General features: G+C 36.2%; 2 protein-coding genes and 1 long non-coding RNA gene across 3 annotated transcripts; all 3 read right to left on the reverse strand.

Moving 5' to 3' along the window:
• Positions 1–34,639: 34,639 nt before the first annotated feature.
• LOC131637556 (uncharacterized) lies at positions 34,640–46,955 on the reverse strand. Its single transcript, XM_058908155.1, has 3 exons — positions 46,888–46,955; positions 45,315–46,768; positions 34,640–36,741 (listed from the first exon to the last, which is right to left on the reverse strand). Exons 1-3 carry the CDS (start codon positions 46,953–46,955, stop codon positions 34,640–34,642), a joined length of 3,624 nt encoding a protein of 1,207 aa, XP_058764138.1.
• Positions 46,956–49,799: 2,844 nt separating this feature from the next.
• LOC131637553 (uncharacterized) lies at positions 49,800–50,485 on the reverse strand. The gene is made up of 3 exons (XR_009294358.1): positions 50,312–50,485; positions 50,046–50,218; positions 49,800–49,948 (listed from the first exon to the last, which is right to left on the reverse strand). It is a non-coding gene; the product is annotated as an uncharacterized LOC131637553 (long non-coding RNA).
• Positions 50,486–54,747: 4,262 nt separating this feature from the next.
• On the reverse strand, positions 54,748–55,425 carry LOC131637557 (uncharacterized). The gene has a single exon (XM_058908156.1). The coding sequence runs from the start codon at positions 55,423–55,425 to the stop codon at positions 54,748–54,750; it is 678 nt and encodes a 225-aa protein (XP_058764139.1).
• Positions 55,426–72,089: the final 16,664 nt, after the last annotated feature.

The raw sequence follows: 72,089 nt of genomic DNA on the forward strand, positions 1-72,089 counted from the left end.
GTTCCTGTTAATATTCAATATTTTGTCAATAACTCCGTGTTCCCGTCAACATTTATTATTTTGATATTCAGAATTTGTTCCTGTTAATTTTTAAAATTCGGATAGTAACTTAATGTTTTCGATAATATTCAAAATTTTGATCATTAACTTTGTGCTCCTGTTAATATTTAATATTTTAATCAATAACTCCGTGCTCCCGTTAATATTTAATATTTTGATCAGTAACTCCGTGTTCCCACTAATATTCAATATTTTGATCAATAAACTTCATTTTCCATTAATATTCAATATTTTGACCAGTAACTTCATGTTCCCCTTAATATTTAATATTTTGATCAGTAACTTCGTGTTCTCGTTGATATTCAATATTTTGTTCAGCAACTTCATGTTCCCGTTAAAATTTAATATTTTGATCAATAACTTCAAGTTCCCATTAATATTCATTATTTTGAATAACTAACTTCGTGTTTCTGTTAATGTTTCAAATTTGTTCCTGTTAATATTCAATAGTTTGATTAATAACGCCATGTTTCCGTTATTATTCAATATTTTTAGCAGTAACTCCATGTTCCCGTTAATATTATATACTTTGCTCTATAATTTAATACTCACGTTAATATTCAATATTTTGATTACTAACTTCATGTTCTCGTTAATATTCAATATTTTGATTAATAACTTCATGTTCCCGTTAATATTCAATATAGTTTGATCAATAACTTTGTTTTCCCGTTATATTCAATAGTTTGATCAATAACTTCGTGTTCTCGTTAATATTCAATATTTTGATCAGTAACTTTATGCTCTCGTTAATATGCCATTTTTTATCAGGAACTTCATGTTTCCGTTAATATTCAATACATTTAATATTTTGATCAGCAATTTAATATTATCTTTAATATTCAATATTTTGATTAGTAACTTCATGTACCCATTAATATTAAAAAAAATTCTATTAATATTCAATATTTTGATTAATAACTACATGTTCCCGTTAATATTCAATTTTTTTATCAGTAACTTCATGTTTCTATTAATATTCAATATTTTGATGATATTTTTGAAACAAAAATAAATTAATTTTAACATTGTTTAAAAATATTTGATGATAATTAAATTTTTTTATAATAACAAAAATCTTAAATTGACAAATTATAATGAAGAAATATTCTATCAAATTATATAATACAATTAATAATAAATATTTAATATAATTGATTAAACTCAATTTACAAATCAAATATATTATTCCATATATAAAATATTTGAATCAATAGTTAATTATTCCTATATATAAATATTTTTGTTTTGGAATTATTTATAAAACTATTTAGGCTTAATTGCAACTTTAATCCTCCTATTTTGTCTTTTTCTTGATTTTGATCCCTCTATTTTAAAAATCACTATTTTAGTCCCTTTTTTAAATTTTCTGTGCAATTTTCGTCCCTCTATTTTGTTTTTTTCTGCAAAATTAGTCCCTATTCCTGTCTCTTTTTCATTAGAAAACTCAAAAAGGGGACCAAAATCGTGGTTTTAAAAATGGGGGGACTAAAATCGAGAAAAAGACAAAATAGGGGGACCAAAGTTGCAATTAAGCCAACTATTTTAAATCAATTGTAAACTTATTCTCGTTATTACATTTAATTAAATGTGTTAATATCAGTACCATATGTGCGTACCATATAATTACCCGTGTGTATCCGTAATATATTATTTTGTAATTGGATAGAATTGACCCATTAAAGTTTTAATGGTAATATTTCAATTATATTATATTAGATATAGATAAATATATATATTGATTATTGATGAACTTGTTCAATTAAATTTTAAATTTTATAAATGACAAACAAATTGTATGATTAATAAAAAATATCATACAATTTTGATATTATTTACTCATATATTACATATGTTTCATTCTATTACTACTTATTCATACATTACTTATGTTTCATTCTATTACTATTTATTCATACAATACTTATGTTTCATTCGATTACTTATGCTTTAGTTATTATTTAAATATTTTTTTAAAAAAAAAGTCAATAGATCTAATATATTTATTTTATTTAATAATCTCTACAAAATTTCATTTATATATATATATATATATATATATATATATATATATATATATATATATATATATAACTTTCATATTTTATATTTTAAATAATTTAGTAGTATTAGTAAGAAATCTTATTAAAGTGAAAATAGAAAATAGTAGTTAGTTTTTCTATACAGAGAATGACGATGGCACATGCTGTATTTTAAATATTTTGAAAATATACTTTATTTTTATAATAATATCTATGAATTTTTTATCAAAAAACTCCATACAATATATAAAAGCAATAATATGCCTAAAACATTTTATTAAAATATGTATCTAATAATATTTATCCTTTTGTTAAATGAGAGGTTAAAAATCTTCTAACCATATGAAATTTGGTTTCAAAATTATGTTGATAAATTCATTATTTTGGAAAGTTTCTATTAAATAATTTTGAAGGAAATCAAGTGAGATAAATTATATTTATTAATTTTTAATGATAATATGATTCACTCAATTTTTGGTGATACAACATCAATATAATTGGAGTATTAAATATATTTGTAACGTATTTATTTTATACCAATTAAGATATTGGTAAGTAATTGATATGATTTTAATGTATTGATTCTATATCAATTAAATTATTCCCAACGTACTGATTTTATGGTATGGGTCGTTAAAAAGGCTTTTATATCTTAAAAAGTTATAAAAGGATTTTAAATCATACAATATTGTAAAAATAATATAATTTTGTAAGATATAAAAGTACAATATTTTCTCAAATCTAATAATTTAAATATACATATGGTAACTACTAAAAGAATAAGAAATTAAAAGTTGCAATCACATGCATTAAATCATAAATTAAAAGTTGCAATCAATCGATCAATGATTACTAAAGATAATTATGATATTTAACATTTTTATAAGTAAATGATTTATGTCTTTTCATTCTAAACTCTTTATTTACCTAAAAAAATATACTGTTTTTTTCTTTATTCTTTGATTCTATTTTCTTATACATTTCAAAATTATGTGTATGTTTTGAATTTGTAATATTTTATTATATTCTATATTTATTTATTTTTGTTCGACCTTAGAATAAATAAATATCAATAATATTTTATAAAACTAACTTTATAAATTATATATATATATATATATATATATATATATATATATATATATTGATAAACTTAATTTTTTTAATTTGACCTAACTAAAATATTCTTTAGTTATATGAATTAATATACAATATTATGTTATTTATATATTATAATATCTATAATTTTTATAGCTACTAAGATTTAATATAAATATCACTCAAACATAAAATCAATTAATCAATGAAATTTATTTATTAAAATTTGCAATAATATACCAATTATTTTCATATCAAGAAAATAGGTGTGCTGCTTCGTTATTTCAACAAACCATTCTTTAAAATCACGTTCAAATCGACCATAATGCTTGGATTATTATGGATAAAAAGTTTAAAATTGTAATGACATTAAATCAAAAAATTAAAAATAATAAATCAAAAGTTGCAATCAGATTAAATCAAAAATTAAAGTTGCAATCAAGTAAAATGATTATGATATTTAATTTTTTTATAGGTAAATGATTTATGTCTTTTCATTTCAAAACTCTTTATTTACCTAAACAAATATAATGTTTTTTTCTTTACTCTTTGATTCTATTTTCTTATAAATTTCAAAATTATGTATACATTTTTAATTTGTAATATTTTATCTTTATTTTTTGTTTTGTTCGACCTTATAATAAATAAATATCAATAATATTTTATAAAACTAACTTTGTATATATTGATAACCTTAATTTCTTAATTTGACCTAACTAAAATATTTTTTAGTTCTATGAATTAATATAAAATATTATCTTATTTATATATTATAATATCTACAATTTCTATAATTACTAAGATTTAATATAAATATCACTCAAACATAAAATCAATCAATTAAGATTTATTTATTAATATTTGCACTTAAAATATAAAAAATTAAAGTTCATTCTATGAATTAATATAAAATATCATGTTATTTACATAGTATAATATCTACATTTTTGACAAAACTTGCGCAAGCATAACCCAGTAATTTCAAGCAGATTCTCCATTATATATTGACACCAGCCAACTTGATTTCTACTTCTACAGCTCAAACTTTCGAGACAGTCAAAGATGAATATTTATTTCAAACGAATCGTATAGACGATGTTTTCTACTATCTGCACCAGAAAAAAAATCCAAAACACATATTAGGACAATATTTAAATTGTTACTTAAAAAAATAGAAAATAGGGATTGGAAACAACCCATGTAAAAAACGAACCATATACGCCAATTGGTACTTCAGAATGATATATTACAAATTCAACCTGCAAATAACATGAAACGCCAATTAGTACTTCAGAATGATACACTACAAATTCAACCTGCAAATAACATGAAAGATATCAAGAAAAGAAAGAAAAAAATGTTAAATTCCGGTTTGTCCATGAATAGTCGTGGGAATGGCTGTAATTGCAAAAATAGTATAAACCAAAATTTTCCACATGAATAGTCGTGGGAATGGCTGTAATTGCAAAAATAGTATAAACCAAAATTTTCCAAGATTCGGTTTGATGAACATGATAGATACCGTGAGGTTATATATAGTAATGATAAAAGTGTTTTGAAACGTGGAAGGTGGAGGGCTTGGAAGGCAGAAGGGGCTTGGAAGGCAGAAGCATTATATGAGGTCATTAGTGCTGTAAGTTGTGAATGTGAATGGCCAGAGAAAGTAAATAATTTGTAAGTGCGAGATCATGAGAGGTTGGAGGTTTAAAGTTCAATCCTACAATGGGAAAGAAATGATGTGGAATTTTGTGAGAAGAGAGGCTGATGTGGCATAGCTAAGAGATGAGGAAATGGTAGGCTTTTCTTATATGATAGATATATAAAGTGTATTAATCGTCTTGGTCCTCCATCAATATATAAAGTTATAAAGGAGTAGCCACAAGATAAATATTTAAATAGTTAAAAAGTATTTAAGAGGGGATATATTTACTCTAAGAGTAAGTGTAGAAGACTTACTCCAAATCTTAACCATTGATTTTCATTAATCTTATGGTTTTAATTGATCATTTAATCTAACTATTTTTGAAAATATTTTTCTATATAAAAAATTAATTAAATTCGTTAGATTAATGATAATCAATGGTTAAGATTTGGAGTAAGTGTTGAACACTTACTCTTTGAGTAAATATATCTCTATTCAGTATTTAATTATGTAGTTTATATAGACTTTTTTAACCATTGAAAGAAATGTGTGAGATATTGATTAAATATTATTGTTTTTTTGAATTAAAGGTATTTTTATTAATTCAAAAACTTTCTACAAAAGGCGATCCTTAGGATCCAGCCCCAAGAAGACAAGTAGAAACAAGAAGACGCTAAAACCAAAAAAGACGCTAAAACAAAAAAGACACTAATTTTAAATATTATTGTTGCTTTCTTTTTATATATATATATATATATATATATATATATATATATATATATATATATATATATATATATATATATATATATATATATATATATATATATATATATATATATAAGTGCATATCTAGTGAGAATGGGTAATTTATACGAGAATTTGAGAATGAATCTGAACCATTAAATTTTAAAATAAATGGTGGAGATTAAGTGTGAATCTTTTTTTCTCTCTCCTCCGTTATTAAAATAAATATTGAGAAAAGAGAAAAAAATATTGACACTTAATATTCACCATTTATTTTAAAATCTAATGGTTCAGATTTATTCTCATATTCTCACATAATATTAATTTATCCTATTGCAATTCTTAACATTTAAAACCATTATAAATACAACAAATACACCATTTCAAATATTACATGTACTGAATCAATTAATTCTTTATTTTTTTCAAATATTATATATATATATATATATATATATATATAAAATTAATATTTGAAAAAAAAATAAAGAATTAATTGATTCAGTACATGTAATATTTGACATGGTGTAATTGTTGTATTTATAATGGTTTTAAATGTTAAGAATTGCAATAGGATAAATTAATATTATATTTAATTTAAACCATTTCTTCATAAATGTAATAATGCTGATCTACTGATATTTGGAATAATTATTGATTATATAGAAAAAAACATAAGAAATGTTTTATATTTACAAAGTTAAATTGTATTTCTATTTTAAATATATAAGAAACTATATATTTTAATAGCTGAAATATTTACCATCATATCTTAATTAAATTTTTAATTAGACTTGGACTTAATTTTCACTTTCATCCCCTAATTATTCCATTTGTGCATAGGTGAAGTGCATAATTTCACTTAACTTTTCCAACCTACCAAATATGTTACCTACTACTAATCAATTATTTATTAGTAATAATGGCCAGAATATACTAAATCTAACTTATATTTAACTTTTCAATTTGGAAGCAATATATTATTCATTCTAAGTTAAATTGAATGAATACGAAATAGCAGAAGGAATTAAAAATAATAATGATAATTTTTTTATAAAAAACAAAATCATTACATTCTTTTATGAATATTTTAAAAACTTAGAATCTTCATTTTATTTTCATTATATATATATATATATATATATATATATATATATATATATATATATATATATATATATATATATCCCTCCTCATATATATGAGGAGGAATATATTTACTCCAGGAGTAAGTTATCATAATTTACTCTAAATCTAGACCATTCAATAACTTACTCCTTTATAACTTACTCCAGGAAAGTCAGAGTGACTTTCAGCAAACTTCCACCGTCTGATCAATCACCCGCACCAAGTCATGTCACATGGTGCTTCTAAAAATTAAACTTAAATGTTTAAGTTCTACAGAACTTTTTTTTTTTTTGCATCTTCCTCCTTCCACCTTCCGTTTCCATTGCACCAGCTCATACCTCCTTCAATCTTGTTACTGTCATATCTTCTTCAATCATCGTTGCACCTCCTTCATCCTTTCATAGTTATGCCATATTTCACCCTTCTCTAATTTGTAAAAATGGTTTGCTGACTTTTATTGCTTGTGTTTTTTCCATTTTTATTATTTGCTTGAGCTTTTAGCTTTGAATACAGTGACAATCTTCATCCTATCAAAACTATTTTTTTCAGTCTTTGACATTGTTCATAAACTCAAGACCCAAACTTTATTTTATTCATTTTAATAAAACCCAACCACCAATTTCTACCCAAGCATATAAATGTCAAATTAATTGAAATTAATAGGAAGAAGGTCAGCAATGGGTATCGACGACAAGAAATTGTTCCAGATATAATTAATTTTGTATGGTACAAATCTACAAGATAAGCTTTTATTATCATTTTTTTGTTTAAAATTTAAAAAAATGAATGAATTAGACATGTGGCAGAATATAGTACATATGATATATCAGATGGATGAGATTTGCTGAAAGTCACCTTGACTTTTCCACTAGAAAGCCAAGGAATCCAAATCCAAAAAAAATGGATACCTCTTGTTTCTTACTGTCTCTTCTTTGCAAGATACTATAGAAAAACTAAACTGAATATACTATACTAAACATGGAAAAAAGAGCACCATGACATCTGTCATTTGATGAAATATTGTAACACCCCATACATAACTGACTAGTATATTATGCATGAAACGTTAAAAGTTGATACTGAGTACATACAAAAGCTATAGATATAGAAAGATCCATATTGAGTACAACATGAAATTCTACTAGGAATAGCAAAACATGTGTCTTCAATGGATTTGCACAGCGGAAAAATGAGATCTGACGAGGTCTCCGAGCCATCACCACTTCCAAGTCTTCAGTCCAAACCTGCTACTGACCAAACACTACTAAACTGCACCTGAAAAAAATATAAGTTGATTGGGGTGAGATTACTAAATCTCAGTGAGTCCTCCTATCCTATGAGTCCACTCGGATCTACAGGGTACATGCATCAAAACCGGATCCACCATTGACTCGGGGTTTATCCTCGCATCCGGTACAAGTACGGAGAAAACAAGGAATCATCCACCATAGGACTCATCATATCACAAGTATACAAACACGTATGCCAAAACCCATACCCGTGTACGGGGAATCTAGAAGCGCGTTAATGCCTCGACTAGGTTATAAAACACACCCTCGATGAATCACGCCCATGCCTATTGTCAAGAGACTTGTACAAGCACACCGCAAGATGATTAGACGGTTCGCACAAGCCTAAATGGCCGCGAGATGACCTTAGCCTAATTGGCGTCATTGTCCCATTAACCATCTTCACGCACATGTGTTAACGCCGAGTACAAATACGCCATCTTGACACATGGGTCCATCGGGCAAAAGCCTAGTGATGTAGCCTACATAGCACCACTAGAGATGGTTTACCTGTTATGCGTAGGCCTACTTAGCCGCATAACGCCACCACACCGAGCACGCAAGTGTGTTAACGCCAAGTGGGAAAATGCCTCAAGACCCTCACAAGCACACTGCAACGGTAGCTCAGGTGTGAGCCCAAGATCACACGATCGGGGCTGTCCCATTGATCACAAAGCCCGGGACATAACGCAACCTAGCCCCTGGCCCGCTTCGATTCAAGCATACACACGCATAACAAGCGCTAAGTCACACAATACAATCAATGCCGATCGTTTAACCATAACGACGGTGTCAACAGGATTTCATGCACATCACATAGTTGCATATCATCTCAAACATGGATATAATATTCAAAATAGAAATAGACATTCTACTTAATGCATGATATAATAATTAATAACAATCGGAAAGACATAAATTTCTTGTGATAAGTTAATATTCTGGTTTGGGGACCAATTTAATTAGAAAGTGCACGTCGCTAGCTTTCCAACGATATAAAGTTTGCGCGAAACGGACTTACGACGCAAAAGTTACGGATTTCTAAAGTTTGCTGATTTTTGCACTTTTGCCCAGGGTAACCGGTTACCCAGAATCCAGTAACCGGTTACTGGCATGAAAAATGCCCGCAATTTTCTACAGAGTAACCGGTTACCCAAATGCCAGTAACCGATTACCCTGAAGCAGAATCAATTTTCTGCATTTTAAGGGTTCTAAACCAGTCCCAAACCTAAACCAATTACCTATAACATTCCAAATACGAGTCTCATCATATATTAGCAATCTATTGCATGCAATTGATCAGAAGAACACATATTCAGTTATTATCACATAAACAAGTTTTAGTAATCACATATTATGTTTTTATCTCACAATCCCTAAATCCCCAATCACAAACCCTTACATGCAACATCCCCAAGTCACTATCTAAGGACTCACCTTGGATCAAATGGAGGTTGAGATGATGATCATGCAGCCATTAAGCTTCCTTTTTGATCAAAACTTCCTCTCTAACAAGAACAAACCCGTAATCCCTCTCTTTACACTTTCAGCATGACTGACACAACTTCAAGCTCGATTTTCTCCTTCAATACAACACCTATGAGTGCGAATTAGTATACCAAATCAAAGAGAATTTCGTTAGCTTTCCAACGAGACCAGAACCGTTACGATCAGAGTTACGAGCAGAGAGTTATACCTGATTTAGTGGAGGCTGCCATGGGAATACGAAAATGGAATTTGATGCATGAGTTCTTCTTTTCTCTTCTATGCCTTTAGGTCACACTCCTTCTCTTACTTACTTAAATTCTGATTTGCAAATGTAAGTCTCTACCAACTTCCTTAATGCCATGCATGTGAAGATTAAAGTCCATGATATCCTCTAACTAAATCATATTTACACCATTGCCATTTGGTTAGGTCCTAACCAATTTCCTTCTACTCCAATTAATCTTTCTTAATGCATAATTAATCCACAATATCTTCTTAGTATTTCATAATCATGCTTGATTATAATATGGGATATTACATTCTCCCCCCCCCCCCCCCTTAAATTGAATTTGTCCTCGAATTCTTTCCGGTCACCACGGAAACAATTGTCCAAGTCTATTCCAACCAAGGGGTGGAATGTTCCTTACATTCCTCCTTAAAATAGCATCATTACTCTGTCTGAGTGTCGTTCCATCCGAAGCAACATAATCCGCCAAAACTGGTGTTCCACTGTTCCTGATTGAAGGTCTTAGTCCTTACACAGCACATCTATTCAGATACTCCATATTGACATTGTCATACCCCAAAATTTGCCCACACTTTTCAAAAATTCAAAGCTATTTCAAAAAATTGGATTTTATAAAATCTCGGGTTCATTTACATTGATATCCTGAATTTTATAAATATTCGGTTTAAAGTCTATGTTAAAATATAATAGTTTACTCATAAATTATTTATATTTTAATAAATAGCAAAATGCTGGCCAATGCTTCATACACTTTCAATTGGTTTTTTTATTTCGAACAAATAATATAGCACAATTGGTAAGGAGGTAAGGTTTGCAAGTACAAGGTGTCAGGTTTGAATCCCACTTTTGACAATTTTCCTTTTCATTTTGTTTCTAACCTTAGTTTTATTTTTATTTTTATTTATATTAAAAAATCACAAAAAGAAAAAAAAAGTTTTGTAATCATTTAATTTTTATTTTCATTTTTTTTAATTAAGTTTTTTTTAAATATTCAACTTTTTACTCTTATTCACCTTTTATTCACAAAAACCTCAAAAAAAAAAGTCATAAAATATTTTATCCTTTTTTACTAAGGGTAATTTTTTGTTTTTAGTACTTTTTATGAATTAGTTAGTGTTAATATTATTACTAATGCTATTATTACTATTATAATTATTAATTCAAAATAAAATAAATAGCAAAAGGTGGGTGCCCATTTTGGGAGGTTTCTAGAAGGCAAATCAAACTCCTTCAAGGCCCTTAATCACCATAAAAAAACATGTTTTCATGAAGTTGGAAATATTTCAAAATAATAAGGAAAGAATCCTTAGCATTCATGACTATCAAATGCATGGTTTCTTGCCTTAAACCTTCATTTATCCATTCTATAAATTAACAACACATAGCTCTTCTTTTGGTCACGTACAAAAAACACATTACACACTTCCAATCCACAACTAACAACCATCCATTCTTGTACATAAAAATACACTAACCCAATTATCCCAAGTCAAACACAGCACATAATCCCACCAAAAGAACACATCAAAGAGGACACAAAATTCTCTTCTTTCACGTGTAACAACAAAACCACAAACCTTCTGCATACCCAACTCAAAACATCACCAGTAATATCCCAGAAAATACAAAAAAATAAAATAAAGCACAAGACTCCTGCATCTCACCTTTTCAATTACCACCAATAAAAGGAGAAAAAGCTTTTACGGAGACAAATCCTTGACGTGGTCATCACCGCACCGACAATCTACGTCCACCTCGGATTTCCGACAGACGAAACATCACTTGTAACTCCCTCCGCTTCAGATAGCGAATCACCACCGACGAGGACCACCACCAACACCGATGACTGCCACCCGATCCGCCTCCGCCGACGCACGCAAAGCCACCTGCGACTTCCGTTACGATCCTGCAACCACCGTGTTGCTGTCCTACATCCACCGTGCACCGTCACCGCCATAAACATGATATTTCTTATGTTCACCATTGTTGTTGTTTTCTTTTGATCTGTGTTGTTGTTATGCAGGAGAAAGATTAGAGGTTTGTTGGTGGTGTGAAAAAGAGAGACTGAGTTTAAGCTTCACGTTTTTCCTTTCTTTATTTTGTTTTTATTTTCAATTAATTATATGCCAAGTATTCATTAATAAGTCAAATAATATCTCCATGTTTTTTGCAACCTCTTTTATTTATTAATTATAATTAATAAATAAATGAAAAAGTTTCTTTCAAGAGTGAGTTAAAGAGGTGGACGTTATGTCTCACCTTTATTTATTTATTTTATTTTATTTTTTTAAATAATATTTCTTTAGTTTTTTTTATAATAACCACTTAGTGTTAAAAAAAAAAGAAGGTTTTTTTTTATTATTATAATTCTTTATTTTAATTGACTAAAAATATTATATATATATATATATATATATATATATATATATATATATATATATATATATATATATATATATATATATATATATATATATATATATATATATATATATATATATACCAAAAATATTTTGTTTTAACTTTTACTTTTTTTTTTTTTTTTTAGGATTTAATATTGATTACTTTAGTGTCTTTGTTAATTTTGATCATTGCTTGCTCAATTTTTGTCATCTATTATGTATCATTCTATGCTATCATTGAGGCGTTGGATTTTCTTGCAGATATTTATAGTTCATTGTAACTCTTGTATATATTATTCTCTTTATCTCCACCTTAATTTCCGTCTAGGTTTATTGTAATAATTTATAGTTAGTTTAATTCCCCGTTTGGTAAAGTTGTAATCCCCATCCCCGAAGCCTTGTAATAATTAGGATTTATTTTCTGCTTTTTTACTTTCTACAATATATACTTGTTAGATGTATGCTTAGGATTGTATGGGAAGATAAAAATTAATCGTTAGATCACCCCTAATTCCAAGATAAATAAAAATAACTGAATGCAACACACTTGCACGCACTCACCTCTAGGGTATCCCCTCTTTTGGTTGCCTTACGAATAAAAGGTCGTGTCCCTCGAAATGTGGAGGTACCAATTAGCAAAGGTCCCTTAATATAAAATTGTCACTAAGTCCCTCGATGACCCTCGATTGTTGCCTACGAAAAAGTGACGATTGTCCCTCCGAATATTGCTAAGGGTACCTCTACTTGTTGCCTTCAACGACCTCGATGACCCTTCGATGACCCGCACGTCCAATATAAACAAGGACTACCTACTTCTATATAGTATGGATAGTCCTAGGAACTTTAAAAGGCATAGAAAAAGACCAACTATTTAGGGTAGTGCTCTTAATATGCCTGTCGCTACCGCGAAAAATGGATCAGAGTCGCCACTAATATATTCATCCCATCGCGGGAAAGGAATATCAGAAACCTAACTCAAAACAAGAACAAAGGTCTTTTGACCAGAGAACGGGGTACGGGAGTCGGTTACGCAAGGGGAAGGTGCTAGCACCCCTCACGCCCATCGTACTCGATGGTATCCACCTATGTTTGTTTCTATCTAAAGGGTGTATATCTATGTCTAAACCTAAATGCGAATGAATACAAAAGAAATACGGGGAAAAGAAGGAATTATTTACAAGTGTGTTCGCTTAGGCCCCGCGACCCAATGCCTACGTATCCTTTTCAGGAATCAGAACGACCGTAGTTCGGCTCCATGGTTTCCATTTGTTTTGTGTTTTTTAGTTGAACAGCGGTTAAGGTCACAATCCACGATGCTCGACCTTTGGAGACTTATACGCCTAGTTCTGGAAAGGACTTAACTTGTTCTTAAGCGCCTAACAAGGCAAAAGAATGAACTTGGGTTTGTGTTTTTTATGTAACTACATGATGAACAAAATCCAATACAAGGTTTCGCACCACTTCGTCACTTTGTTTTAATTTGAGCCTTTATTAAGTGTTTTAAATGTTTTTGGTTGGGTATTTTTTAAGGGAATTTACTTTGCGATTTGAATCACATAAAATGTATAATGATCGAGAAGCAGATTAGGGAATGAATCCCACTCACTTCTATCCCATTATATAATGTTCAAGAAACAGATTAGGGAATGAATCCCACTCATTTCTATCCCATTAATTAATGTTTGAGAAACAGATTAGGGAATGAATCCCACTCATTTCTCTCCCATTAAGTAGTGACCGAGAAACAGATTAGGGAATGAATCCCACTCATTTCTATGCCACTAAGTGATTGAGAAACAGATTAGGGAATGAATCCCACTCATTTCTCTATCACTTTCTTAATGTGATTCGCCTCTTTATTTATTAGTGTTTTAAAGTTGAAAAGAAAAAGAATGAACAGAAGGGAACTAACCTATTCTCTAATCTAAGTTATTCTAATCTAAGTCTAATGGCCCTAAGGTCAAGGATAACTATCCTAACCTATCTCAATTCCTGTTAACAAAGAAGGAAGAGTCTAAGGGAACATGGCAAAAGAATGGAGTTACAATTCCAACAAGATGAGAAGAGAGCCCTAGGGCAGTAGCAAACCAAGGAATTAAGTGTCCTAAATCAAACACAAAAGCCATATGGCATTACACGAAAATATTCACAAAGAGTTACCAAAGTATCGCATAAATCGTCACTTAACAATTAGCGAACAAACATCCATTAATCGAAACAAAAAGCAAATGAAAAACATGAACAAAGCCTAAAGTCAGTAGCAATTAGTTCATTTATAGGTCCAAGACCTTATACCAATCTATGTTAGTCAATTAACTTGAAACAAGCAAAGTTCTAACAAAACTATACAAAACTAGGTCAAAACTAGTTAATAGAGTTCAAATTAGGAGTGAAGTTAGAAAGATGTATCAAATGATGGAAGTCAGTAGAAAATAGCCTCTAATATGTGTCTAAACAATCACAAAATCATGCCAAGGAGTTTCATACAAAATTATAGGTCATTCGGACAAGTTACGATGCAATCGTCAACCAAAAACAAGTTATTTACATGTAAGAAAGGAAATTTGAGCAAAATAAGAAGACACGATCCAGGTCCTAAAACCTCTTAAACAAACCTAGGAATGCCCTCAAAAAGTATTAAAAGCATTGTACAATTGCATCATCATTTACGGGCAAAAACAAACAACAAACGTACACAAACGCACAATAATCGAACGCTAAAGGAACTAGCCTAAAAACCCTACTAAAATTTAGAATCAGAACTTCCTCTTTGATACATGACATCCTATATACCTCTATTGAATGTACACAAAAAGGAATGGAAAAAATCAGTTTGCAAGTTATTCAATCAAGCCTAAATGCACAAGGTATCTAAACCGAAACAAAATCGACTACACTTTAGAAAATAGTCCATTAAAAATACCAAGATAAGTCCTAAAATTCTTAGAAAAATATTACAATTATCTACACACAAAATAATATCTAAAACATATTTTTATTAATTTTTATTTAAGCAAAAATTGAATTAATAAGCCAAAAGAATAAAAGAACTAAAAAACTATTTTTATATATTTTCTTATTCAGCAAGGGGGTGAACCAGCAAAACCAAATGAACTAACATCTACACTGAAGGCGCATGGGCCTCAGAACTGGGTGGTGTCGAAATTAAATGACGTAAGGCCCATACCAACAAGACGAACAACATTAGCAAAGTGGGGGTGCTGAAGCAAAAGGAAATGCATTGCATTCTTGTAAAGGCGCGTGTTGGGCCTTATCCTAGGGGTGGAAATAGCAATTTCGTATGGCCCAAAGCATAGATCCAGATTCATATTATCATGATTCAATTAATCCTAACAACCTCAATTAATTACAACTAATCAACGTGTTAACTTAATTAATATGCATAATTAGGAATAAACAACAATTAAAATAGAAAAGAGGGATTAGGTCAAATATATGTGACCTTTGGGCTTTCTCGTTCTTCCTCACACGGACCTCACGGACGAACGGCGCCGGAGATCTTCTTCTCCGTGAAAACGCCCACCGCGCGCCACCGTGAAACAACAGACAATATCATCTCGCCTCATATCTCTCATGTTCCGACCCGTCCTTATCTCCGATCAAATCGTTTGCTCTCTCGATCTCTCTTCGACTCAAGCTCTCTCGATCTCTCTCCGTCTCAGTCTCTGTCTCTCCTCTCAAACGAATCTCTCTCAAGTCTCTGCTCTCAATCTTTCTCTTATCTCTGCCGTGGACAAACACACGAATCGGCGGTCCGGTGTACCTTCACTATCGACGATGAAACAAGAAAAGTCGATCTTCTTTCACGACTTTCGTTTCTACGCTGCTGATACGATTATAATGATGATGCTGTGAGGTCGTCCTCGTTGCAGATGAAGGCGTATTGTTGAAGAAGATCATTGATGAAGATAATGGAGATCGTCGATTGATGGAGAGGAGGTTGTTACGTTTATGTTCTGGTTTGTGATTCTTTTCTTTTCTGTTTCACAGGTTTGGTGATGACTGAAGGTGAGAGAAGATGAAGCGAGTTGTCATGAAGATTGAGAAAGAGCAATTGAAGAAGATTGGAGATGAATCGTGAGGGAGGAGGGAATTCAGAAGTTCTGATTTCAGAGAAGTTTGTTACAGATTCTTTTGTGAGTATTTCCTGTTACGATATTCTTGTTGCTGTTATGTGAGTTTCTTTTAATCTTTTCTCTTTTTTCATTTCTCTGGTGATTGAATGGAGATGATGAAGGTTCAGAGAGAGAGAGAGGTTAATAATGGAGAATATTGGGAGTGTAGTAGATGAGGATGGATGAGGCAGGGTGAAGAATGAGAGAGAAATGAAGAGGGTGAGTGAAGTTGAAGGTTGAAGAATGTGAAGTGAGGATGGTGATGAATGAATGAAGATCGGAAGAAAAGTTTTGTGAATTCTGTTATGAGGTGATTCAGAACCTTTTTCTGTTAATTCCTTATGCCGTTCGTTTTTTTTTGTGAACCGAATTGATGCGGTTTTTGTTGGTTTATGCAGGTATTGTGGAATTGTGGAACCGAGTTCTTCTTTCATTTTACAGTTGGCGAAGTCACGTATTGGTTGCAGGTTGTAGTGTGAAGCCCATGGATCATGGCTGGAAATCATAGGAGCTTGAAGATCATGAGCACCTTAGCATAGGTTTAGAGTTAGGAATTTCCTGAAACTTTGTGTAATATTGAACGTCATGTCGTTTTCTTGAGAATTCTGATCGTAGCTTTTGTACATTTGGATCTTCTAATGAGTTTTGTAGTAGCATTTGAATGGTTTTTTGAAATGAATGGATATTGTAACTTGATAATTCATTGGGCCTTTTGATAAAGAACATGGTTTTGTAGTTTTTGTAATGAATTTGAATGGGCTTTGGATAAGTTTTGTAATACAAACTTCCAAAAACTTGTAATGAAGCTTGTATTCCATATTACTCTTGGACTTTATTCAGAATTCCTCTTGTAGATTGTATTCTCAACAAAACAAAAATGAATTAATCTTCCATCCCAACATATCTTAAAGAACTCGATTCAATACTTGAATTGTACCGAACCCACAACCTCACTTGAACGAACTTCAATCTAGCATAATAATGAAAACTTTAAGGAATTCTTACTGGAGATAGTAACTGAAGCACATAAGAACACTGTGACATGAAATACAATGAATCTCGGTTGAATTAGCAATTGCAGACACCACATATAAGAAACTCTTTATTATCTCTTGCCCTTGGTGAACCTGTATAGAGAAAGATCTTGCAGCTTTAGGAGAAAGAAGTCCACCATGAACGACCATATAAAAAACCCTAGCTTCCAAGATCCTTGCTCCAATGCAAAGTTAGTTGATTAATGAATGTATGAAAGTTAGATGGCCGAAATGAAATATGCACATGAGATGCGAAGCATAAGCTAATTAGGAATAAATAAAATGGGCAAATTTTGGGGTGCAACAACTGCCCCTATTCAATCTACTTAGACCTGAATGTACGAACGACACAAGTTCTGGACATGAGAGGTGTAAGTGGATTGAATACCCAAAAGTACCATCAAAATTTGCATTCTGTGGTAAAGCAGAGAGTATGGAGTATTATTAAAGGATACCAGCCGAAGGTGGACCTTAAACAGGTTGCTAACCTCAGGTAGACTTCAAAAAGAGACACAGCCGAAGGGTGACTCAATAAAGGATGAAACCAGCCGAAGGGGAATCCGATCCTAATTTGCTAACCTCAGTTAGACTTGAACAAAGAGACGTAGCCGAAGGACGACTCCAAAAGGAAGAAACCAGCCGTAGGGGAATCTACCAAACTGCTAACCTCAGTTAGACTTCAAAAAGAGACACAGCCGAAGGGTGACCCAACAAAGGATGAAACCAGCCGAAGGGGAATCCGATCCTAATTTGCTAACCTCAGTTAGACTTCAAAGAGAGACACCACCGAAGGGTGACTTGATAAAGGATGTAACCAGCCGAAGGGGAAACCGATCCTATTTTGCTAACCTCAGTTAGACTTCAAAGGGAGACACCACCGAAGGGTGACTTGATAAAGGATGTAACCAGCCGAAGGGGAAACCGATCCTATTTTGCTAACCTCAGTTAGACTTCAAAAAAGAGACACAGCAGAAGGGTGACTCTAGATCTGAAAAGGTATGCCAATAATCGTTGGACTTTATTGAAGAAGACTAGTAACGACTAGACTTTATTGGGGATGTTTATGAACACTGAATTTGAAGGCAATGCCAATAAACATTGGGCTTTGAAGGCGATGCCAATAACCATTGGGCTTGATTGAAAGAAAGGCTAGTGACAACTAGAATCAATCAGGGGATGCCAGTAAACACTGGGCTTTCAAGAAGGTATTGATGCTTGCGGAGCATAAGGATTACATGGATCCCTCAGGCCAAAGGCGGGGTGTAGCCCTTCAAGGGTGGCAATCATTCGAATTGCCACACACATAGTATGGATTTCAAATGATTGAAAAATGAGATGGGTTGAATGCCCACCCTCATTCGCACTCTAGTATGCACGCGGGAAAATAACCAAGGCAAACTTGTAAGAAGCAAGAGATATCCCTTATGCCAAAGGCAGTAAGGGGGCTCACAAAAATTGAATACAAAGAGAGGACTGGTGACGACCAGACTCTGTTAGATGATGCCAGTAAACACTGGACTTTGAAATAGGTATTGTTACATATGGAACATAAGAACTACATGATTCCCTCAGGCCAAAAGGCGGGGTGTAATTCTACAAGAGTGACAATCATTCGAATTGCCACACACAAAGTACGGTTTATCCAAACGACTGAACTTAGCAAACGGGGAATAACCAAAAAGGCAATGATCTTGACGAAGAAAGACTTTGTATCCAATCCACATTGGAGTGAGAAAGTGAGACTTCTTATGGGGGTATATATTACCTTGTGCCTTTGGAGCACAAACAAACTTGGCTTATGCATGTTTGATTTTTTTCATGGCGTAATGCTCCATATTCATGGAAATGCTACGCATTCTTGTAGATGCAATGTGAATGCAATGATTACTATATGCAGAGATAATGAGGGCCCTTTAGAGAATATTCCACTGAATTGTCGATTGAACTTCGTCTCTGACCTCGGGAGAGGTAAACACCAGGGAGAATCCCCTTAGTGTAATGAACTCCGTGGGGGTGCCAATAGACATTGGACTTTAACTTGCAAGACATGCGTCTTTGTTGACTTGAAGAATACTTTCTGACTTCTCACCATGTGCCATAGCTTGGAGAATTTTTAGCTTGAGGAGATTCCCTCAATTTACCATATTAGGGATGAGAAACCTTGATGAGGAACTCTTTATGGGATGAGTGGAACAACTCTAAGGAGAAATAAACTCCTATACTTGGGGAGAGAATGAATTCTCAGGAGAAATAAACTCCTATGCTCGGGGAGTGACTTTTCCAGGAGAAATAAACTCCTATGCTTGAGGAATGGAATCAACTATTAGGAGAAATAAACTCCTATGCTTGGGGAGAGAGTAACTTGCTGGGGAAAAGCATTGTGATACTTCTCCACTCTATAATGGCCAACTACACTTTACAAGTGAATGACGGTTTCTTCAATACAAACCAAAGGAGTATGCCCCAGGCCGCTTGACTTGTGAAGATATCTGATTCATCGAAGACATTTGCCTCGAAAGGATCCTTACACCACCATTACTTGAGAAAATCTGCCCCAGCATATTCATACATTTGAAATATTCTTTCTCTTGATCCACGGATCCTTGAAGAGATTTGTCGAATCTCGAGGTAATTGCCCCAGATTGAGTGAGCTTGAGAGATTCCTCGATGTCACTACTTCAGATTGATTGAAATCAAGAGAGATTCCTCGACTTGATTAACCCTGATTGGTCGAATTTGAGATGTCAAACCTTGATTTTCTTGCCCCAGATAGGCTGAACTCACGAGAGAGATTCCTCATCGTGACTGCCCCTGATTATGTACATCTTATCAGAATCCTTGAGTTTACTTCCCTTAAGTCAACCAAACTATGGAAACAACTTTATCACGCTTAATGGAGTTTTCAAACTCTTCTCCACAGGGTACTTAATCAAAATGCATATACTCAAAAGAGTATTCAGACTTCTCCCCTCAGGATGATCAATCAAAGAAGGTGTCAACCGATTATGCTCAATGGAGTCTTCAAGCAACATGCCCCTTGATATCAGTCTCTGAAATGATTTCTTTTTACTCTAAGGAGTTCTCAAGTCTCTTTTACTTTGACGTGATCAAGATCTTCATGGATTCTCATCATACAAACTTCCTTGATGTTTAAGCAAATGTTTTGTATGCAAAAGAATGTTAATTATAAGAATGATAATTCTAATGCAAAGCCTATGCTAGTCTTGAAGTTTAAAAACTTTTTATGCAATGAAGTGGCCACCTCTTGTGAATGAAATGTAAAGCGGGCATACAATACCAACATAGATATGTGACGCGTCATTGGGAGTCAGCTAAACGCTATCTCATGGGATGCATTTTCGAAATAAACCCTACTTCAATTAGGGCTTTTGAGGGTTGTAACTTGGTCAGGTTCAGGGTTTTTAGAAAAAAAAAGGATTTTTAGGCTCAAAATTATTTGGTGCCCACCCCCTTCGTGATGTTCTCCACTCCTAAGTTCAGTTAACTCAACATGAGTGCTCATCCCTCACAAGGAATTTTGAAATGGTTGAGGAATCAATGAGGTTTTTCAGACATGGCAGTCGCTCACCTTTTATTCTTCTGATTCATTATCACACGACTTTGTTCTTTCTTTATTTTCACCATCATTTTTATTTTTATTGCTATATTCTTTTCTTTCATCACTTTTTTCCATTTTTTTCATTTTCTTTTTCTCTTTTTTTTATTGAACAAGTCGTGTGATCTCGCATTGTCTTTGATTCATTGGAAGTGATTGCGACTGCCTCATTCTTTGATTAATGAAGGATTACCATTGTGGTACCGTCATCTTTTGTCCTCTTGGTAGGTGAAGGATAACCATCACAGTTCTTACTTTCCTCAACCTTTTGAAAGATAACCATTATTGTATCCTTAAATGCATATTATTTGTGAGTTTTGAACACTTGATCAAGTTAAATGAACACTACCCTGCCCCAGGGTTAAAATTAAAGGTTTTTTTTTTTGAATAGAAAAGAAACTCCTACTTCAAGGCTCAAAGGGGTTGACGAGGGTCTATCTCCCTTATATCTCCGGTGTTTGGGGATTGAAACAATGCCTGTACATCATCAGCAGGATTTTATTCAAAAACACACAATTAGGGATTTTGCATTTTTTTTATTGTCATCATTCTCCCTCCGCTCTTTGCCTAAGCAAGTGATTAGTAAAGTTGGTATCGTAATGCCAAAAACATTTTTTTTGAGTGAAAACGAATGGATTACTTCAAGACAAACATAAACAATGTACTATGATTTTCATTCGAAAATTAACAAGTTTTTACATGCTAGCAATGCTTAAACAAACAATGGAATGTTACCAATGAGAATGCAATAAAGACTAAAGGAATGCCCTTGTCGAGGAGACTTGACTCCGTATGGACTTATTGCTCTTGAATGCTCTTTTGCAGTTTTGATACCCCATTGAGACTTCAATTTATGTATAAACCCCTCGGAGTGGATGTGATTGCTCTGGAATTAATGAGGACTTGAACTTTGCCTCTGAACGACTTACAATCTTCAGTTGAATGGCTAGGTGCCCCAGCATGGTAGCCACTTAGCATTATCATATGTTCCTTCCACACACTTTAGATTACTTCCTAGAAGAATATTCCAACAAAGGCGTACAAGAGTGGTGCACTTTTGCCTTACTTTAGGGATTCGAGCAATGCAAATGATGCAATACTCAAGATAGACAATGTCTTGCTTATCCCTCGGTCGGGAGCCCCAAATATAGATGCTAGAACAGTAACCACCATCATGACTGAAAGAATATTGCATTATCATCGAGCTCAAGAGAACTATCTGTGGTGAGGAAGACCCAAAACACCAACTGAAATGCCAACAATCAGGGATATAACTGAGCACAAGGTATTGAAATTACATCGGTTCATTTCTCATATTCTTTCTTTCTTTATTGACGACCAAAGGCCACTGAGAAAAAAATTCCGGGAAGAGATGACACATGATATGAAGCAAAAGCTTGAGAATGAGAAATGCCTCTACAAAACACTCTTGATTATCACATGGCAACATATTCTGACGAAGTCATAAGAATTTGTAGTGCTTTAAGGGATTCGAGCAATGCAAATGGTGTCGTGCTCAAGACCCATAATACGTCTTGCTTATCCCTCGGTCGGGAGCCCCAAGCAACTTCCACATATGTACAAGAGATGATTACCACTTTGGCTTCAATATCCAAACCATTTGGAGTGAGAGTAAGTCACCCTTGCATTTTTTTTTTGACATCAGGCGCTAGGCACAAACCAACAATATCTAAATCAGCGGAGTCACGACTTTTTATGGCTTCCAAACTTTCCTCCAAGAGGTGAAACCTTTTTGTTATTTTCAGTACTCGAAAACTTGAAGACTTCAATGATGTGAACTCTCCTTACCAATAATAGGAATCTCAACATTAAACAATTTTTATTCATAAGACCTTCTCATGGGGTGAGATTAACATTCGCATTTGGCCTCTAAGGAACCTGTCTCAATTCTTCTTGTCAAAGAGAAAAGGCTTGAATAACCTCCATACACTGATTCATGTCAATCCCCATTTCTGCTCTCATCTCATTCAAATCCTCACGGAGTTGTTTCATCATTAACTTTCGAGCACGTAGCGGTGAGAAGTCACTTTTGTTGTTGAAGTCTGAATTTGAGTAGAAAGGGCCCCCATAAGCTTCTGATAGAACCATGAAATGCATGATAGTATGAATGCATGTTTCATTTCTAAGGGATCCTAAAGTCTTTTCATCAGCTTTTTTTTCTTTTAATTTCCCTTTCTTTTTTTGCATATAGTATCTTTTCTTTTTTTTCTTTTCCATCTTTTCTACTTTTTTTCGTTTCCTTTTTTTTTTTGGAAATAGACTTTAGAATCCCCCACAAATGAAGTGGATAAAGTAATGATGTTATGCAATGCAAAAGCATGGGATCAAGGTCCATATAATCAGAGTAACCACTATACAATCCTTTGAATAACTGATATAGGTCAGATGTCATGAGATCAAAGGTCCGACACCTTTTTGAATACCAGGAGAACCAATAGTCACCAACAGAAAAGAATAGTCACCAACGGTACCTGTCATGTATATCCCACCCCACTCACAGGTGAATCTAGGTCAAGGTAGGTCAAAGGTCTCCAGCATTATCAATTCTCCTGAAACACCATCATTGTTGCAAATACATGCCAACAATGGTATCTCATTTGAATCTCAACTGGTCGTGGGTCTCATGATCGCAATCAACAGAACCTGACATTCTGTTGGCGTCATGACTATCCACTCTATCCTAGGTATCCTATGTGTCAACTCTGGCCTGGGTATTGGGCCTTTTACCTCATAGAACATCCCACCCAACCTGCAAAACAAAGCAGAAAAATATGTGGTCCCCACGGGGACCCATAATATAGTCCAGATGCATGATATGTAAGCGGAAAATAAACATGATGCGCAAGCATATATACAACATGTAAACATATAAGCAAACAAACAAAGAAACACCCAATAAACAAACAAACAAAGGCTAGGATCGACTCGCTAAGAACGGACCAGCACAGGTCTAGCAACGTCCCCAGCAGAGTCGCCAGCTGTCGCTACCGCGAAAAATGGATCAGAGTCGCCACTAATATATTCATCCCATCGCGGGAAAGGAATATCAGAAACCTAACTCAAAACAAGAACAAAGGTCTTTTGACCAGAGAACGGGGTACGGGAGTCGGTTACGCAAGGGGAAGGTGCTAGCACCCCTCACGCCCATCGTACTCGATGGTATCCACCTATGTTTGTTTCTATCTAAAGGGTGTATATCTATGTCTAAACCTAAATGCGAATGAATGCAAAAGAAATACGGGGAAAAGAAGGAATTATTTACAAGTGTGTTCGCTTAGGCCCCGCGACCCAATGCCTACGTATCCTTTTCAGGAATCAGAACGACCGTAGTTCGGCTCCATGGTTTCCATTTGTTTTGTGTTTTTTAGTTGAACAGCGGTTAAGGTCACAATCCACGATGCTCGACCTTTGGAGACTTATACGCCTAGTTCTGGAAAGGACTTAACTTGTTCTTAAGCGCCTAACAAGGCAAAAGAATGAACTTGGGTTTGTGTTTTTTATGTAACTACATGATGAACAAAACCCAATACAAGGTTTCGCACCACTTCGTCACTTTGTTTTAATTTGAGCCTTTATTAAGTGTTTTAAATGTTTTTGGTTGGGTATTTTTTAAGGGAATTTACTTTGCGATTTGAATCACATAAAATGTATAATGATCGAGAAGCAGATTAGGGAATGAATCCCACTCACTTCTATCCCATTATATAATGTTCAAGAAACAGATTAGGGAATGAATCCCACTCATTTCTATCCCATTAATTAATGTTTGAGAAACAGATTAGGGAATGAATCCCATTCATTTCTCTCCCATTAAGTAGTGACCGAGAAACAGATTAGGGAATGAATCCCACTCATTTCTATGCCACTAAGTGATTGAGAAACAGATTAGGGAATGAATCCCACTCATTTCTCTATCACTTTCTTAATGTGATTCGCCTCTTTATTTATTAGTGTTTTAAAGTTGAAAAGAAAAAGAATGAACAGAAGGGAACTAAACTATTCTCTAATCTAAGTTATTCTAATCTAAGTCTAATGGCCCTAAGGTCAAGGATAACTATCCTAACCTATCTCAATTCCTCTTAACAAAGAAGGAAGAGTCTAAGGGAACATGGCAAAAGAATGGAGTTACAATTCCAACAAGATGAGAAGAGAGCCCTAGGGCAGTAGCAAACCAAGGAATTAAGTGTCCTAAATCAAACACAAAAGCCATATGGCATTACACGAAAATATTCACAAAGAGTTACCAAAGTATCGCATAAATCGTCACTTAACAATTAGCGAACAAACATCCATTAATCGAAACAAAAAGCAAATGAAAAACATGAACAAAGCCTAAAGTCAGTAGCAATTAGTTCATTTATAGGTCCAAGACCTTATACCAATCTATGTTAGTCAATTAACTTGAAACAAGCAAAGTTCTAACAAAACTATACAAAACTAGGTCAAAACTAGTTAATAGAGTTCAAATTAGGAGTGAAGTTAGAAAGATGTATCAAATGATGGAAGTCAGTAGCAAATAGCCTCTAATATGTGTCTAAACAATCACAAAATCATGCCAAGGAGTTTCATACAAAATTATAGGTCATTCGGACAAGTTACGATGCAATCGTCAACCAAAAACAAGTTATTTACATGTAAGAAAGGAAATTTGAGCAAAATAAGAAGACACGATTTAAAAATCTAATTCCAGGTCCTAAAACCTCTTAAACAAACCTAGGAATGCCCTCAAAAAGTATTAAAAGCATTGTACAATTGCATCATCATTTACGGGCAAAAACAAACAACAAACGTACACAAACGCACAATAATCGAACGCTAAAGTAACTAGCCTAAAAACCCTACTAAAATTTAGAATCAGAACTTCCTCTTTGATACATGACATCCTATATATCTCTATTGAATGTACACAAAAAGGAATGGAAAAAATCAGTTTGCAAGTTATTCAATCAAGCCTAAATGCACAAGGTATCTAAACCGAAACAAAATCGACTACACTTTAGAAAATAGTCCATTAAAAATACCAAGATAAGTCCTAAAATTCTTAGAAAAATATTACAATTATCTACACACAAAATAATATCTAAAACATATTTTTATTAATTTTTATTTAAGCAAAAATTGAATTAATAAGCCAAAAGAATAAAAGAACTAAAAAACTATTTTTATATATTTTCTTATTCAGCAAGGGGGTGAACCAGCAAAACCAAATGAACTAACATCTACACTGAAGGCGCATGGGCCTCAGAACTGGGTGGTGTCGAAATTAAATGACGTAAGGCCCATACCAACAAGACGAACAACATTAGCAAAGTGGGGGTGCTGAAGCAAAAGGAAATGCATTGCATTCTTGTAAAGGCGCGTGTTGGGCCTTATCCTAGGGGTGGAAATAGCAATTTCGTATGTCCCAAAGCATAGATCCAGATTCATATTATCATGATTCAATTAATCCTAACAACCTCAATTAATTACAACTAATCAACGTGTTAACTTAATTAATATGCATAATTAGGAATAAACAACAATTAAAATAGAAAAGAGGGATTAGGTCAAATATATGTGACCTTTGGGCTTTCTCGTTCTTCCTCACACGGACCTCACGGACGAACGGCGCCGGAGATCTTCTTCTCCGTGAAAACGCCCACCGCGCGCCACCGTGAAACAACAGACAATATCATCTCGCCTCATATCTCTCATGTTCCGACCCGTCCTTATCTCCGATCAAATCGTTTGCTCTCTCGATCTCTCTTCGACTCAAGCTCTCTCGATCTCTCTCCGTCTCAGTCTCTGTCTCTCCTCTCAAACGAATCTCTCTCAAGTCTCTGCTCTCAATCTTTCTCTTATCTCTGCCGTGGACAAACACACGAATCGGCGGTCCGGTGTACCTTCACTATCGACGATGAAACAAGAAAAGTCGATCTTCTTTCACGACTTTCGTTTCTACGCTGCTGATACGATTATAATGATGATGCTGTGAGGTCGTCCTCGTTGCAGATGAAGGCGTATTGTTGAAGAAGATCATTGATGAAGATAATGGAGATCGTCGATTGATGGAGAGGAGGTTGTTACGTTTATGTTCTGGTTTGTGATTCTTTTCTTTTCTGTTTCACAGGTTTGGTGATGACTGAAGGTGAGAGAAGATGAAGCGAGTTGTCATGAAGATTGAGAAAGAGCAATTGAAGAAGATTGGAGATGAATCGTGAGGGAGGAGGGAATTCAGAAGTTCTGATTTCAGAGAAGTTTGTTACAGATTCTTTTGTGAGTATTTCCTGTTACGATATTCTTGTTGCTGTTATGTGAGTTTCTTTTAATCTTTTCTCTTTTTTCATTTCTCTGGTGATTGAATGGAGATGATGAAGGTTCAGAGAGAGAGAGGTTAATAATGGAGAAGATTGGGAGTGTAGTAGATGAGGATGGATGAGGCAGGGTGAAGAATGAGAGAGAAATGAAGAGGGTGAGTGAAGTTGAAGGTTGAAGAATGTGAAGTGAGGATGGTGATGAATGAATGAAGATCGGAAGAAAAGTTTTGTGAATTCTGTTATGAGGTGATTCAGAACCTTTTTCTGTTAATTCCTTATGCCGTTCGTTTTTTTTTTTGTGAACCGAATTGATGCGGTTTTTGTTGGTTTATGCAGGTATTGTGGAATTGTGGAACCGAGTTCTTCTTTCATTTTACAGTTGGCGAAGTCACGTATTGGTTGCAGGTTGTAGTGTGAAGCCCATGGATCATGGCTGGAAATCATAGGAGCTTGAAGATCATGAGCACCTTAGCATAGGTTTAGAGTTAGGAATTTCCTGAAACTTTGTGTAATATTGAACGTCATGTCGTTTTCTTGAGAATTCTGATCGTAGCTTTTGTACATTTGGATCTTCTAATGAGTTTTGTAGTAGCATTTGAATGGTTTTTTGAAATGAATGGATATTGTAACTTGATAATTCATTGGGCCTTTTGATAAAGAACATGGTTTTGTAGTTTTTGTAATGAATTTGAATGGGCTTTGGATAAGTTTTGTAATACAAACTTCCAAAAACTTGTAATGAAGCTTGTATTCCATATTACTCTTGGACTTTATTCAGAATTCCTCTTGTAGATTGTATTCTCAACAAAACAAAAATGAATTAATCTTCCATCCCAACATATCTTAAAGAACTCGATTCAATACTTGAATTGTACCGAACCCACAACCTCACTTGAACGAACTTCAATCTAGCATAATAATGAAAACTTTAAGGAATTCTTACTGGAGATAGTAACTAAAGCACATAAGAACACTGTGACATGAAATACAATGAATCTCGGTTGAATTAGCAATTGCAGACACCACATATAAGAAACTCTTTATTATCTCTTGCCCTTGGTGAACCTGTATAGAGAAAGATCTTGCAGCTTTAGGAGAAAGAAGTCCACCATGAACGACCATATAAAAAACCCTAACTTCCAAGATCCTTGCTCCAATGCAAAGTTAGTTGATTAATGAATGTATGAAAGTTAGATGGCCTAAATGAAATATGCACATGAGATGCGAAGCATAAGCTAATTAGGAATAAATAAAATGGGCAAATTTTGGGGTGCAACAATGCCTAGCTCAATTAAAAACATCTTTTCAATACTCTTTCAAAAAACTAAGGCTACGCATTTACGCTAAAGTCCTTATGTCCCTTTTCAACTCAAAATAAACAAACAAACATGAGCTAAGCAAATTAAGAGCCCGTAGATAACTACAGATGAAAAGGGTGCTTACACCTTCCCTTTTCATAACTTACCTCCCGAGCCCGTTTTTCTTTTAAGAAAAAGGTCTTTTTCTGTACTTTTTACCTTTCCTAAAATTGGACAAAATAAAAGTCGGTGGCGACTCATGCTCACCGCAACATTGTTGCATCTTAAAAATAAAAGTCAGTTCACCGAGTTACAGACATACCTGGGAAAGATCCCTCCAAAGTCCTAGACCTTCATCGCTCTATACCAGATTTCCATAGCTCTAGAAACCTTAGTAATTCACTTATGTCGGATATCCTTCGTTTCAATCTCTGGTATGTTCACCCTTACTCAACAAACATTACTGATTCACTCAGCTCCTTGAATTACTTCCCATTCGAGAATTACTGCCACAACGTCACTTCTGCGACAACACTTCAAATTATTCTCCACTCGAGTTCATACAATGTCATTAGGTGTTAGCCAAATTCCTTGGTCTTAACTTCTGGTTTCCAAAGTCTTAGGATGGTTGTTCCAAGTTTACCTTTACTTATACAACTGAATCTCCTTACTCCAGTTTAGACATAACAACTGTCATCGTAAACCGCGAAGGTGTAGAATTCCACAACCATAGCCTTGATATCCAACAACTTCGCATAAGGTTCCACCGATGAACGGTGAATTCCAAACGCTACCCGACGACCATTATCCAACTCTTCACGCACGCTCACAGTGCACAAGACATAACCACGAAGAACTTGCGCCAATTGAGAATCCTCACTGGTCTTCAGCATTTCAGCGGTCACGATACTCAGTCCAACCCTTGTGACTTACAAGCTAAACTGATGACCTACGAACATCGGACCGCATGCCATCCACCAAATGTATTCCCAAGCTGGCCCATTGACAACACCTCTCGAGTTATGGTGATCCTTGAGAGACTAGAATGAACGAAACGCTGCTTCGACAATTTCCCTTAGGAAGATACTTTCATCCCAACATAAAATCCTACAAATAGTCTGTTTGTTCCTACCTCAGACTTATCTGATTCTTCCTTGATCCGTTGCGCGACTCTGATTCCAACAATTCACACACCTTGAGATCCTCTGAGTCACGTTCTATCCATAATTCACTTAGTTTTTAATATTTCACTAAGCTTTACCCTATCCTCGAATAACAACGGTCCTTCCTCAAGATTCATACAACACACCACATGATAAGACATCAGGCACATATGTCGCCGAATACACACGTGCCCGAACTCCATATACATCCATCGTCGACTACTACTTCCCGAAGTTGCGTATTCCCCAGAACCAAGTCTCTAGTTACTCCATCATTTCAGAATAGATCTATCTTTCACAACTTAAGCACACGCTCCTGTTTCAGGACATTGGAAACCAAATGCTCATTAACTTAGAAATCGTCCTTCGTTACTAATTCCCATAGTGTATAACCGTTATGTCTGTCATTCCAACAAATCTTGTTGCTAAACCGTTATAATAAACCCTTTAAAAATGTACTGCAGCTCATGATAACTCTAGCAGTTTTACACAACTTCTACCCAACCATACACCTTCATTCTCTTAGCGTAGTATCACCTCTGATAACTCGTACGACTTACTGATATAACAATCCTCCCATAGCCACACTCCATTCACACAGTCATCTAATGTTTGTTCCACCTCTGAATCAGACACTCAACTGACTTCCTCGGCGGCTGCATCCTTCATTGCAGTGCTTCCAATGGTCGAAGTGTAGCCACAATGCAAGAAATTTCACTATGTATTTCGAACATCTCTCTTATAAACTCCTCAGCAGCTCTCAAACCAAAATGTCTATGCTTTACCAAGATTGACATTTCTTCACTCAGAGTATCTACAGACACTCTACCGGATACATCACACATCAAACTAGTCCAAGATACAATTCGCATATTCCATCACCGGTAGCCAATGGTACATGATAGTCACTCACCATGCTGACCAGGATATCATGACCACACATGAGTCCCACTCTAGACACTCATGCAAAAATTGCCAACTTAACACTTCATGAAACGAGAACGTCTGCAAGGTATAATCTGACTCTAACTTGCGCGAGCATGATTATTCAGAGTCTCTATAAGCATAGTATCGGATCTTGATCCGTCCCACCATCGCATGTCTAGTTATTCCTCCACTATCGAGCGCGACATATGGATCCTTATCCCACATACCTTATGAGAGTCTGGATCTGCGTCTCATGAGTGCCAAATCAGAATTCTACCTTGAGCTTCAGATCACCTTTGTCCCACACATGTTGGGAAATGGATGACTCACGCATCTTGTGCACGATAGCGATACTGTGGCACTATACCCGTCTGGTAGTACCGACATGGTGGTCCAACTCCGAGGCCATGTATCCAGGTAATCTACCTCCGTGGCGTATAACGATCTCCACGCGTATCCTAAAGTCACAACCGACAAGTGTCTGAACAGACCTCCAATGGTTCATCGTTCCTTAAGTCCTTCAAATTACACTCCTCAGGATGCTAAAATCTGAGAGTGTTACACACCAAGGTTTACTTACTCGGAAAGCCAAAACGCCAAACACGAAGATTTGAAGTTCAACTTTGGATTACCATGCAGTGCACGTACCCACTCTTCCCACGCATGCATGAGATTCCAAGGATAATTCAGTCCAGATAGATCTTAGTTCTTACTCGCCTGAACGCCCAACGCCAAGCGTAGTTCTATGGCTTCACTCGGGGTCAGACGAACAACAATTAACAAGAACTTAGGTTACTGCATTTCACGCTTCTACATCATTTCATATTCCATCTAGCGTAGTTCTAGAACTTAAATATAAAATGATAAGAACAGAAATACACATCCTCTTCTATCGACCGGGTATTCAAGCCTCGTCCAATCGCAAGTTACCACGTTCGTATATTCCACCAACCTTCACTAGGAAACTACTCTCGCTTAGGGTAATTCAAGTTGGAGCAGGATCTAATACTTCGCCCATCCAATCACTGTCCGTACTAGCGTAATAATAAAGGTATGACTTCTGTGTCCGCACTTCCAAAGGTTATTCTGTCCTATCAGCTCATCAGTCACACCCAACACCGACAACATCATCAGTACTGAATCCTACTAATTCCTGGCTCAACACCTTTGGGGAATCTTACTTACAAGGCTCCTACTCAATCTTGTTTGGATTTCCCTTGCTATTACCAAGACTTATAGGAAATTTCACTTCGTCCAATCAAAATCCTGGGGGTTCTAGCTGTCTCAATCCACACCTTGGTAGTTCGGGTATTACTTCTTTGCGTCAAACGCTCCTCTTAAGTCTGACAACTCCAATATTCCTTCTACGTACGTCGTCCAATAAATCCAGCTTCCATATACAATTCACCACCCAATCGATCCTTTCTACTTGGGTTCACGACACTTACAGGTTTACGAGCCCTCGTGGCGGCTCTGCCGTAATTTTACTGTCTCACACTCAGTCGATGAGTTGATCAAGTTCAACAACTGAATGAGATATCAGTAAAATCAGGCTAGCAACGCACACATGTGAGGAGGACAGGAATTGCTAGTGATGTATCATGGTTCGGCCGTGAATCGACCTGCTCTGATACCAACTGTAACACCCCATACATAACTGACTAGTATATTATGCATGAAACGTTAAAAGTTGATACTGAGTACATACAAAAGCTATAGATATAGAAAGATCCATATTGAGTACAACATGAACTTCTACTAGGAATAGCAAAACATGTGTCTTCAATGGATCTGCACAGCGGAAAAATGAGATCTGACGAGGTCTCTGAGCCATCACCACTTCCAAGTTTTCAGTCCAAACCTGCTACTGACCAAACGCTACTAAACTGCACCTGAAAAAAATATAAGTTGATTGGGGTGATATTACTAAATCTCAGTGAGTCCTCCTATCCTATGGGTCCACTCGGATCTACAGGGTACATGCATCAAAACCGAATCCACCATTGACTCGCGGTTTATCCTCACATCCGGTACAAGTACGGAGAAAACAAGGAATCGTCCACCATAGGACTCATCATATCACAAGTATACAAACACGTATGCCAAAAGTCATACCCGTGTACGGGGAATCCAGAAGCGCGTTAATGCCTCGACTATGTTATAAAACACACCCTCGATGAATCACGCCCATGCCTATTGTCAAGAGACTTGTACAAGCACACCGCAAGATGATTAGACGGGTTCGCACAAGCCTAAATGGCCGCGAGATGACCTTAGCCTAATTGGCGTCATTGTCCCATTAACCATCTTCACGCACATGTGTTAACGCCGAGTACAAATACGCCATCTTGACACATGGGTCCATCGGGCAAAAGCCTAGTGATGTAGCCTACATGGCACCACTAGAGATGGTTTACCTGTTATGCGTAGGCCTACTTAGCCGCATAATGCCACCATACCGAGCACGCAAATGTGTTAATGCCAAGTGGGAAAATGCCTCAAGACCCTCACAAGCACACTGCAACGGTAGCTCAGGTGTGAGCCCAAGATCACACGATCGGGGTTGTCCCATTGATCACAAAGCCCGGGACATAACGCAACCTAGCCCCCGGCCCGCTTCGATTCAAGCATACACACGCATAACAAGCGCTAAGTCACACAATAAAATCAATGCCGATCGTTTAACCATAACGACGGTGTCAACAGGATTTCATGCACATCACATAGTTGCATATCATCTCAAACATGGATATAATATTCGTAATAGAAATAGACATTCTACTTAATGCATGATATAATAATTAATAACAATCGGAAAGACATAAATTTCTTGTGATAAGTTAACATTCTGGTTTGGGGACCAATTTAATTAGAAAGTGCACGTCGCTAGCTTTCCAACGATATAAAGTTTGCGCGAAACGGACTTACGACGCAAAAGTTACGGATTTCTAAAGTTTGCTGATTTTTGCACTTTTGCCCAGGGTAACCGGTTACCCAGAATCCAGTAACCGGTTACTGGCATGAAAAATGCCCGCAATTTTCTACAGAGTAACCGGTTACCCAAATGCCAGTAACCGATTACCCTGAAGCAGAATCAATTTTCTGCATTTTAAGGGTTCTAAACCAGTCCCAAACCTAAACCAATTACCTATAACATTCCAAATACGAGTCTAATCATATATTAGCAATCTATTGCATGCAATTGATCAGAAGAACACATATTCAGTTATTATCACATAAACAAGTTTTAGTAATCACATATTATGTTTTTATCTCACAATCCCTAAATCCCCAATCACAAACCCTTACATGCAACATCCCTAAGTCACTATCTAAGGACTCACCTTGGATCAAATGGAGGTTGAGATGATGATCATGCAGCCATTAAGCTTCCTTTTTGATCAAAACTTCCTCTCTAACAAGAACAAACCCGTAATCCCTCTCTTCACACTTTCAGCATAACTGACACAACTTCAAGCTCGGTTTTCTCCTTCAATACAACACCTATGAGTGCGAATTAGTATACCAAATCGAAGAGAATTTCGTTAGCTTTCCAACGAGACCAGAACCGTTACGATCAGAGTTACGAGCGGAGAGTTATACCTGATTTAGTGGAGGCTGCCATGGGAATACGAAAATGGAATTTGATGCATGAGTTCTTCTTTTCTCTTCTATGCCTTTAGCTCACACTCCTTCTCTTACTTACATAAATTCTGATTTGCAAATGTAAGTCTCTACCAACTTCCTTAATGCCATGCATGTGAAGATTAAAGTCCATGATACCCTCTAACTAAATCATATTTACACCATTGCCACTTGGTTAGGTCCTAACCAATTTCCTTCTACTCCAACTAATCTTTCTTAATGCATAATTAATCCACAATATCTTCTTAGTATTTCATAATCATGCTTGATTATAATATGGGATATTACAAATGTTGTATCTATCTACAACCAAGAAAACACCATGGCATCTTTTTTTTTTTTGATTCAAAGACAATTCCATTACTGAGAAGGAAAAAATACAACAGGGGAGACAGAAGAAGGTAGGCCTAGCCAGGTCCTAGAACCCAATCTGTGCCCAATACTAACTAAGTTGTGTGCATCAGTGTTGTACACTCTACTAACATACACACAAATAGCAGAAGAAAAACAGTTAAGCAGATCTAAACAGTCACCAATGATTGGATCCATAACAGCACTAAAAGAAATACGATTAATACAATCAACCACTGACAGCGCATCCGAGAAAAAGACTGCCTGTTTAATGCTAAACTCCACAGCCATCTTTAAAGCCCAGCGCAACGCTAAGGCCTCCGCCATTGACGGATCCACATTCATCGATTGCTTCTTAGTAGCGGAAAAGAACACTCCTTTATCAGTCCCCTTCATAACACAACCCATGGCGACAGTGCCATCTTCGAAACAGCCCGCGTCCACATAAACCGAAGTAAATCCAGGCTTTGTGTTTCCATTTTCATCACCTACAGCTGCCAACCGGTGCACACCTTTGGGTGGGTTTGAAACATTGTACTCTTGAATCCAATCCATGGCTTCATGGACAACCTTGTGGGGCACAAAATCCTCTTTTTTGAAAATCACCCTGTTTCTATAGAACCAGATTTTCCACAGAATAACACTAAACAATTGAGACACATAGGGATCTCCACTGTTCAGCATTTTATCCAGCCAGAAAATAAGATCGGAAGAGGGAGGGATTCGGAGGCCAAGGGGTGATAAGAACCAAACCTGTTTGCTTACATTGCAATGAAGAAAAAGATGATTCGAAGATTCCACATGGGAATGGCATAGAGGACAATCTGGTGCTAGGTTTACCTTTCTCTTATGCAAATTAGCTCTCGTGGGCAGAATATCCTTGGCAGTGCGCCACAGGAAATTCCTGACTCTATTGTGCACGGGTGCCTGCCAGATACGCTTCCACACCAGGTTCTGAGAGTGGCTAGAGGGGCCTGGAAACGCAGCGTCACGTTTAGAACGCAGGAGGTGGTATGCAGACTTAACAGAGAATTCTCCATCTTTCTCAGGATACCAAATTAATTTATCCTCCATGTTCCGCCACGATAAAGGAATACTCAGAATTTCTTCACACACCATCGGAGAGAAACACTCCTTGATTAAGTCATGTTTCCAGCAACGCAAATCTTCATCTATGAGATAGCTAACAGTGGCTTCAGCTGAAATACCCTGGACCGGCCCTAAAACTTTAGCCGCCGCCGCTCCAGGAATCCAATTGTCCCGAAGAATATTAACCTGGTCCCCTGCCCCAATTCTCCATCTGGATCCCATATCAATTAGCTCCTTTGCACCAAAAATACTTCTCCACGCATAACTAGGCGCGTAGCCCAATTTAGCTTCACCAATCGGAGTGCGAGGGTAGTATCTACTTTTAAAGACCCTCTCCAGTAATGAAGAATTGCCCATCTGTAATCTCCAGAATTGTTTCCCCAATAGGCTGACATTGAAATCTCCTATCCCCCTGAAGCCCATACCACCAGCTCCCTTAGCTTTTGTCATCTTAGCCCAACTCAACCAGTGGATTTTGTTGTCATCCGCCGAGGATCCCCACCAGAATCTGGCCAGCAAAGACTCAATTTCCTTGCAGCAATCCTCCGGAAGTTTGAAACACCCCATAACATACGTAGGAATTGCTTGGGCCACTGCCTTGATTAGAACCTCTTTTCCTGCACGAGACATTGTCTTCTCCTTCCACCCCTTCACCTTCTTCCACACCCTATTGATGACTTGAGAAAACACGAGCTTCTTTGAACGACCAAAAAGAGCCGGCAACCCTAGATATCTTGAATGAGCTTCCACCGTCTTTACCCCCATCCTGTTACGGATCATTTGTTTGTCTGCTTCTGGTACATTTCGACTAAAGGAAACCTCTGATTTATCAAGATTGACCATTTGTCCTGACGAAGACTCGTATCTTTTAAGGATGTCCATAATCTTTGCAGCTTCAGTGCACAATGCTCTCGCAAAAAGCAGGCTATCATCCGCAAAGAGGAGATGAGTGATAACAGGAGCCTTTCTAGCGACCTGGATACCGTGAATTTGAGCTTCCCGCGCCTCCTTCTTGAGCATACCTGACAATACATCAGCACACAACACAAATAAGTAAGGTGAGAGGGGGTCTCCTTGACGGAGACCCCTCTCCGGTTTGATCATGTTAGACGCTGGCCTATAGATCTAGAGGGGGGGGTGAATAGATCTCACTAAGTTTTTACAGATTTTTCTACAGACTCGAGCGAAAGCGGTTCTGAATCGACTTGCGTCTATTCTGGACCGCTATTGCAAAGGTCGTATGTGTTTCAAAACCAAAGAGTAAGTGGAATTGATGGTGAAGTAATATGATAGCTAACCAATACGTTTAACAACTGAAATCCAATTAACTTCTAGATTGACAACTTTGATTTGCAATGCAGTAAGATTGGATTAAGCAAAAACACAAACACTTGGTGATAGGTTCAAGTTGATAGTGATTCAGGTTGTGGTGAATTGTGATGTTTGTGCAGAACTTTAATTCACAATTTTAACACTTGAATCGTTGATCAATTTCGCACTTATAACCAATTTATGAACAGAAAGTAAAAGAGAAAGTAAAGGCGACAAGAACACGATATTTGTTTAGGCAGTTCGTCGATCGTCCTCGCTACGACTACGTCTGCCCCCAATTCCAAACTGAAATTGGGTAATCTTTCATTAATGTTGAAAGTAGTATATACAAAGAAGATAACAAAGCGATAAACGATAAACCAATTATGTCGATCCTTTGAATCTTCTTCCCCCTTAATCTTGAGCCAGATCAAGGTTATCCAAGAGCTTCACTTTGATTCCCTTCTGCAGTGTCTTGATTCCTTGAACTCCCCGTTCCTCAATCGTTACACTCAGCCGAATCCTCAATGAACGCCTCTTGATAAAAACCCCCAAGAACCACCCGTCGTGGAGGACAAAACCCGCAGATTTTATTCACCAACAAACCCCACAAACCTTCACCCACTAGGAATCTTCAATTCCGTTCCATGGACGTTATCGAACTCATCACTAACCCGCAACGCAAGAATGATTATGTGTAATTGTGTTGGAGATGATGAAGAACGAAGATGAGAAGCGTTTGTGTATCTTTCAGTCGTTGGTGTTGCTTGAATAATTACCCTTGCACAATATATATGATTGCATAACAGTTAGAACCAAGAAAAACTGATTTTTGAACTTTCTTGATCAGTTAGGTCGACCACTTGTAGTGCTTAGGTCGACCTAACAGAGCTTGCAGAATTTTGCTCCCAGTTAGGTCGACCTGTTGAAGGAGTAGGTCGACCAGAATCCTCTTCTGATGCATTCTGGGGACATTTTCACAGATTAGGTCGACCTAGTTGCCATGTAGGTCGACCTAGCAGACTGATATGAAGATTTCTTCATTTTGAGTCGACCTAAATGGTCTGTGAGTCGACCTAGCAGAGGTATATAGATTTTCCTTCATTTTAGGTCGACCTAGGTTGACAGTAGGTCGACCTAACTGCTGATTTTCTGCATTTTTCATGTCCAGCTTGTGTTGAGTCGACTTATATGCATAGTGGATCACCTTGTGCTTTCATGAGTGATCAAATGCTTTGCTTTTCTGATTCCTCCTTGTTGTTTGAATGCTCATTTGAGTTTGCCATAAATCAAAAACATCTTTGAGTGTAATCTTGTACTCACATACTCCCCCTTTTTGATGATGGCAAACCATTCGACTAAGCTCTGGTAGTAAATGATAAAGACTCAGCAGAGCTCCCCCGTACATCCAGCATCTATCTCTCAACAGGGCAATCTCTCAACAAAGCTCCCCCGTACATCCAGCATCTATCTCCCCCTTTGTCAACATCAAAAAGAGAAAACAGGAGAATAGAAGAGTAACAAGAGAACCATAGATAATAATGCTAGCATGTATAGTGTAGTAGGTAAAAGGTAGTTAATGGTAGAATGAGACACATATGTGAGCAGGAGCAGTTTTTATGCATGAGGTCACTATAAGCATGTTAATTGATAGCATATTATAGTATCAATGATATTTTTGGAAGTGAACAACAATTACGTTACCGCTTTTTCAATATGACGCCTGGCTTGATGATGAACTACCTTTATGCTAAAGAAATGTTAGCAAGACAAATAGATATATACATAAAGTAAAGAAATAATATTAAGAGAAAACAAACGTAATTAGCCCAAATTAGAGATATCGAGTATCCCTAATTCCCTACGAATGTTGAAATATTGCTCCGTTGCTAGCGGTTTGGTGAAGATGTCAGCTAGTTGCTTCTTGCTTTCTACATGTTCAAAAGTAACGTCTCCTTTCTCTACATGATCTCGTAGAAAGTGATGCCTTATTTCAATGTGTTTGGTACGTGAGTGTAAGACAGGATTTTTACTCAAGTTTATGGCGCTTGTGTTGTCGCACATGATAGGTATGTGATCAAGCTTAATACCAAAGTCAAGAAGTTGTTGCTTGAGCCATAATATTTGTGCACAGCAGCTTCCAGCAGCTACATATTCTGCCTCAGCAGTGGATAATGCAACCGATACTTGTTTCTTACTATGCCAACTTATTAATGAGTTTGAGAATAAATGACACGTTCCACTAGTGCTTTTTCTATCGGATTTGCAGCCAGCAAAATCTGAATCAGAGAATCCTACCAAATGACACTCATTTCCTTTTGGATACCATAGGCCATATGTAGTAGTTCCACGTAAGTATCGCAGAATTCTTTTGACAGCTTTCAAGTGAGATTCTTTTGGACAAGATTGATATCTTGCACACATACACACACTAAACATGATGTCTGGTCTTGAGGCAGTAAGATATAATAGTGAACCTATCATCCCTCGGTATAATTTCACGTCAACCTCTTTACCTTTCTCGTCTTTGTCTAGATTTGTATTTGCTGCCATAGATGTGTCAATTTCCTTTGCTTCACTCATTCCAAATCTTTTGAGCAGCTCCGTACAATATTTAGTTTGATTCACAAACGTTCCATGACTGAGTTGCTTGATTTGTAGGCCAAGGAAGAAATTTAGCTCACCCATGAGACTCATCTCAAATTCACTCTGCATAAGCTTAGAAAAGTCTTTGACAAGTTTTGCATTAGTGGACCCAAATATAATATCATCTACATAAATTTGGACTAAGAGAATATCCTTATCTTTTCTTTTAATAAAGAGAGTAGTATCAACTTTACCTCTAGAGTACCCTTGACTAAGGAGAAATTTGCTCAACCGTTCGTACCAAGCCCGAGGGGCTTGTTTAAGACCGTATAGAGCACGTTTCAGCTTATAAACATGAGTTGGATACATGTAATTCTCAAAGCCGGGTGGCTGAGCAACATAGACTTCTTCATTTATATAGCCATTTAGAAAGGCACTCTTAACATCCATTTGGAATAGTTTGAAGTCTTTAGAACAAGCATAAGCAAGTAAGAGGCGAATAGCTTCGAGACGTGCTACAGGAGCGTATGTCTCTTCATAATCAATACCTTCCTCTTGATTGTAACCTTGGGCAACTAATCTAGCTTTGTTTCTAGTAATAACACCGTTTTCATCAAGTTTGTTACGAAAAACCCATCTAGTGCCTATTACTTGATGATCTCCCGGATGAGGGACTAAGTCCCAAACATCATTCCGTTTAAATTGGTTTAATTCTTCTTGCATGGCCATTAGCCAATGCTCATCAAGTAATGCATCCTTAGCGTTTTTCGGCTCAACTTGTGAAACAAAAGCAAAATGATGGCAGAAGTTACTTATCTTTGAGCGTGTTGTAACGCCCCTTGAGATGTCTCCTATTATATTATCAATTGGATGGTCTTTCACGTTTGTCCAGGCCTTGGGAAGTTCTTCATTGTTTGAGATGCTTTCTTTTTCATTTTCATTGTGAGACTCATCTTTCTCTCTCTCAGCATCTTTCTTTACAGTACTTTCATCCTCGTCTTCCTTATCCTTGACAATGTCTTCAGTGGATGGGCCTGCACCATTAAATGAAAGACCTTTCTCGACATATTTTGCATAAGATTCATCAAAAGAAACGTGTACTGACTCTTCTACTATAAGTAATCTCTTATTATATATTCGATATGCTTTGCTAGATTGTGAGTAACCAAGGAATATGCCCTCATCAGCTTTAGCATCGAATTTGCCAAGATTATCCTTACCATTGTTCAAAACAAAACACTTGCAACCGAATACATGGAGATGAGATACATTTGGTTTTCTACCCTTTAGTAATTCATAGGGAGTTTTGTTCAGTATAGGACGTATTGTTATCCTATTCAAAAACATAACATGTTGTACTAATCGCGTCAGTCCAGAAATACTTTGGTAGATTACCCTCATTCAGCATTGTTCTTGCCAGCTCCTCTAGAACTCGATTTTTACGTTCAACTACTCCGTTTTGTTGAGGTGTTCTAGGAGCTGAAAAGTTATGCTCAATTCCATGTTTATCACAGTATTTTTCAAAAAGAATGTTTTCAAATTCTCCACCGTGATCACTTCGAATTGCAACTATTTTGTTGTTCATTTTGTTTTGACATAATCTTGCAAATTGAGTAAAGGCTGAAAAAGTTTGATCCTTACTAGGTAAAAAGATTGTCCAACAAAATCTCGAGTAATCATCGACAATGACAAAACCATAGGTGTTTCCACCTATGCTTTTAGTCCTTGAAGGGCCAAAGAGATCCATGTGAAGTAGTTCAAGAGGGCGTGATGTTGAAACCACGTTCTTTGATTTAAAAGAGGTTTTTGTTTGCTTTCCCTTTTGACAAGCATCACATAGATGATCTTTTGAAAACTTCATTTTGGGTAAGCCGATTACTAAATCTTTTGAGACAACTTTATTTAGTAAGTCAAAATTTATGTGGGCGAGACGTCTATGCCAAAGCCATGAGTCATCGCCTAGAGCAACTAGACATTTGGTACTAGACTTAGATACCTCATCCAAGTTTAGCATGTAGATGTTGTTTACTCTTAAGCCCTTAAACATAATGTCTCTTTTCTTAGTATGTTCTATTGTGCATCCAGAATTTGTAAACATTACTTTAAAATCTTTGTCGCACAATTGACTTATACTTAAAAGATTATGTTTAAGACCTTCTACTAGCAGCACATCAGTTATAGTAGTGGTAGAAGGGTTACCTACACTTCCTTTACCAAGTATGGCTCCCCGATTGTTATCTCCATAGGTGACATACCCCTTTTTCTTTGCTTGAAACTCAACGAAAAGAGATAGGTCTCCAGTCATGTGTCTTGAACATCCGCTATCAAGGAACCACAACCTTTCGGCAATGTCAAGACACTTTTCCTGCAAGATTAATTTAAGGAGGGAGGTCCCCAATTTTCATTGGGTCCTTGGTAGTGAGTACACAGTTTGTTGCACTTAGGCAACCATTGAAATACTCCTTTAGGAACTAAAATTCTCCTAAATTTGCATTTTTCAATGGTATGTCCCTTTTTGCAACAATAATGACAGGTAATATGATGAGAATATGGAGTTTTGCTAGTTGATACTTTTGGTACAAAAGTGTATTTACTATATAAAGGAGTATACGATCTTTTGAACTTGTTTGGATCAACCGCAAAAGTCACTTTTGGTTGTAGAGCCTTGTCTAACTTGGCTTTTAGATCTCTCACTTCTTTTTGCCAAATGTGACATGTCTCACAACCAAACCATGATGTAGGATCTATTTCAACTTTGTCCTTTTGAATGTCTAGCATAGATTGTTTTAAAGCTTCCATATCCCTTTCGGTTTTCTCAACTTTTGATTCAAGATATGAAAATATTTTCTTATTTGAGGCCAAAAGTTTGAAAGCTTTAATTGCATCTCTATGTAATTCTTCAAAAGCAAGTTTTAGTTGAGAATGAGATACCTTATCTACGAGTTCAGGTTTAAGATGACTTACAGCTTTCTTTTTCTTGTTTTGATGAGCCATGAAACATAGGTTTGCTGATTCTTCTTCATCGCTTGACGAGCTTTCACTAGATGAATCACTTTCCCATGCTATGTAAGCTCTTTTAGATTTGTTATGACCTTTGCTTTGGTTCTTCTCCTTTTCTTTCTTAAGGTATGGACAATCCGGTTTGTAGTGACCGGCTTTCCCACAATTGAAGCAAAGACCTTTGATCTTTCCTTTGTTGTCGTCATCTTGTTTGAACATGTTTGATTGCTTTCTATAGTTGATCAATCCTTTGTCGGAATGTTTTGCTCCATTTTTCTTTAGATATTTGTTGTATCTTCGCACAAACAGTCCCATTTCCTCATCATCGGAGTCTTCGTCATCACTTGTGTCACTATCCTTTGGCTCTCGTTTTGAGGTCTTGGAGCTCGAAGCTTTTAGAGCTATTGACTTCTTCTCTACCTCTTTCTCCATGTTCTTTTCTTTCTTTGTCCTCTTCTCATGCATGTCAAGGCATTTAAGATGCTGTTCATGTTCCTCTAGTTTACCAAAAAGAGTGGTAATGTCTAAAGTGTTGAGATCATTTGCTTCCTTAATTGCTGTAACTTTGGGCTGCCATTTCCTGTTCAAACACCTTAAGATTTTGTTAGTAGCAACTGCATTGGAAACAGGTCTATCAAGAGAATTTAATCGATTTTTCAGGTGAACGAATCTTTTCTGCATGCTTTCGATGGTTTCACCATCTTCCATGTGGAAAAGTTCGAACTCTTGAGTTAACGTATTGATCCTAGCTAGTTTGACATCATCCGTTCCCTCGTGGGCAACTTGCAATGTGTCCCACATAGCTTTAGCTGATCTACAATGGGAAACGCGATAGTATTCATCAACTCCTAGAGCTGAGATTAGAATGTTTCTCGCTTTCCAATCGTATGCATATTTCTTTTCATCTTCAGCATTCCAAGTATCTTCTGGTTTTGGAACAACTGCACCAGCTGCATTTGTCATAGTGATCTGAAATGGACCATTGACAATAGCTGTCCAGATGTTCCTATCAATTGCATTGATATGGACACACATACAATCCTTCCAATAGCCGTAGTTTTCTCCGTTGAAAACTGGAGCTCTATTATGAGCCCCTTTAGGTCCAGAAGCCATCTTTCCAATAAGTGTTTCACGTAGCACGGAATAAACCAGAGCTCTTGATGCCACTTGTTAGACGCTGGCCTATAGATCTAGAGGGGGGGTGAATAGATCTCACTAAGTTTTTACAGATTTTTCTACAGACTCGAGCGAAAGCGGTTCTGAATCGACTTGCGTCTATTCTGGACCGCTATTGCAAAGGTCGTATGTGTTTCAAAACCAAAGAGTAAGTGGAATTGATGGTGAAGTAATATGATAGCTAACCAATACGTTTAACAACTGAAATCCAATTAACTTCTAGATTGACAACTTTGATTTGCAATGCAGTAAGATTGGATTAAGCAAAAACACAAACACTTGGTGATAGGTTCAAGTTGATAGTGATTCAGGTTGTGGTGAATTGTGATGTTTGTGCAGAACTTTAATTCACAATTTTAACACTTGAATCGTTGATCAATTTCGCACTTATAACCAATTTATGAACAGAAAGTAAAAGAGAAAGTAAAGGCGACAAGAACACGATATTTGTTTAGGCAGTTCGTAGATCGTCCTCGCTACGACTACGTCTGCCCCCAATTCCAAACTGAAATTGGGTAATCTTTCATTAATGTTGAAAGTAGTATATACAAAGAAGATAACAAAGCGATAAACGATAAACCAAATATGTCGATCCTTTGAATCTTCTTCCCCCTTAATCTTGAGCCAGATCAAGGTTATCCAAGAGCTTCACTTTGATTCCCTTCTGCAGTGTCTTGATTCCTTGAACTCCCCGTTCCTCAATCGTTACACTCAGCCGAATCCTCAATGAACGCCTCTTGATAAAAACCCCCAAGAACCACCCGTCGTGGAGGACAAAACCCGCAGATTTTATTCACCAACAAACCCCACAAACCTTCACCCACTAGGAATCTTCAATTCCGTTCCATGGACGTTATCGAACTCATCACTAACCCGCAACGCAAGAATGATTATGTGTAATTGTGTTGGAGATGATGAAGAACGAAGATGAGAAGCGTTTGTGTATCTTTCAGTCGTTGGTGTTGCTTGAATAATTACCCTTGCACAATATATATGATTGCATAACAGTTAGAACCAAGAAAAACTGATTTTTGAACTTTCTTGATCAGTTAGGTCGACCACTTGTAGTGCTTAGGTCGACCTAACAGAGCTTGCAGAATTTTGCTCCCAGTTAGGTCGACCTGTTGAAGGAGTAGGTCGACCAGAATCCTCTTCTGATGCATTCTGGGGACATTTTCACAGATTAGGTCGACCTAGTTGCCATGTAGGTTGACCTAGCAGACTGATATGAAGATTTCTTCATTTTGAGTCGACCTAAATGGTCTGTGAGTCGACCTAGCAGAGGTATATAGATTTTCCTTCATTTTAGGTCGACCTAGGTTGACAGTAGGTCGACCTAACTGCTGATTTTCTGCATTTTTCATGTCCAGCTTGTGTTGAGTCGACTTATATGCATAGTGGATCACCTTGTGCTTTCATGAGTGATCAAATGCTTTGCTTTTCTGATTCCTCCTTGTTGTTTGAATGCTCATTTGAGTTTGCCATAAATCAAAAACATCTTTGAGTGTAATCTTGTACTCACAGATCACACCAGAAGCTTTCCCATTGATTAGAACCTGGTATGTGACAGTAGTTATACAATTGGATATAAGGTTAACCAGGTTCGAAGGAAATCCCATGGACCGTAAGATCCCCACCACAAAACCCCACTCCATTCTATCGTAAGCTTTGGCCATATCAAGTTTAACCGCCATTGCTCCTTTCTTGCCTTTCCTTTTCTTCTTCATCCAATGAAAGCATTCGAGGGCAATCAAAGCGTTGTTAGTGATCAATCTACCTTTAACAAACGCACTTTGCTCCTCGTCAACGATATCAGGAAGGACTTGCTTCACTCTGTTAGCAATTGTCTTAGTTACCAACTTCATAACCACATTGCATAGGCTAATAGGCCTGAACTCCTTTGGTGACGCCGGATTTTTGACTTTCGGGATGAGAGCGATGAAAGTTCTATTTATATCCTCCACACCTTGACTATCATTGAGAACACCCAGCACCAGATGTTTCACATCCTCACCCACCACATGCCAGTATTTTTGGAAAAAGAGTGATGGTAGCCCATCCGGCCCTGGGGCTTTTAGGGGATGCATCTGAGACAAAGCTAGCTCCACCTCTTCTGCTGTAAACCGCGTAGCACAATAATCTACTTGGTCAGCCTTAAGCTTACCCCGCACAATGTCGCATATAGTTTCAATGTTTTCCGGCTGAGAGCTTTTGAAAATATCAGAAAAATATTCTTTAAGAATCCTTTCACAGTGCTTCTCCCCCCTCCACCACACCCCTCTATGATCCTGCAGTTTCTGTATCCGATTAGTTTTGCGCCTTTGAGAGGCTTTCCCATGGAAGAACTTTGTGTTTTTATCGCCTGCTTGAAGCCAAACCGCACGGCTCCTCTGCCTCCAAATAATTTCTTCAGTCTTTTGAATGGAGTCCCTTTGCTTCTCAAGAGCTTTATATGTCCTGACATCGTGCTCCCCTGAATCCCAATTGCTCGCCTCCTTAAGCCTCCCTTCAATTCTGTTGAGTTCTTTCTTTACAGCCCCGGATCGATACTCCTTAAAGGTCTCACCCAGACTTTGGAGAGATTTAATTTTATGGATTCCGTTATTTCCACCCGTATCCCAGCACCTTCTGATAGCAGTCTCACATGTAGGATCTTTTGTCCACGCCTCTTCGAACCGAAAGATAAATTCATGGCTTGAGTTTAACTCCTCAGGAAGGACATCAAGGTCAATTCTAATGGCTGCATGATCAGACCCGAAGCGAGGAAGATGAATAACACGCACTGGGGAAAACATGTCAACAAAATTCCTGGAGGCTAAGGCTCTGTCAAGTCTACACTGAATGTTTGCTTCCTCCATCCTGCCGTTTGACCACGTATAAGGGTAACCCTCAAAACCAAGATCTATCAAGCCACATGAATGAACTACCTCCCTGCCCCATGAAAGTTGACTTGGAGACCTAGAAACACCATGGCATCTTGGCAACATAATGAATAGACTAAAAACCATTCAATTTATTAATATCTTGTCTGAACTTAATGATGTTTGTCCTGTAGCAGCGTGAGCGTGAGATGAGGTATCAAACCAAGTTCTTACGAAATATAAATACTTTTATCAGCATATGGCAAGTAATGTTGTGATGAAATAGTTGCAACTTTAGCCATAATAGTTACATTGCTAAGGTATTTGAAGTTTCATTCTAAAAATTTATGTATGTGATGCTCACTTAGGTAAAAAGTGTGTATTTGACATTAACAAGACACTCACACGTATGGTTAGAGCGTGTACTCTCGTGTACTTCGTAAACCAAAGAGTACTGCATTTAAATTTACAATGTGTTAGATTAAATAGTAAACTCGTCAATGCTTGAAGTAAATTCCAATTTTTTGTATTATAAAAAAAAACTCGTTAATACTTCTTTTCTGGTCTAGAACACAAATAGACTTTATTAGCTTACCAAGAAACAATATTAAGTTTTCTGTTAGCAGAGTAGCAACATTAAGCAAGCATACAACAAACTAAACACACACAACTTCCATCTTTTATCTCAAGAGCGCTATTACACACCCAAGATTCTTAATACAAAATGATAGAGCATATAACGAAACCATAAATTATACTATGTCACATTGAAACTCCTTTACTTTTATTCTAAAATAAAAACCAACACAAGTATACAGAGAACATTACCAATGAACTTTTAAGGTCCCTGCAACTTGTCCTGAAGCTTGATGCTTGGGCGGATGATAGCAATAGTTTTTTATGACAATCTGCATAAGGCAAAAGAATTACTAATTTATGTTGGGCAAAATCAAAGTAATCCTTGTAATTTCTATCATGCTTTTCCAAAATATTTTATTTGTTACAAAAAAAAAAACACATAGAAACAAGTTTTCACATAAACCTTCATTTTATTTAATGCTACATCAATTTGATCGTTGACCTATTGAAAAATATTTAGCGCAAATAATTAACAAGTCTTTTAGACTGGCCACAGACAAAAGACAGAGGGGTCCAATAGAAAGACACACTCAATGGGTTGCTGAAGATTAGGTGTGCCCATAGTTAGGAGGCCAACACTCGATCATTACCATCTGATGATCGTCCACCATCACATTTAGTCGAATCCATCAATCTGGTTCCAGTACGGAATAGTGGTGTTGTCTATGAGAATCGATTCCTAATTCTCATGAATTTCCATGATCAGATCCTTATGATTCCAAACGCTTTCGTTTCACAGCTTTTCAATTTCTTGGTATTTCACACTTACTTACAAACATATTAAGATGAAAATCTGATCAAAAAGTTATAAATAAAAGATATAAACAGATCCAAAAAAATATGAGAAAAAACCAACTAGTACAAATCAACGACATGGGTTTGAATTTGATGAAATATCTATATAAATACATAACAGCGAAAAACAACAACCATTCTTTGTCTAAATCTGCTTGCAACAACACTTTTGAAACAAGTAAAGAAAATGAGTCTACCATTGCACATAGAAGCTTAAATTTTTAATACTTTAAATTATTACAATGATTTTCATAATTTGTAGTGGACATTCATGTTTCTGATTTTGAATACAAAGTAACGTTTTTGATTTCCATGCAAACCAATAAACCAAAGAAATAAAATAAATAAATAAATAACACCAACAAGTAACTAAAGATGTGGGACATGGGACATAACCTGTTTCCAAATATGCTTAGCCAAATTGTAAAGTCAGAAAAGGATCCCCAAACATATAGTGTAACTAACATCTTCATAATTACAATGCTAAATCATTTCAAATAAAACACTATCAAAGTTACAGCTTGATTCTTACTCTTGCCTGCTACTGAGTACAATTATTAATTCAAAGATTAATAATAATAAATATGTGTTTATTTATATTATAATAAATATTCAGATATGATTATGGCTAGTCTCCAACCATATTCATATTTGAAACCGTCTGAAACAATTCCATTATAAATTTTCTCATTATTATGATTTTCTGCTTTGGTCAACAAGTGGATAAAAATTACATTTACGCTTCATTTTAATAAAATATAAATTTTTATTTCTAAAAAAAATTTCATATATTGCTTTAAACTTCCACCTTGCATAAATATATAACCTAAACATAATTTATCATGTATTTATTAACTTTAACCATGAAACTATTATCATTTTTTTTTTTAAATCACACCTAAATATAACTTCACACACAAAATAGAATCGGCTTTGATTACCGGCAAAAGCATTGATTTGATGTATCAAAGATCACACATAAATAATGGATAACCATTATTAAACCAACCATTTTTCTTTTAAAGTGGTCCAAACTATCACTGAACATTAAGTTAAAGATTATTTTATCAAAGTTCAACCCTTGTCATCTTCATTATGTTGAATAAACCATTTTAATATTTATTTAAAAGAGTGAAGATGATCGGACATAAATAATCTCTAACATCATGTCCATGGTTAATTTGAACCAACATTAAAAGGAAATTAATAGTTTCATATTGCTTATCAATTATTTACATGTGATCTTTAATGCAGCAACTCAATACTCTTTCTTAATCAAAGTCAAATCTATTTTAAGTGGGAAGTCATGTTTACATGTTATCTTTAAACAATAAAATGATACTAATTTTAAGATTAAGGTTAATAAAGTGCATGATAAATTGTGTTCAAGTGCTAGTTAATATATTTACGCAAGGTGAAAGTTTAAAACAAATGTTATATGGATGGACACTTGGATAACAAACAAAAAGTTCCTGCATAAACATATTTGTAACAATATCAGAGGACAAGCTTTCTCAAAGGAAGACTCTCCATTACAATAGATGAAAGCAACTCATCAGAGATATGTGAATACGACAAATCAAAGCAAGTTAAGTCCTTCAAACTCGCAAGAGAGTCAATTTGCTCTATATTAAATGCATCTATAAAAAAAAATAAAAGAACACATAACTATCAAATGCCATAGTAATAAAATGAATGACAATGTTACCTTCAATAATAATCCTTTAAGAAAGAATTCCACTTCAAATTTGTTAAATTTAGTTTTCCTGATTTACATTTTTTGCAACCCTAATTCCAAAGACAAACAAGCAAGAGTATTTCCACAGGCTTGCTCTCCATATCATCTTCATGCCCTAAACGGCTAGAATCAACACGCATATATAAGTTAAAACCGTAAAGGGAAGGAACGTTGTATACAAAATTCAAATTTTTGTAGATTGTTCTGAAACATACTGTACCTCCAAATAATGTGTTGCGCTGAAACATATGAAACCCACCAAATTGCATATACTGGAGATTGCGTTACAACCGTGTTAATCCAAAACCGATATACAAACCATGAAAGCCCTATGTATGCACTAATATTTGGATAACATCAAATGGTCCTCTACAACATTAAGCTCTGACAGATCTGCGAAAACATTAAACAAATTATTAACAATGATCAATCAAGATTAACTCTAAAAAGTACAAAAACCAGGAAGAAACAAAACGGAAGAAAAACCAGATTGTAAAAGAAATCGAAACCGTCAGAATTTGTTTTGAGTCTTTAGTAGGTATAGATTTGTAGTTCAGGTGATTGAAGCTTTCACTGTTCTTATAATGATAGCCGGTCATGATAAACGGATTAATTGATCAACTTGTTTGGTTGAGAGAGATTTTCGTGATTCAAAGAGAGGGGAGGGTTTCTCGCGAAGGAACGAGTTTCTAGGGACAATTTTTATATAATAATAACATTTAATTTAATTTAATTTTCTTTTTATTAAGAAAGAGTAAAAAAATTTATATAATAAAAAATAAAGTTTTTTTATTAAGTAACACTAGATTATTTTATAAATACTAAAAATAATTTTTATAACAGTATCTAAAAGGTGTAATTTATAAGTTTGAATAATCAAAATAAAATTGTATAATACTGATGTTATATCACAACAATATAGTGTTTTTTCCAATCTTAGAGTGTTTTCTTAGTACGGTACTTCATGTTTCATTTGAACTATCATAATTTTTTCATATTTATGTGTATTTGTAATTCCATGTATGCAAATCATATTATTTATGACTGATTTAGGGGCAGCATGATTTGGTTAAAATATATGTTTATCAAAGATTTGAATTGAGTTTATGGACAAAACTTTCAAACATTAGCCTATTTTTGATGTCATTCATTGTATGTCAGGGATGATATTAAGATATGCTTCTCATTAAGCTTGTGTAATCTTGTTCATGTCGTGGACTTGTCAAAATATAGTTATTTCATTTAGATTCATTTTGGAAGTTTTTCATAATTTATTTCAAAATAAAGATGTAAATGCAGCTTTGGTTTGATTTTGTTGAATTGTTAGTCATACTACAATAGGGGAATGCTTACTGATGGGGATGTCAAAATATGGCAGATGGTCTAAGCAGTGTTATTTTTGGAGTTTCATTTAGCTATTTAGTTTTCACAGTCTTTTTCTTATAGGATTCTATTTATTCATTTGTAAAGCTTTTTTCTGCAATTATACTGTTATGAAATTCTATGGCATTGGTGTTTGACAATGAACCCATCTATAAAAAGGGACACTCTATAATTTGTGATTAAATCTCAAAGTTCTTCTTTCCACTTTTTAGTCTGTGTTTCCGGATGCCTTGTTATTTTATTACACTGTCAATGATGAGGAAATCTCTAGGTGATTGCCTGTCCTTCCAATAACTAAGATTCTTAGTCCAAAATTTGATATTAGAGTGTGTCTTTTATTCATTTAAGGTTGCCTACTTCAAGCCCTTCAAGATTCTTACATCTATAGTTCTCTGCTTTGACCTTCAAGATTGAGATCATTCAGAATCACCATATAACTTTTGATAGGTATGTATTATGCCATAATATTATAACTCAGTGGATCTTATTGAAAAAAAACCAAACAGAGCTGGTTCTACACATCTAGTTAACTAAGAACAAAGCTAGATTGGTTCTTTGAACCGGTGAACCAGTTCTAGACACTAAACTAAGCCACCAATTTAATTGGTCTATCAAGCCTAGCCTGAACTGAGTTGCTGCGATATGTATCGAACCGGACTGAACTGATAAGGTATTCCCATGTCTTCATAGCTCAGGACAGTAAGGTCTTACATTAGAAGTTTGGGCCTATATTGTTCTTATGTAATTCCAATCAAAAAGGTACTCTAAAACTCTCATTACTACGCCTACCTTATACAATGCCAAATCAACTAGCTTCATGACTTTGGAGTTCTCTTTGTTGAATGATGCCAAATCATCTATCTATCTTCATGACTTTGGAGCCTCTCAGAAACTCGACTAGTGTTGGGTTGGATGTCATTCTCTTCCTTTACCACCAACAAATCATGCTGCACTTATGTATGAAAAAAATGCACTTGTATTTAACTTCAAAAAGAACCCTTGTAATTTGATTTGGCTAGAATACAAATAATCAAAAAGGGCTATAAGAATATCAAACAACCTCCTCAAATAATCTAAAGCATGGTTATGAGGCAAGAGTAGAAATCAATCTGCAATGTTTTTTAAGAGATTGCCACGGAGATAGTTATCGGTTGAGTCGCAGAACAATACGCTTTCTTTAAGACATTTCGCGGTACTGCCAAAGTTATGCAAACCAGTTCTTAATAACCACGACGCCTCCAGGATAAAAGCTCGTTCACAAAAGGGTTATAATTATCACTTGCACTATGATTAATCGTTCAAAGAAATACACTTTCAGATGGTGTTTAAACCACTAGTAGTATCTGAAATAATTTCAGTTGTTGAGGGCGCACAAGGCCACTAAAAAATAAAGAAGAAAGAATATGTTTTGAGATGAAGAGAATAGAGAGGGAGAAGAGAGATTCCAAAAGTTTAGAAATCTGGTGTACCATTCCAATAAACTTAAGAATCATATAGGTAAATGATTCAACTAAGTGGAGAGAAAATAGTGGGAAAGTGGAGAGAAAATAATAGGAGGGGGTTAATTAGTCAAAACTAAGTTTTGATGAGTGACTCATTATTAATTAATAACTAATTTATATTAATAAGTAATTCCATTAAAATTAACTCAATCAAAATAGGATGACCATGACCCTTTCAATTCACATTAAGTTTCCAACAATCGTGTCAATGAAAATCCTTCATTGCACAGAAAGTAAAAGAGGATAACATACGGGAGACAAAAATACTGTGATGAACTGGAAGTTGTAAGGGAAGATCTTTGCTCTAGAAATGCACCTTTGAGATTGAACATAGACGCAATGCAACAAGGATGGGAAACATTGCTTGGTTTGCAAATCATTCATGTGATAATGGTAATTTAAGCGCAAGCTAATTAGAACTTCAGGAGCTATGTTTCCCCGCCTTTGTTTTTTTGGTTTGAAAGATATCTAGGAAGAGAAGAGCTTACTCTTAGCAACGAAGAAATTAGGAAAAGGTTCAACAAGTTTCCATGCTACTGCAACACTTCTTGCCTCAGATAATTGCTCACAGAAAACCATCACAGAAGAAGACAATAACTTCTAAATTACAACATTAAGCTAAGTTCACGATAAAAAAAATCAAGAAATAAAGGATAATCCATAAGTTGAAGCCATTTACAAAAAAATAGAATAGCGGTTGAAGTCAAGGACCTGTAATAGAGGATGAAGTAACTAAAACAGATGAACCACATGCAAAAAACAAGGGAAGAGGCGGCGGTGCTGTCGCTAGCGGAGGAGGGTGTGAGAGGCGCCATAAAAATAAGAAAACATAGGATCTTTTCAAAATAAAAGATAGATTGCTTGTAAATATTATATATATATATATATATATATATATATATATATATATATATATATATATATATATATATATATATATATATATATATATATAGGGGACGACTCAAGTGAGAACACTTGGTTATTATGAGAAATGAGAACAATGAATCACGACCATTAAATTTTGATTTTGTTGATTTTAATGGACTGGATTGGTTTCTCTTTCTATGATGCTTAATATTTATTTTAAATTAATATAGAAAGAGAAACAAATCAAGTCCATTAAAATCAACAAAATCAAAATTTAATGATCGTGATTCATTGTTCTCATTTCTCATACTTGAGTCGTCCCTTTTATATATATATATATATATATATATATATATATATATATATATATATATATATATATATATATATATATATATATATATATATTCCTAATAATCCTAAACAATTTATTCAGTAGTTATGTACCATAAACTCTAATAATATCTTCTATATTTACATAGTCTAATACTCATTGTGCCATGACAACGAGGACTTGCAAATTTCTTCCATTCTAACGCTTACTTGTGTATTTGTTGCTATATTATGTTCGAAATGGTGAAGTTTTAATTCAAGAGTTGGCTTCAAAAGTGGCATTCAGACCGTGTTGAACATCCATCCAAAAAAGACTAAGAAAACAATGGGTAATGCAGTTTTTTATGAAGAATTTTTCAAGTTTCTGAATTCAAAATCTTTTGAAAATCGGAAATGGCATCCAAGACACTTTTTGGTATTAAGTTTCTGATTCAAAATCATTTGAAGTTCGAAAATTGCATCTGAGACACTTTTTGGCATTAAGTTTCCGAATGCAAAATTATTTGAAATTCACTAAATGGCATCTGAGGCACTTTCTGGTATTACGTTTTTCAATGCAAAATCATTTGAAGTTCGCTAAATGGCATTTGAGGCACTTTCTAATATTAATTTAGTTTTGGTTATTATGCAAAAAAAACAGACATATTTGTAGAGGTTGTTTCTTATGATACTAAAAAGCTTGTCAAGAAACTATCTTTCATCTCATTGGCCTTGTCATGACAACAGTAGCACACTAATATGTTGATTTTAATCAAATTTAGTTTTTTTTTTTTTTAAATAAGCAATGGCATTAAAAGAGCAAAAGGGATGCTCTGCCTAATACAAAACAGAAAATTACTTCTCCACACAAAGAAGAGGAGAAGTATTCCAATAATAGAAATTACAACAAGCAGCTATTTTAAAGTAAGATCTAATCCAACACCAAGACAAAACGACAATATCCGAATAGACTTCGGTGAAACTAAAGTTGTCTTCCTTGAAGATTATGGCGTTACGTCTCAACCATATACACCAAATTGAAGCCAACCAGATAACCGCCATCACAGATCTCTTAGCCAAACAATTCACCTTATTCAAAATAAAAGGAAAACCTTCTAAATCCTTCAACGACAACTCCGGCCCGTAATTAATCCACATAAGAACCTTCTTCCAAATACCACCTACAATCTCACAATCTCCTAAAAGATGATGTAAAGAATCCTCCTTCATTTTGCAAAAGACACATAACAAATCATTAGAATCCAAAATTCCCCGTTTACACAATTGATCATTCGTTGCTATCCGATTGTGAATGACTCGCCAACCAAAAAATTGCAATTTTGCTGGGACTTTAAAACTCCAAATATTGGCTGCTGCCTTGGCTACAGACGAGTGTAAAGCAGGCCCAGAAAGTTTGCAGAAAAACCTATCATAAACGGATTTAACCGTGAACACACCTTCAGCATTCAATTTCCACGAGAAGCTGTCCCTCACCGAAGCTGCCGGCTGGACCTGGTTCAGAAACTCACGCATTTCTTGCAACAGCAGAACCGTGGCAGCATCATTGCTGGGCGCTATTCTCTACAAATTCTAGCTCCAAGAATTCGCGTCGTTGCTGCCAGCTTCTTGCACGGACATGGCATCATTGACAGCACACACGTATAACTCTGGATAGGCTTCAATTAGGGACTGATCAGCTAACCAACAGCCATGCCAAAACGGAATATCCGCCCCATCACCAACTTGACACTTAATAGCACCTGAAAAATTATCTTTGAACAACAAAATATAATTATCCGAAGTAAGTAAATCCCTCCACCATATAGAGTCATTCTTTTCTATCATCGAAACATCACCTACTAAAACTTTTTTCTTCACCTCCCCGTATCTAGATCTCAATAAACCGTGCCACACCGCCTTCTCCTCTACAAGGATCCTCCACTTCCACTTGCTAAGTAAAGCGACATTCAAAATCTCCCCATTTTTCACTCCTAAACCACCTTCTTCTTTACTTTTGCAAATAGTTTCCCACGACACCCAATGAATCGATCTATTCCCTTCATTAGCATTCCAAAGAAAGGCACTTTGAATGGCTCTAATCTCCTTTAGGACTTTTTTAGGAGCTTTGTAAAACGACAAAGTATATAACGGAATAGCATTCAACACCGAATTGATCAAACAAACCCTTCCCGCCATATTGAGCGTTATGCCTTTCCACACCGCAAGCTTCTTCTTTAATTGAGTTAATAAATCTCTCCACATTGAAAACTTCCTAGGATTATCCCCCACCTTAACTCCGAGAAATTTAAAAGGAAGGGAATCAATCCTACACCCAAGAAACACGGATGCCGCGCTAAGAAACGAGTCCCCCACATTGACCCCATATATGTTACTCTTATTAAAATTGACCCTCAATCCCGCCATAACCTCAAAACCCCTCAAAATTGCTTTAATGCTCCAAATGTTCTCAAAAGTAACCTCTGCCAAAATGATAGTATCGTCCGCGAATTGAAGCATATCCACACAATCCATTTCATTGAACTTAAAACCTCTAAAATCTCCTATGACCGAAGCTTTCTTAATTAAAGCCGTTAACACATCCGTTGCAAGGACAAACAAGAAAGGAGATAGAGGATCTCCTTGTCGAAGCCCTTTTTCTACCTTAAAATCCTTAGTAACGCTCCCATTAACCAAAACCGACAAATAGCTATTAAAGACACTACCCTCCATCCATGCCAACCATTTATCTCCAAAACCCATCTTCCGAAGAACCAATCTCAAAAAATTCCAAGTCACTCGATCGTAGGCCTTTTCGAAATCAACTTTCATAACGAAACAACTCCTTCTCATCCTCTTGGCTAGATCCAAAACTTCACTCACCACCAACACTCCATCCGCTATGTTTCTCCCCGGAACGAAGGCGGTTTGATTCAACGAAACCAATTTCCTTAAAACACCTTTCAACCTCCTCGCCAAAAGCTTGGAAAGAATCTTGTAAAGACTACTCACAAGGAATATAGGTCTATATTCGGACAAAGCTTGAGGATTCTTAACTTTGGGAATAAGAGCTAAAAAGGACGAGGATACACCTTTAGGAGTCCTAGCCCTATGATAAAAAACTTCCACAAACCTCATCACATCTTCTTTAATCGTTTCCCAAAATTGTTGGAAGAACTCCAAAGAGAAACCGTCCGGCCCCGTACTTTTATTTCCATTACAATCCCAAACCGCCTCCTTTACTTCCTCTATGTTGAACGGTCTTTCCAACCACAAACTATCCACCTCTTCTAACACCGGTAACGACAAACCCTCCGGAGTGGCTCTCTCGAAATTTTCTTTTTTAAAAAAAGTTTCGAAGTGATTCTTGACTTCCCTTTTCACCTCATCCACACCTTCCACCCTACCATTTACACCATCCAAGACCGATAAAGCGCACCTCCGTCTCCTATCTTTGATAGAATTGTGAAAAAATCTAGTATTCCTATCCCCTTCCTTCAACCATAATTGACGAGACTTGAGTCGAAGCATACTCTCTTTTAGGTTCAAACAATTCCACACTTCATTAGAGGCATGCTTCCTTTTCTCCACCAAATGCAAGATGTCTCCACCATAGTTATCGACTAGGTCATTATCAATCTCATTTAACATTTCTACTTCCTCGTTTACTTTCAAATCGATCCATCCAAAAACATCCCTATTCCATGACTTTAATTTCTCCTTCAATCTTTTGAGCTTTTCAATCAAAACATAATCTCCTCTTCCCGTCACCTTGAGATTCTCCCATTCATAAGACACAAAGTCTTTAAAGTCTTTGTGTTTGAACCACGAATTGTTGAATCTAAACGGCTTCGGGCCCCAATCTACCGCTCCACACTTTAAAAGAATAGGAGTATGATTCGATAAGTCTCTTTTGCCAATCCTTTGATCCATAACCCTCCATTCATCAATCAAATTCCTAGACAAAAGGAATCGATCTAATCTACTCATCGCTCTACCGTTATCTTTAAACCAAGTAAACTTTCCGCCAACACACGGGACATCCACCACCCCCATTCTAGCAACAAACTCGTTGAAGTCGGCCATACCTCTGTTGTTACGAAGGACTGCCTCCCCTAACCTTTCTTTTTTACATAACACCTCGTTGAAATCTCCGCCTAAACACCACTCATTGTTGCCCCCAACTAAACCTCTGTTTATCAAATTCTTCCACAATTCCCTTCTTCCAGTAACACTTCTAGGAGCATACACATTGATCAAATTGACACACAAGCCTTTCCAATCAATATTAATGCCTAAAAAGCCTTCCCCCGCAAAGCTGAAATTGGGTTGCACCGATCCCTTTCTCCACAAAATCGCTAAACCACGTGATGCTCCATCAGACCAACTTGCCTACCAATCCACCTCCGAACCTCCCCAAAACGATCTGGCCACGATATCATTAAAAGATTGTAACTTTGTTTCCTGAATGAAACAGACTTCAGTACAACCAGAATTAAGTAAAAAGCTCACTCTCTCCCTTTTGGACAAAGCCCCTCCCCCTCTGATATTATAGGATAACAGATTCATAACTGCAGTGGTAAAAACTCCTTTCGCGCCTTCGAGCCCTTCACCCCTCTCCTTTCCAAATTTAGTGAAACTCATAAACTGAAGTCACTAAAATCTAGTTAGTATTGAAAAAAAATCTATATTTCTTTATATATATGTAGCGGGGAAATTCTGAGAACGAAGCCATTAGATTGACTCGACTCAATATTTCGTTTGAAATCGCCACCGCGCTTTATTGTTTCCAAAGGAAAAGGGAAAAGAACGAAAAAACCCAAAGTTTTGTTTTTAAAACAAGAAAGAGATCTCCGGTACGGGTGTTGATTATATGAGGGGAAGGTTTAAAGCACCCCTCATATCTGTGGTACTCCACAGGAACCTTTTTGAAAATCTGTGTCGTGTGTGCTAAAAAAAGAGTTTGTTTTATTTTTAAAATAAGCTTGGCAAGACGTTAAGCCTTGTGCCTACATACCTCCTCGGTGCAATGGAGAAGTCAGAGCTAATGTAGTTCCGCTTAAAGGGAAAACGTTTTTTTAAAAAGGAATAAACACTTTATCGTCGTTGGAGAGAAATACTCAGCCATTGATCTTGAGCACGAGAACAAATGAGTTCTTTGCATTGCAAATGAAAGAAGGGCTCCAACTCGGATAAAATCAACGAGTATGCCACTAGCTCTCTCACGCGGAAAAGATCTCATTATATCAATCAATTTCAAAATCGTGGGGTATAACCACTCGTTTCAACAATTAGTCGTGTCTAATCTTTTGAAGAAAAAGGCCACTAAGGGCGAAAGATATTTTTTAAGAAAGGTTTTTGAAAAGGTTGCAAACATAAGAAGATTTTGTAAAAAGGGAGAAGATTTTGAAAATTAAAGAAGGGGAGGAGATGAAGAGGCTATCCTAATGCGTAAAATAAAAGCTAAGGAAAGAAACGGTCTAACCGAAAAAAGAAGCTAACACTTGACATGAAGAGTCAAGGTAGATTTCCCATCCTTTGGACTTATCAATACCAAACCAACACATTACCACTTGGGGATCCAGATGAACTTATTATCTTAGCACCACTTTGCATTAAGCACATTAAAATTCTGACAAAAATCGGGCAGAGTAACGGCTGTTTTCGGGTAAAATCCTTATATCAATGCCTTGCAATTAACCATCAAGGGCTTTCAAGAAAATACCTGCACACACAAACAGACAATAATCAATGCCAGACAGACAGAATAATAGTAAAGTAACAACAGAAAGGGTCCAGAGGTCCTAAGTCCATAAGTCCAAATCTCCAAAATGCTCGAGATAGTAACCAATAGTCCGAAAGAGAGCCTTAAGTGTTTTTTAGATTTTGTCATTTATTAGTGTTTTAGCATAAAAGTAAAGTATGGTCCAAGTGGACAAAAAGAAAATGGCGGAAACATAAACATAGTGTCCAAATGGACAAAGAGCAAATAGCGGAATATAAACGTCCAAATGGACAAAGAGAAAATAGCGGAATGTAAATATGATGAAATGATAAAATAAAGCGATAAAGCGAGAAATATAAAGAGCAATACAATAAATTGCGGAAATTAAAGTCAATTGTTAGATGTTAAAGATAACCATCTTGAAACTTGTCAAGTATGTTATCAAAGTTAGTAATTAAGATCGATGGTGAGTGAAGGATGTCCTCGGATTTAAATTCAATAGAAATTTATCAGAAGCTTGATAAAATCATAGCGACTACACGATAAACCTCTATAAGTCTTAAATCAACCGCATACAATTCTCTTCCATATTTGATCCTTTTGACTCGGGACATGAAATATGGCGCTATGTTAAGCAGATCACCAAGTGATTTATGTAGAAATCACCCTACAACGAGGCCGGTCAAAACTTTATGTGCTAATGCATGCGAGAAGAACGATATGTAGATCGCTTTCCGAAAGCAATACCGCACGAAAAGAAAAATGGTGAGTGATCTAGTCTTTACCAAGAATCCATAAGAATTCTCAAGGTATTAAGACTTTCATCGATCAAAATAAAGAGAAACAAAAGATGGAACCACATTAAAAACTCCTTTCATCCATAATTTCAATCACTTAATTTTGCGGATTTGGATTCTCATCCTATCGACGCCCTAAGTCCATTGAAATTAGAGAGAAATTAGGCCTCTAACTTGTGATTCAAAGAAAATATCAAAAGAATGGAGTAGAAGATGAGTTGGAACCAAAAACAAGTTAAAAAAGGCAAAAACACACATTCTGCTCAGATGTAAATCGATTTGCACAGAGTGTAAATCGATTTACATAACTCTGTTTTTAAATCTGCGCAGTTTTTCAGTTGTGTAAATCGATTTGCACCAGATGTAAATCGATTTGCACAACACAGTTTTTCAAAAAAACAGCAAATCAAGGGAAGAAAACTTGTTTAAACATAAAACCAAACGCCTTGTGATCTTGGATCAATTTGTGCACGAAAATGTATCAAACATAAACAACAATGGATCACATCTTGAATTATGGAAAGGATCTAGAATTTTACCAAATCTTTCACAAACTTTGAATCTTCTTCAAGAACATACAACCACAAGCCTTGATCTCTCACAATTGATGAAGAAAGTAGTGTTTATGTTGAGGTTTAGCTCTAAATTAGTGAGGTTCAAGATGTAACTCACTAATTTTTATGGAAGAAATGAGAGCTTTGAGTGAGGGGTTTGGAAGAGGTGAGGAGAGAAAGAGCAAGAGTTTTCTTGGCTATCAAAGCTTGAAAAATGAGGAGGGGAATGCCTCAATTTATAGCACTTAGGCTTGGGAAATTTTGTGGCTTGGAGTTAGGATTGGAAAATAGAATTAGGCTTGGGAAATGGTTTTGGAGCCAAAAAAGAGATCCAATGGTCTTGATGCAATCACATGAGGGTTTATGATTAAATGATGTAGATAATCAAATGTAAGAACTAAGTCATGCTTCCCATTCTTGCAAATGATGTCAACACTTTCAAAAGCTGAATTTTGCCTTCATTTTTCCAAATTCGCACTGGTGCAATCGATTTGCACCTTATGCAAATCTATTTACATTGCTGAAAAAGGCAAAATCTGGGGCAAAAACAGTTATGCAAATCGATTGCTGTCTTATGCAAATCGATTTGCACTGATGGCAGAAGCAAATCTGGTGCAGAATCAGTTGTGTAAATCGATTTACACCTTATGCAAATCGATTTGCACAGTGAAAAATGTTGAAAAATGCTCCTTTGATGGATACTTTGACTTGATACCTACAAAACACAAACATACAAAAGCACAAGGCAATATTTTTGGTATTTTGGTTAGTAAAACAACATATACAAGAAAAACATGGGTGCTCGATGATTCCCTTGCAGATGAATTGTGCACAACATCACCAGTAGAGCTCTGAGTTAAAACTTCTTGATTGATGATTGGCATGCAAATAATGTGTGATCTTAGGGTCAAAAATTGGGGTATGACAATATACATGTTTCTCAAGTTATTGTTTTGATCATGTTTCTTTGTGAAAAATGCTTTTCTACTTAATATGTATGATCTTTTGATCATTTCATTGCTACTTCAGATAGGAACTCAATGTTGATGTTAATACTCTCTTGATCTATGAGAAAATCCTGCAATGGTGTATCTTAGTTAAGATGCAAAAAGCAAGAATTTTTTATATCTATTCATATTAATAAGGATGTTTGCAGTCCAAGTGGTCTAATGTAGTCCTAAGTGCTACATAAGAGGCCTATGTGCCAACTAATGTGTCAAGTTATTCACTATTTTTTATTGGAAATCTTCGTTTTGACGAAATCGAAGAGACTTAAATATATAAAACACAATTTTTGAACCTAAGATGCTATGCAATATTTAATGAATGCATATGATGAGGATAAAACACGGCAACACCGGGGAGGAAAAGGAACTCCACTGGGGAAACAATTGTCTTGCGGGAAAAACTCCACTGAGGAAGGCAAGACTTTGTTAGAGAGATGAAACTTTGGTGGGAAAAGAAACTTCTCTGGGGAAAACATCTCGCACCAGAGAGGTTAAAGCATCACCTTTCGCTGGAGATGAGAAAGGGGCATCCTCTTTCATTGGGGATGAGAAAATATGCATCCTGAATCCGAATGCCAATCTTTCGTTTAAAAGAAAACACACCATCGTTCCACTGATGATATGAATAGAAATGCATCGACGTACCACTGACGATGAGAATATATCAATATACACCAACGTTCCACTGAAGGTGAGCTACCAACGTTCCACTCGAGGTAGTAAAAGAGATGTATCGCCGTACCACTGACGATAACATATACCAACGTTCCACTGAAGGTATACAAAGAGAGATTCATCGACGTACCATTGACGATGAAAGAGATGTACCGCAGTACCACTGACGATAGCATATACCAACGTTCCACTGAAGGTATACAAAGAGAGATTCATCGACGTACCATTGACGATGAAAGAGATGTACCGCAGTACCACTGACGATAGCATATACCAACGGTCCACTGAAGGTATAAAAAGAGAGATTCATCGACGTACCACTGACGATGAAAGAGATGTACCGCCGTACCACTGACGATAACATATACCAACGTTCCACTGAAGGTATAAAAAGAGAGATTCATCGACTTACCACTGACGATGAAAGAGATGTACCGCCGTACCACTGACAATAACATATACCAACGTTCCACTGAAGGTATAAAAAGATAGATTCATCGACGTACCACTGACGATGAAAGAGATGTACCGCCGTACCACTGACGATATCATATACCAACGTTCTACTGAAGGTATAAAAAGAGAGATTCATCGACGTACCACTGACGATGAAAGAGATGTACCGCCGTACCACTGACGATAATATATACCAACGTTCCACTGAAGGTATAAAAAGAGAGATTCATCGACGTACCACTGACGATGAAAGAGATGTACCGCGGTACCACTGACGATAACATATACCAACGTTCCACTGAAGGCATAAAAAGATAGATTCATCGACGTACCACTGACGATGAAAGAGATGTACCGCCGTACCACTGATGATAACATATACCAACGTTCCACTGAAGGTATAAAAAGAGAGATTCATCGACGTACTGTCATACCCCAATTTTGACCTAAGATACCACCTCATATCATAGCATATGCATCATTTGCATCTCTAACAAATTGCATAGCTTGTGTTTGCTACTTGTGACTCAGCAGGGTTTAATCAAGAAATCACTCATCAGTACAGGCAACAATCAATTAGGGTTTTGTTCCCCCTTCATTTCAAATGAATCATCTTCATCAACAATTAACATTTGGTCCTCGGAGATTCATTTCAACAAGCTCAGAGACTTTGAATCAACCCGATTAGGGTTTTGACTGAAGTTAGCATACTCCTGACTTTTGCTCAGGATTTGACCTAATGACTTGGGACATGACCTCAAGACCCCAAGTACATCATTTTTACCTAATCCATTGGCTCAAGACATCTCCTACACAAGGATTGATCAACAGTGAAATTCCAAATCATCAGATTAGGGTTTTGAACTATCAGGGACTGAAATCAGGGATCACATTTGGGAAACCCTAAAAATCCCCAGGAAGTCAATCAAAGGTTTCAATCATCTTCAAATAATCCCTATGACAACATCCAATGGAAATTACATCTCAATTCAAGATCCACAGTCATCAATTTCATCAGGTCGACAATTAGGGTTTTTGACCTAAATCACCTGCACAACTGAATTTTTAATCAGAACATGGTTCCACAACTTAAGCCATGGCTCAATATCCTCTAATGCTTCAATGTGATCCATTCATACCATTCATTTGATGAGGATATCCTGTTTCATTTGAAAGCTCCAGAAACGCGATTCGTTTGAAAAAGTCAACTGTACAAGATCACCATTGACTTTTGGGGAATTTTGGTCAACCATGACTTTTGAGGTTTTGAATCATCAATATATGATATATGAAGTCATTTGATCAAGAAAAATCAAGAAAATCAATCAAGAATCAAAAAGTCAAAGTTTGACTTTTATACTTAGAAAATTTTCTAGGTGTTTTTCAATGGTTTTTTCCAAACTTTGGAAGGGAATAACTCAAAATTTCACCTACAAACTGAGAAAAACTTCCAACATGAAAGTTGTAGATTTTGATCCAATGAACAACTTTGTCACATAAAATGATTTTCCAAAAGATCAACCATTTAAGAGATATGGAGCTTCAAAGTTGGTATCTTTTGAAAAATGCACTTAAAATCTCATTTTTTTCAAAGTTCATGGATCTTTTTCACCCATTTCCTTAAAGGTCTTGAAGAAACTTCCAACTAGGGTTTTGAAGTGTGTAACATAAGCTTTCCAAAATGTCCAAGGGCATGAAAAAATATGGTGTGTAGCCATGGTTTTGAATTTTGACATTAGTGACCATTATGCTTGAATTTTCATCATTTTTCACTAAGTTTCAATGCTATATGGTCTCTAATGCAAGTAATGACACATCAAAGCAATAATTGAAAGATATTTTCTGATTAGAAGATCAGAATGGAAGAGGATAAGAAGCTTGGAAGAATGACCATGGTTAAGATACTTTAACCATTTTGCATTAAATGTAAAAGATTCCTTTTTATCTCTTAAGCCAAATCATCACTTCTTTGATCAACTTGCCAAGCTCAGCATTCAGAACTCTTGGCCTATAAATAGAGGTCCAAACTCCATTCAAAATCACACCAAAGCCTCACAAATTATAGGCTTTCTCTTTCTTTCTTAGAATGCAAGTTTCTTAAGTTTCTAAGAGGTAGAAAACTCAACCTCCAAACCCTTGAAGTTATGGCCAAAATGATGGTTCTAGCAACTCATAAACATCATATGGGATGTGTTTGAACCACTCACACACCCCAAATCACCCCAAAACTCAGATTCACTCTTCAACCTCCATATGAACACATGAAGAGCCTTATCATGCCAATTTTCATTCCAGATCATTTCTGTCCCAATTAACACTTCCCACACCTCACATATATCACATATGAGCTATCCAAACACTCATCATCAACCTGAAACATCAGAATCATCGAGCTCGATTCACACTTAGGCTTAACTGCAGATCGGGTACCTCCAACTGCTCCAGGTGTTTTCAATTCACTCCAAGCATCCAGACACCTTCCATAATCATCATTGAAGCTATCCAGATTGTTACAAAGCATCTGTAACACCTCCAGATCAAAATTCAATTCCCAGTTTGGCCGTTTTTGAAGGTAAGTCTTATGAACTTCAAACTCATACATACATGCATCATAAATGAAAAATTTAGTTGCCATCTTGTTTCTGCACTATCACTGATCAATAGCCCTCAATCAATTTCACAATTCATCAATCGTACACGGTTTCATGTTCAAATTCAGAATTAGGGTTCTTCGTGTTCATCACAAAATTGACCACCTTAGAGCAAAAATAAATGAATTATGAGGACACCATCATGTTCCTCGTGAAAAACCGAGTGAGATAGGCCCTTTACTTGATCAAAACAACACAGTTTCAATGATTTTCAAAAATCAGTTAGGGTTGTGTTCTTGGCGCGTTTTTTGGTTTGGAAAATTCAAATCCTTGTTTTAAAATATATTTAATTGAAGGCGTATGTATTACAAGCCACAAGCGTGGCTCAGTTGGCAAGTGTTTTGGCTGGTGAGAGTAAGGGCGTGGGTTTAAACCCTGGCAGGACCAAACCATTTTTTTAACACTTATTTTCTTCAATTTTTTTTAACAACTTTAACTAATTAATTAACTAACCAAATCAATTCATTTTTGCTTCATTTTTTGCACACTTTTTATTTAACACATATATTTTATGAATACTCAAAAAATCACAAAAAAAATATTTATTTGATGTGTTTTTATTAAGTTTAAAGTGACATGTTTTAAAATGTATTTTTAATACTTAAAATATTGTTTTTTCATTTGATTTTCAAACTTAATCACTTGTAAATATTTTTGTGATCAAACCCTAATTATTTAGGTCTTAATTAAGCATGAAATTTGTTTTTTATCTTAATTAAGTTGACTTTTGTCAAAATTCAAACCGTTTTAAAACAAACGATCACGGTTTTTTCAAAACGATAAACCTTTTCTTTTTGGTTTTCTTTTCAAAAGAAACTATTGATTAAATCTTTTTGGATTGAACAATTGATTTTCAAAATAATGGGCCTCTCGAATATTAGAGAGTATAAGTCCCTTTCCTCTTTCTTTGTACAGTTTTTCTTTGTACAGAAAAACTTTTTCAAAACAAAACCTTCACAGTTTTTAAACAACAAACCTCACCATCTTTTTCAAAACCATCCACCATGTTTTATGAAAATAAAACATGGGCCTCTCGAATATTAGAGAGTATAAGTCCCTTTCCTTTTTCTTTGTACAGTTTTTTTCTTTAAAAAACAACAAAAAAACTTCTTTCAAAACAAACTTTCAAACAGTTTTTCAAACGACGCATCTTTTAACAAAACAATCAACCATGTTTTATAAAATAAAACATGGGCCTCCACATAGGTATAAGTCCCATTCCCGTACATGAAATTAGGTATTTCATTGTACACCCCTTTTGTACATACCTCGATCAATTTGATTTTTAACCTTGAATAACAAATCAAAAATGAAGGTTTTCTTTAAATCTTCCCAAAAATACCATGGGCCTCCATGTAGGTATAAGTCCCGAGCCCTCTTGTAAATACTTGTTCACACAACTTTTGAATAAACTCAATGGGCCTCTCCCCCGAGTATGAGTCCCGAGCCCCCGTGTATACAAATGGATCATGCTTACAGGTATATTTCCTTCATAAACTCCATTATATACACACACTTTGTCATAAATATGTAATTGTTCATACTTGTTCATGTACTTGTTCATATTTGTTCGTACTTGTTCATATTTGTGATTGTGTTATATATACTTGTTCAACTTAGTACAACACTAGGTTCCCCATAGCCTCCTATTGGGCTTCGTGCAAAGAATCTCCCTAGTTTAGGTTAGGACATAGAGTATGGTTTCCCGGTGAAATCGCTCTAAGAGCTCAAACCAACTATACCACGCCTCCTCTTGGGCTTTGTACAAACGACTTGTCCCTCCCATAGCCTCCTCTTGGGCTTACAATGCAAGGACCCTCGATTGTCCCTCCCATAGCCTCCTCTTGGGCTTACAATGCAAGGACCCTCGGATAGCCTCCTCTTGGGCTTCGTACAAGGACCCACGGACTTCTTATAAGCATCCCCAATATCCAAATCAAATACCCTAGGAGATTAGACATTTTTCATCTCTATGATAGGAGTATCTCTTCTATATCATCACAAACAATCAATCAATCAAATTTCTTTTTGCCACAAGGCTGGCTAATCAATCAAACCTTTTTGCCACCATACTGGCTGACTAATCAAAGTTTTTGTCACAAGGCTGACTTCATTGAAACTTTTGCCACAAGGCTGGATGATTAATCAAAACTTTTTGTCACAAGGCTGACTTCATTGAAAGTTTTTGCCACAAGGCTGGCTAAAAAACATCTTTATCATTCTAAGCGCCATAAGTGGCACAGCCCAGGGCTTATAATGAAAAGATTTCAAACAAAAATCAAACAGATGTATGTGATGATATAGATTAGATACATCGAACATTGAGATGACATTTGTCTCTTTTCCTTTGCTTCTACTAGCATAAGTGGGAACTACGATTGCTCTGACTTTCTCAACATCCCTTTGAGAATACGTAGGCACAAGGTCGTATCCTTGGCGAGCAAAACTTCTCCCTCAAACCATTCAAACCTTAGCACCCGTAGACCCCGAGCTACAGATGCTCTGATTCCCTCTAAGGGATATGTATGCAGAGGATCGTGATGATCTTTGCAAGCATAATCAAACAAACACCTTAGGTCCCACCTATTTCACAAGAACCTCTCAATAACATGGAATGAAAAACATAGCAAAGAAACCTATAGAGTACTGTAGATACGTTGGGTGCTAATACCTTCCCTTCGTATAACCAACCCTCTTACCCAAAGATCTCTCCCCCCACTTTTAAGGTTATTGCAGCTTTTTTCCTTTTCCTACTTTGGAAATAATAAAAAGTTTGGTCGGAATAAAAGAAAAATCATTTTTTTGAGCACTCGAGCCCAAAGAAGGCATCAGGTGTCTCATCCCGAGAAAAAGATACGATTTTTCCCCGCGACAGAAAAATGGCGACTCCACTGGGGACCATCTTTTTATTGTTTCCAAAGGAAGGGTTAATTCTATTTTCTATATTTTTCATTTCATTTTTTGTTACATGTGTGGTTCTGGTTCTGTTACTTGTGTGGTTCTGTTACAAGTGATACATTATGGACAAATCCTAACCCGGATTAAGTACACATAAGAATTAGGTGGAGGGTATAGTCATGTACAGGCGTACGTGAGAATCCTTCCGCTCAGTGGAGGTTCCTTGTTGGTAATATATGTTTAGCATGTTTCGTAGCGAAGACATTATTACTTTCATTGAACTGTAGAAGCTGAGTTGGCCGTAGAACCCCAACCCCTCCTGGCCTTATTAGGTTGTGGTGCAGAAACTATTCAGGTGAAGACTTGGATTAGTTGTCATGCGGAGAACCACACTCAGACGAGTTTTTCTTGAGAATATTGCTGGCTCACAAGTTTAATTATGCAAGCCGGTAATATCCGAAAGAAAAATGTAGACTCTGACGTATCAGTAGAACATGTTGTGCAGGTGATTAACTAGAACTATCCCATTTTTGGTTCTCTGACCTCATGCTCGTGACGCTGGACCTTTGAACCTATGTGTACCATGTTTGTTACCATGTTTGTGTACCATGTTTGTAGTACCATGTTTGCGTTACCATGTTTGCATTACCATGTTTGCTTTACCATGTTTGAATATGTGGCATCCATGCATCCATGCATTCATACATTCATTAAAAAACCCATCTTTTTCCATAAAAACATGATTTCTCCAAAGATTTAGAGGATTTTCTTTGCAAACATTATAGGATTAAGTTATGGAAGGGGTAAAAAGGCATACCAAAAAGTACGGTTTCAAAGCGCCTGATGTGGAAAAACTGAGAGAGTTGGCATCTTTTGTACAAGATCTTCCCGATTTTAGGAAAAGTTATGGAAAGCTTTTGCCTATCTTGAACACTCATGTTGATGAAGGACTTCTCAAAACTCTGGTTCAGTTCTATGATCCCGTCTACCGATGTTTCACCTTTCCAGACTACCAGTTGGTATCGACCTTGGAAGAATATGCCAATCTTTTGGGTATTCCTGTGTCTGACAAAATACCCTTCAATGGTTTGGAAGCCATTCCTAAGTCACACGTCATTGCAGCAAGTATCCACTTGAAGAAGTCTGAAGTAGAGAGTAATTGGACTACCAAAGGAAACCTTCCGGGTTTAACCTCACACTTCTTAATAAAGAAAGCCTTTGATTTCATCGAAACTGGTAGCATGATAGCATTTGAAGCTATACTAGCCTTGCTCATCTATGGGTTGGTTCTATTTCCCAACGTCGACAACTTTGTCGATATCAACGCCATAAAGATCTTTCTGATTGGAAATCCTGTTCCGACTTTACTTGGTGACATGTATTTCTCTGTCCATCATAGGAATCGCCAAGGCGGTGGAATCATTGTATGTTGTGCACCTTTGTTGTTCAAATAGATTGTTTCACACTTACCTGAGTCTCCTATTTTCACGGAAAACCGAGAAGGTTTGCGTTGGCCTCGAAGACTTATGTCTCTTACTAATAATGATATTCATTGGTATACCTTTGCTCGTTGTGGTACGAAAACCATTGACAGTTGTGGAGAATTCGCCAACGTACCCCTCATTGGTACACAAGGAGGAATTAACTACAATCCAGTCCTAGCCCGACGACAACTCGGGTATGCAAATTCAACTAAACCCATTGGTCCCACAGTGGAAGGCTACTTCTACCGAGAAGGGGATAATCCTCAAAGGTTGAAAGCAAGAATGGTGAGAGCTTGGTACGACGTCCGATGGAAAGAAAAAGGTGAGGCAAGAAATTGCATTGCCATGGACGCCTACACCTACTGGGTAAAGAAAAGAGCAAAAGAGTTCCAAATGCCTTATGCTTATGAAAAACCCATGTTTCCTGCGGTGTCTCAACGACCCAACATTCCCACTATGGAGGAATACCAAGACACTTTAGCTAAGATGAGGTTAGAAAAAGACGCTTGGGAAGAAAAGTTTCGTAGAACTGATGTGGAAAATAGAAAGTTGAAGAAAAGAGTGAAAGATCACGAAGAAACTCTCTATTATCAAGACGGATGGCTCATGAGTAAAGATGAGAAGATTTGTCAAAAAGACGCTGCAATCAAGAGGTACATCAAAGAAAGCAAGAAAAAGCTTGAAGGCTCAACAAGCAACGCTCCGACTCCTGATGATTGGAAGAATGTTGTTGAAAAACTGAGGACCGAAAAGGCCGAATTGAAAGCTCACTATTGGAAAGAAATCATGAAGCTCAAGCTGCACAACGCATTTGGTTCTTTGTCTGATGAAGATGCTTAGGATTGTTTAGCTTTTTATTTATCATTTGCTTCTGTAAGGAGCTACGCTCCAATGTTGTAACATTTCCCATTTATTCAATAAAAGAATAGTTTGTGTTCCAATGTTTGCAAGGAAATAATCTTTAAAATGTTTGGAAAAATCATAAATTTCTTTTTACATACATCATTCTGCATATCGAGTCTGTTGTATAGAGTCTCATCTTTTGGATCTTTCTCCAATAGATCGTCAAGCTGTCGCGTCTCAAAGTTTCTCGACCGCGCTCGCAATCAGATCATAGATACAATACTCGTTCAAGCAGAAGAAGAGTAATGGAACACTTTGAACAAGAGAATATTGAGCTTCGTGGTACAGTGACCACCCTTCAGGAAAAGTTGGAAAGTCTCACTACTCTGGTTGACTCCTTAATGGCCGCACAGAATCAGCAGCCGCCACCCAACAGTCAAGCAACAGTAACATCTGAAGTCACTACTCCAGTTTCTACGGTTGCATTCAGCATTCCATCTTTCTCCATGCCAGAAGGTTGGGGCCCGCCTTTTAGCTTTTGTGCAGGTTTCCGCCATAATTTCTCTGGGGTTCAAACAACCACAACTGAAGCGCCTGCTACACAAGGTTCGACGTTTATTCCACATTCAGGGGTAACTTTTTCCCAAATCACTATGGCACTTTCTCAACCCACTATGACAATTCCGACCCCTACGGTTCACACAGTTCCATATGGTGGCAATGAGATTTATCATGATCAGGATGATAGCATAAATCAGCGTAATCTTGTGGGAGATCTCCAAGAGCAGTTTAACAAGATACAGCTGGAAGTTAAAGCTATCCGTGGGAAAGATTTGTTTGGAAAGAATGCCCAGGAGCTATGTTTGGTTCCCAGTGTACAAATACCTGCTAAATTCAAGGTTCCTGACTTTGAGAAGTACAAAGGTAGTTCTTGTCCACAAAGCCATATTGTTATGTATGCCAGGAATATGTCTACTTATGCAGATAATCATCAGTTGCTCATCCATTACTTTCAAGACAGTTTGACTGGTGCCGCACTGAAGTGGTACACAGGTTTGGATAGCACCAATATTCAGACTTTCAATGACCTAGGTGAGGCCTTTATCCGAC

The sequence above is a fragment of the Vicia villosa genome, unplaced genomic scaffold, assembly GCF_029867415.1.
Source record: "Vicia villosa cultivar HV-30 ecotype Madison, WI unplaced genomic scaffold, Vvil1.0 ctg.002028F_1_1, whole genome shotgun sequence".
NCBI classification, from domain to species: Eukaryota; Viridiplantae; Streptophyta; class Magnoliopsida; order Fabales; family Fabaceae; genus Vicia; species Vicia villosa.

Excerpts from the sequence above, each read along its gene's own strand:
- LOC131637556 (XM_058908155.1), bottom strand. The coding sequence starts at position 46,955 with ATGGCTAAAGTTGCAACTATTTCATCACAACATTACTTGCCATATGCT. Across the intron at positions 46,769-46,887 it reads GATAAAAGTATTTATATTTC|ATGCCATGGTGTTTCTAGGT; the intron begins GTAAGAACTTGG and ends TATGTTGCCAAG. Across the intron at positions 36,742-45,314 it reads GAAAGCTTCTGGTGTGATCT|GTATGCTCAAGAAGGAGGCG; the intron begins GTGAGTACAAGA and ends ATGTATTGTCAG.
- LOC131637557 (XM_058908156.1), bottom strand. The coding sequence starts at position 55,425 with ATGCGTGAGTTTCTGAACCAGGTCCAGCCGGCAGCTTCGGTGAGGGAC.